We start from the raw sequence: 71918 nt of genomic DNA, 5'->3' as shown, positions 1-71918 counted from the left end.
ATGGGGCTACTATAAGGTGGGTGCAAAACTGGCTGGATAACCGTACTCAGAGAGTTGTTATTAATGGTTCCCAATTCTGCTGGAAAGGCGTAACGAGTGGGGTTCCGCAGGGGTCTGTTTTGGGACCGGCTCTGTTCAATATCTTCATTAACGACTTAGATATTGGCATAGAAAGTACGCTTATTAAGTTTGCGGATGATACCAAACTGGGAGGGATTGCAACTGCTTTGGAGGACAGGGTCATAATTCAAAATGATCTGGACAAATTGGAGAAATGGTCTGAGTTAAACAGGATGAAGTTTAACAAAGACAAATGCAAAGTGCTCCACTTAGGAAGAAAAAATCAGTTTCACACATACAGAATGGGAAGAGACTGTCTAGGAAGGAGTACGGCAGAAAGGGATCTAGGGGTTATAGTGGACCACAAGCTAAATATGAGTCAACAGTGTGATGCTGTTGCAAAAAAAGCAAACATGATTCCGGGATGTATTAACAGGTGTGTTGTGAGCAAGACACGAGAAGTCATTCTTCCGCTCTACTCTGCTCTGGTTAGGCCTCAGTTGGAGTATTGTGTCCAGTTTTGGGCACCGCATTTCAAGAAAGATGTGGAGAAATTGGAAAGGGTCCAGAGAAGAGCAACAAGAATGATTAAAGGTCTTGTGAACATGACCTATGAAGGAAGGCTGAAAGAACTGGGTTTGTTTAGTTTGGAAAAGAGAAGACTGAGAGGGGACATGATAGCAGTTTTCAGGTATCTAAAAGGGTGTCATAAGGAGGAGGGAGAAAACTTGTTCACCTTAGCCTCTAAGGATAGAACAAGAAGCAATGGGCTTAAACTGCAGCAAGGGAGGTATAGGTTGGACATTAGGAAAAAGTTCCTAACTGTCAGGGTGGTTAAACACTGGAATAAATTGCCTAGGGAGGTTGTGGAATCTCCATCTCTGGAGATATTTAAGAGTAGGTTAGATAAATGTCTATCAGGGATGGTCTAGACAGTATTTGGTCCTGCCATGCGGGCAGGGGACTGGACTCGATGACCTCTCGAGGTCCCTTCCAGTCCTAGAATCTATGAATCTATAATGCCTGCATCTGTAACTTTCACTCTATGCATCTGAAGAAGTGAGGTTTTTCCCCACGAAAGCTTATGCCCAAATAAATCTGTTAGTCTTTAAGGTGCCACCAGACTCCTTGTTGTTTTTGTACATACAGACTAACACGGCTATCCCCTGATACTTGACTCCCTGCACAGGATTCCCCATTCCCAAACCTGACCTGATCACTCATCTGGAACAAGGGAAAGAGCCGTGGGTACCCGATCTCCAGGCCTGTGAGGGAAGAGAGATCCCAAGAGGCGCCCACACAGGTGAGGACTGACACACAAACCATCTGGTGAATGAAGGAAAAAGTTGAGAATCCCAAAAATGAGGTATCAGTAAGTGCCCTCAGTTCCTTCCTCATCTCATCCAGGGCAGGGTTGCAGGCAGCAGATATCACTGATATCGCTTTGAATGTGTCCTGTTAACTGCAGGAGTTTCCTTCCCTACTTTCCTTCTCTGTAAAAGTTTGGGTGGGATGTGGAGGCAGAATCCAATTGCTCTGTCTGTGCAGCTTTAGTATGGTGGGTTTTCCCTTGGTGCTATTCCTCTTGATTTCTCCTCAGCACAATGACTCCTGTCTGAATTGTCTCTCTCCCAGCAGGTTACAAGAGAGTGAGTGAGAATAAGGATGGGAATCAACAGCAGGAAGTTTCTGGGCATGGGGAACCACAGGGGACCTTTGTGGGAAGAGCTGAAGAGAAATTTTCCCAGTGCTTGGAACAGGGAGAAGCCTGGGGAAATTGGCAGAGGTCAAAGAGTCTGCTGGGAAAGCCCTTAAGGGAGCAAATGGATGAATTTGTTATATATGGGGAAGGACACAGGAATCCCACAGCCAGGGAGACAACCCCCAAGGAAGACAAACGCTATGAATACCTCAGTTCTGTTACGCTTCAGGCAATAAATACTGGAGAGAAAACACTTCAATGGTTGGACTGTGGGGAAAACTTCAATAAGTGCTCAGATCTTGCTAACCATGGGAGAAGCCACCTGGGAGACAGATCCTCTCAGTACCTGGAGGGCAGGAATTGTTTGATTTGGAAGTCAGCGCTGATTACACATCAGAAAATCCACACAGGGGACAGACCACATCAGTGCTTAGACTGTGGGAAAAGTTTCACCTGGAGATCAGCCCTTGTTAGACATCAGGCAATCCACACCGGAGAGAGACCCCATAAGTGCTTGGACTGTGGGAAAAGTTTCCTATGGAGGTCAGCCCTCGTTAATCATCAGGCAGTCCACACAGGAGAGAGACCCCACAAGTGCTTAGACTGTGGAAAAAGTTTCACATGGAGATCAGTCCTTGTTAGACATCTGGCAATCCACACCGGAGAGAGACCCCATAAGTGCTTGGACTGTGGGAAAAGTTTCATACGGAGGTCAGCCCTTGTTAAACATCAGGCAATCCACACCGGAGAGAGACCCCATAAGTGCTTGGACTGTGCGAAAAGTTTCATACGGAGGTCAGCCCTTGTTAAACATCAGGCAATCCACACCGGAGAGAGACCCCATAAGTGCTTGGACTGTGGGAAAAGTTTCATACGGAGGTCAGCCCTTGTTAAACATCTGGCAATCCACACCGGAGAGAGACCCCATAAGTGCTTGGACTGTGGGAAAAGTTTCATACGGAGGTCAGCCCTTGTTAATCATCAGAGAATCCACACAGGAGAGAGACCCCATAAGTGCTTAGATTGTGGAAAAAGTTTCCTGCAGAGATCACACCTTCTTATACATCAGAGAATCCACACAGGAGAGAGAACCCACAAGTGCTTGGATTGTGGGAAAAGTTTCATACAGAGGTCAAGTCTTCTAATACATCAGGCAGTCCACACAGGAGAGAGAACTCACAAGTGCTTAGACTGTGGGAAAAGTTTCACATGGAGATCAGTCCTTGTTAGACATCTGGCAATCCACACCGGAGAGAGACCCCATAAATGCTTGGACTGTGGGAAAAGTTTCATACAGAGGTCAAGTCTTCTAATACATCAGAGAATACACACAGGAGAGAGACCCCATAAGTGCTTGGATTGTGGGAAAAGTTTCCTACAGAGATCACACCTTCTTATGCATCAGACAATCCACACCGGAGAGGGACATAAGTGCTTAGACTGTGGGAAAAGTTTCCTATGGAGGTCAGCCCTTGTTAATCATCAGAGAATACACACAGGAGAGAGACCCCATAAGTGCTTGGATTGTGGGAAAAGTTTCCTACAGAGATCACACCTTCTTATGCATCAGACAATCCACACCGGAGAGGGACATAAGTGCTTAGACTGTGGGAAAAGTTTCCTATGGAGGTCAAGTCTTCTAATACATCAGAGAATCCACACAGGAGAGAGACCCCATAAGTGCTTGGGTTGTGGGAAAAGTTTCCTATCGAGGTCAGCCCTCGTTAATCATCAGAGAATCCACACAGGAGAGAGACCCCATAAGTGCTTGGATTGTGGGAAAACTTTCCTATCGAGGTCAGCCCTCGTTAAGCATCAGAGAATCCACACAGGAGAGAGACCCCATAAGTGCTTGGATTGTGGGAAAAGTTTCATAGAGAGGTCAGACCTTATTAGACATCAGGCACTCCACACCGGAGAGAGACCCCATAAGTGCTTGGACTGTGGGAAAAGTTTCATACAGAGATCACACCTTCTTATGCATCAGAAAATCCACACCGGAGAGGGACATAAGTGCTTAGACTGTGGGAAAAGTTTCCTATGGAGGTCAGCCCTCGTTAATCATCAGAGAATCCACACAGGAGAGAGACCCCATAAGTGCTTGGATTGTGGGAAAAGTTTCATACAGAGGTCCGACCTTGTTAAACATCAGGCAATCCACACCGGAGAGAGACCCCATAAGTGCTTGGACTGTGGGAAAAGTTTCATAAAGAGGTCAAGTCTTCTAATACATCAGAGAATACACACAGGAGAGAGACCCCATAAGTGCTTGGATTGTGGGAAAAGTTTCCTATCGAGGTCAGCCCTCGTTAATCATCAGAGAATCCACACAGGAGAGAGACCCCATAAGTGTTTGGATTGTGGGAAAAGTTTCCTATCGAGGTCAGCCCTCGTTAATCATCAGAGAATCCACACAGGAGAGAGACCCCATAAGTGTTTGGATTGTGGGAAAAGTTTCCTATCGAGGTCAATCCTCGTTAATCATCAGAGGTTCCACACAGGAGAGAGACCCCATAAGTGCTTGGATTGTGGGAAAAGTTTCATACAGAGGTCCGACCTTGTTAAACATCAGGCAATCCACACGGGAGAGAGACCCCACAATTGCTTAGACTGTGGGAAAAGTTTCAGATTGAGGTCAGCGTTTGTTAAACATCAAGCAATCCATAAAAGAGGGAGACCATAAGACTCTGGGAAAGGTTTCAGAAACAGATCAGCCCTTCTAAACATCAGGCAATCCACGCACGAGAGGGACCCCCACAAGTGCATAAACTATAGATAAATGTTTCAAATAGATGTCATCCCTTGTTATACATCAGAGAATCCACACAGAGGAGTGACCCCATAACTGTTTAGCCTGTGAAAGATGTTTTAAATGGAGGTCAAAACTTATTCCAAATTGGGCAATCCACACAGGAGAGTGACCCCATAAGTGTTTGGACCATGTGAAAAGTTTCACAGAAAGATCAAATCTTATAACACTCAGAGGATCCACACAGGTGAGAGACCCCATCAGAGTTCAGACTGGAAAAAGTTTCCTACATAGGTCAGACTTTGTTAAAAATCAGCTAATCCACACAGACCTTGCTAAAAATCAGGCAGTCCACACAGGAGGGAGCCCCCAGAAGTGCTTGGACTGTGGGAAAAGTTATACAGAGAGATCACACCTCATTAAACATTGGAGAATTCACACACGATCTAAACTTCTGTGGCACCTGGCTCGAAAGAGTTAAGAACCTTGCATGCTAATTGACCAGCTCCAACCTTTTGAAACATGTTAGAAATGTGTGTAAATATATTTGGGGCCATTCCAAGAAACAGAGCCTAGAACTTTGAAATGTAATCTGGTGTTGTTAAAAAATTGGAAGAAGATAGTAGTGCTGTTGATTAATTGCAGTTAAGTCGCGTGATTAACTCAAAAAAATTCATTGTGATTAGAAAAATTAATCTCGATGAATCACATTGTTAAACAATCGAATACCAATTGGAATTTGTTAAATGTTTTTGGATGTTTTTCTACGTTTTCATATATATTGATTTCCATCACAACAAAGAAGAGAAAGTGTACAGTGTTCATTTGATATTATTTTTTATTACAAATATTTGTACTGTAAACATGCAAAACAGAAGTAGTATTTTTCAGTTCACCTCATACAGGTACTGTAGAGCAATCTCTTTATCAGGAAAGTGTAACTTTAGAAACATCGATTATTTTAATGCTATAAGTGCACTCAAAAATAAAGCAATTAAAAACCGTATGGCCTAGAAGTCAACTCAGTGCTACTTCTTTCTCTGCCACTCGCTATGACAAACAAGTTTGTTTACATTTACGAGAGAGAATGCTGCTTTGCTTCTAATTTATGATGTCACCCGAAAGTGTGAGAAGGTGTTTGCATGGCACGTTTGTAGCTGGCAATACAAGGTATTTATGTGCAAGATATGCTAAACAGGCATATGTCCCTTCGTGCTTTGGCCACCATTCCAGTGGACATGCTTCCATGCTGACGATGCTCATTTTTAAAAAAAATGCATTAATTCAATTTGTGACTGAACTCCTTGAAGGAGAATTGTATGTCCCCTGTTCTGTTTTACAAACCTTCTGCTGGTGGCATCTGACTCAGTTGATGAAAATGAGCATGTGTCGGTCTGGTCTGCTTTGGATTGTTATCGATTAGAACCTGTTATTAGCATGGATGCATGTCCTCTGGAATGGTGGTTGAAGCAGGAAGGGACCTATGACTTTTTAGACCATCGGGCACATAAATATCTTGTGACGCTGGCTGCAGTAGTGCAACGAGAATGCCTGTTCTCACTTTCAGGTGACATTGTGAACAAGAAGCGGGCAGCATTATCTCCTGCAAATTGTAACCAAACTTGTTTTTCTGAGTGATTGGCTGAACAAGAAGTAGGACTGAGTGGAGTTGTAGGCTCTAAAGTTTTACATTGTTTTCTTTTTGAATGCAGGTAGAATTTTGTACAAAATTCTACATTAGTAAGTTCAACTTTCATGATAAAGAGATTGGACTAAAGTAATTACGGTTGGTGAATTGAAAAATACAATTTCTTTTGTTTTTTACAGTGCAAGTATTTGTAATAAAAATATCAAGTGCTCACTGTACACTTTGTATTGTGTAAAAAGAACAAGGAGTCCTTGTGGCACCTTAGAGACTAACAAATTTATTTGGGCATAAGCTTTCGTGGGCTATAACCCACTTCATCAGATGCATGGAGTGTATTCTGTGTTGCAATTGAAATCAGTATGTTTGGAAATATCTACAACATCCAAAATATTTAAATAAATGGTATTCTATTATTGTTTAACAGCGCGATTAATCACGATTCATTTTTTTAATCGCTTGACAGCCCTAGAATATAGTAATTGTAGTAGTCTCTGTTTACCTATATCTTGTTACAGAATAACAGTGTAACCAAAGGGTTCCTGCCTAGGACTGTATTTTGTTAATTCAGAAGTTAAAAGGAAATATTAACATTTAAATGATACTTGGGTGTAATAATGTCCTTATGTATATATCTTTTTAAAGTTTGTGGTAAACTGTCTATGTCCAAACTAGTTGAAATAAGGCAATCTGGGGCTGTTAGATCGGAACAACTTCCTATCACCTCCAGAGAAAGGGAAGAGCCTAGAAGATGTAAAAGGAATTTTAATTTGATAGCTTTCTGTCTGGTAAGAACTCACTTAGCAATAGACACAGCTGGGAAACCCTTATGTATTTACAGCTGTAGTTGTGAAAACCTCACTTCTGTATTGTTTTGTCATTCTAGTTACCACTTTGCTGTGTTTATTTGCATGGTCTCTGTCTGGTTCTGTGATTGTTTCTGTCTGCTGTATAATTAATTTGGCTGGGTGTAAACTAATTAAGGTGGTGGGATATAATTGGCTAACTAATCATGTTACAATCAGGATTGGTTAAGTAAAATTTAGGAGACTGATTGGTTAAGGTATAGCTAAGAATATTATATATAAATTAGGGGCATACAGGAAGTAAGTTCGGATTCGAAAATAAGGAAAAGGAACTTGGGTTTAAGCTTGCTGGAAGGTCACCCTAATAAACATTGACTTGTTTGCACCTCCGGACTTTGGGTATTGCTGCTCTCTGTTTATGCAGGAAGGACGGGATAAGCGAAAGGGTGAAGGAATGAGCCCCCTAACATCTTGGTGCCGTGACTCAGATGCATCGCACTGGATATGTGAGTGGCAGCCTGTAAGTCCCCCTCCTCAACAGTCCTCGCAGCTGCTTGGAGGGGGTATGACGAACTCTCGTGATGGTAGTTGCGGGTTCTGGCCAGCTGGGATAATGGATTTTTTGAACAAATGGATAAGCAAGAATCAGGGCCCATAGCAGGTGCAGGGGTCTACCTGGGATGAGTTTGAGAAGGAGATGGGGGCGGTTTTGGGAGACCCCAAGGGAAAGGAGTGTAGGAAAAAGGGAATGGTATTACAAGGTTTGTGTGCTGGGATGGCATATTGGGTAAAAAGGGAAGCCGATCTCCTCAAACACATTAAGGCTTTGGAGGGGATTGTGGAACAGCAATGGATTTTAACAGAAAAATCCGTGTTAGCGGCAGAGGTACCGGATTTGAAAGCATGGGATGCTGCACGGATAAAGGAGTCTTGTGAGGCAATCCGGAGAGAGAGAGAGAGAGAGAGGAACTGCTGGGAAGAGTAGGAGACTTAGAGGAGGAATCGTATCAATGTAAACATTGGGGCAATGGATTTGGAGACCCCAAACCATCCACCCCACTAATGGAGCTGATGGAAACACCTCCACCACCCTACCCTGAAAAAACACTGTACCCACCACTGCCAGTGGACGTTGTAAGCCGGCGATCCACTGTTACAGCCGCCGCGAGAGAGGCTACCCGGGAGGACCTGCAGGAGGCAGGAATAGTGTCCCCGGTTGCAGGGTGAGGGGACCATGCCCCACAAGAAGTAGAACAGGCAGAAATCCGCCCCTTTTCCCTGAAGGACCGGGAGACATTACTGGGCCGTTTGGGAAAAGTACCCTGGGAGGATTGGGATCAGTTTGTGCTGTGGCTAGTGGAAGTAGGCAGGGAAATGGAGGATCTAACTCGTGAGGATCAGGTGATCATATGGCATAGTCTTTTGGGATGGGGCACCTTAGGAATCGATGTGGCAGGACTGGCACACCCATTTCTAATCCCCGGACAGGTGGCAAAACAGTTGTTTGGGGTGTACTCTCATACTGCGGGGATGAATAAGATGAAGCGAATCCCTGGGGAAACAGGGCGGGATACACTTAATTGCATACAGTCATGGGCACGGTGCTGGGTGTATCCCCAGGACGGTCCATGGGGGATACCCCAGACAGGGGCACCACGTCCTGGTGGGGGTGTAGAGCATGGTAGGGGTGTGGAATTGCTGGAGAAATAGTTGGAGCTGAACGATCTGCAGTTTGGGGCATTTAAGGTTGCAGCATCCTGAACTTGCTCCCAATCAGCTACCCCAGTTTCTGGAACAGGCAGATGTGTGGAGGCAGATGCATCGGGGGGAGAGCCAGTCCATGTTGTTATTGCAGGGGATCAGTACAAGGTGGAAAGCGGTGGATCAGCCTGGAGGGGAGGAGGGAGAGGGAGAGGCCGTAGCTTTGGGGCGGGGGGGGGTAGTCAGGGATGAGCGGGCAATTATAGAGCAAAGTTCCAGAGACTGCAAGCTCAACTGACTATGCAGGATCTTACCAGATCAGGGGGAAAGTGGCCCAGGAGGCCAGGGGACTGGGACTGGGACTGCCTGAAATGCCAGACACACAATTTTGCTTGGAGACAGGAATGTGTTCGGTGCCGGGACCCCCAGTTCCCCTGTGAACCAGTGGGAGGGACAGAGGTTGGTGCTGCGACTGAGGGGTGCCCTGGGAGGCATCCTGTCCATGTTCTCAGTTTAGGACGGGACGCGTCTGCTCGCCCCACGCAAAGATCTGTACACAGGTGCTCAGCCGAGTCCCTTCCACCCGGAGAGCCAATTGCAGAGTTGGATGCTGAGGAGTTGCTGATATTCAGAGCAGAGTTTGACCCACTGTTTCCGTAGCATCCCTGCCAGCTGTCAGCCTGCTCCAGCAGCAGGGCTCTCAGTCATGCAGTGAGAGATGGACACACCTGGGGAGAGCAGGGGATACGTGCAAGGGGCAGACAAAGAGTGAGGAGCAGCTGGGGAGGAGAACGGCTCTTCTCGCCAAAAGGGGAAGAGTGGACAGGGGGAAAGAGGCAGGGGGGAAGGATGGGAGTGAGATGGGGAGGAGATGGAGTGGTGGGCAAGGGGCATGGGATGGGGAAGAGAAGGGAATAGGGGAAGCGGGGGCAGGGAGGGAAGCTGGAGCCCAGCACGTGGCGTCCCCTTGGCAGAAGCTGGGCTCCCCTGTCAAGCAGGCCCATCGAACCCTCACCCTGACAAGCCCCACCTCCCCTGCATCTGTACCCCGATGATCCCCCCAGTCACCCTCCCCACTGAGCCCCAACCACCTGCACCTGGACCCCCATCCAAATGAACCCCACCTCTCCTACATGTAGACCCCCCTGCTGAGCCCCAAACACCTTCACCTGGATCCCCTGCAGAGTCCCATTGCCCCTGCACCTGGAACCACTCAATGAGCTTCTGTGCATCCAGATCTCCCACTGAGCCACCCGCACCCAGATTGCCCCACAGAGAACTCTCTTACCCCACCTGGATCTCCCCACACTAAGTCCCTCTGCACTCGGATCCTGCTGCCAGGCTGAGCCTGCTCACCCACACCTGGTGTGACTGGCACAGGGGGGCAGGGCCCCAGGGTGTTTCTGGGGCAGGCCTGGCCCTTGCGCTGTGTCAGGGTCAGGTGCAGCCTGACTGCCGAGTCCCTGTCCCAGGGTGCGGTGCGGTGGGGTGGGGGGAGGCTGCAGGGTGATCTCCCACCTCCATGCAACCAGTGGCCTTTGCTCCCCACTGCCGTGTTGGAGCCTCCACATTTATTTACTGACAAATAAAATGTGCAGAATTTTAAAATAGTGTGTGCAGAATTTTGAATTGTTTGGTGCATAATCCCCTCAGGAACATGGGTGCTGTGCTGCTGTGATGGTGGGACTGAGGAAGGAGGTGGGCAGTGGGGAGGTCTATGGGCGGGGGGCACTGGGCGACCGGTGTGGTGTGCAGGGTGCTGTGCAGCTGTGGTGGGAGGCCAGCGGGGGAGGTCTCAGGGCGAGGGAGTGCTGGCACAAGGATGGGGCTCTGGGCAGGTAAGGTAAGGGAAGGTAAGGGGAATCTGCAAAGGTAAGGGACACGCTGGCAGCACAGCGCTGGGCTGGTTTGTAAACAGTGCCCTCTGCTGGGCGATATAGAGTGGGGCCGCTCCTGCCTCATTGTGCCCAGCCCGCCCTTCACTCTGGAGACTGACCATTCCGCCCCCTGCACCTTGCCCCGTGCGGGCCCACAAGTATGTTTGGCACCGTGCCCACGAAAAGTTCATCTGGCCCTGCAGAGTGGGGCTAAGAGTTTTCCTTTTGCCTTTCCGATTGTGTCCCTATTTATTTTATTAATTGCTGTTTTTTAAAAATTACATTTGTTCTGAACTATAGACAATGGTCAGGGAAGAGGTCAGGGAAGCGTCCAGAGTGGAGAAAGGACCCGGAGTGGGGACGCTCTAGCCCATGTCCTGAGTGGTCACAACGAGGTTGGGGGGCGAGCCCCTCAGGAAGCCTGGGCCCAGCCTTGTCGGGGTTATAAGGACTTTGCCACACAGGAGAGTGGAAGGGGAGCCCTCCAGGTGAGGCAGGCTCTGGGTGAAGGAAGAGGGAGCGAGGACTCAGATCCTTCTGCTATTCGATTGCACCCGGGGGGGGTTAAGTCCTCTCTGGGGGGAGCGATCGCTGGGCTCAGGCCGGCAGCAGGAAGTGACTGGCAGCCGCTGCGGTGACTCTGGCTCCCAGGCTCCCAGCGAGATCCCCGAGCCCCGGCGGCTGGTGCTGGGAGCCCGGAGCCCTGGCTGCAGCCGGGAGAGGGGAATCTCCAGCAGGGCCCTTCCCGCTGCTCCCCAGGAGCCTCTCCCAGGGCAGAGCCCCCAGCCTGGCCAGGGCCCCTTCCCGGCCCGGCCCGGCCCCTGCCCCAGGGGGCCCCGCTCGGAGGGAAGGTGAGAGAGACCCGCCCCCCGTCTCACCCGGGCTGCAGGGGGAGGATTTGGCCCCAGGCTGCTCCCAGCGGAGCTGGCTGCGATTCCTTGCCCTGGGCCCGGGAAAGCTGCCGCCAGTTCCCGGTGTGTGCGGGGCGGGGGCAGGATCACTTTACCGCCCATCCTCCCCACCCCCTTCTGCTGCTTTTTGTTTCCCTGCCCCAGGCCACACTGGTGTGGATGGAGGCTGCAGCTCAGTGAAATCTGAGGGGGACAAATAGGGGGAGCAGAAGGTGGGCCGGGGCCAAACTGAATGTTGGGTGGGGGGCCCAGCTGGGGGCCAGGGAAGGAGAGGGGCCCAGGGGCCTAATCAGGGCGGGGGGCAGCACAGGTGCTGGATCTAGGCTGGTGGGGCCCTGCTGCACCCCCTTGCTTGAAGGGGTTTCCATCCTATCCATGGTTTACAGTTTGGTTCACTGTATCTCAGCACACCCACTGTTAAGATTGTTTCAGCCCCCCTGCCTGGGACTAGGAGCGGGGGATAAGAACGGGATACAGCCAGCGGGGGGTGAATCTAGGGCTGAGGGAGGCAAGCCGCCCCCACTGTAGGGGCAGGACCCCAGCCCCTGAGCACCCCCAACTTCCCCCCCCCCCACCTCCTGAGCATGTGGCCCCAGCCTGAACCCCGGGGGCAGCCTAAGGAGAAGCCTGACCCGCTCCTCACAGGGGCCGTGCACCCCACCTCCACAGACAGCTGTGACTCTCAGCCAGCTTGGAAAACAGAAGGTTTATTGGTTGCTGGGAACACAGCATAGAACAGAGCTTGTTAGCACAGAAATCAGGAGCATTTAGCAAAGTTCATCTGGGGGGGAATCCAGAGTCCCGAGCCCTGGACTCTCCCTGCTGAGTCCCAAACGAAGAGATTGACCCACTTCCAGCCCGCCGTCCTCAGTGATGTCCGGCTGGCACTCCTCCGTGCTTTCCCTTTCCCCCTGGAAAACAGGTCTCGTGGCCTCCCCCCTCTCGCTGTTCTCCAGCACCTTCGCCTGGCTCCTTGCAGAGGACCGGCTACGGCCATCGCTTGCCAGGATACCGAATTTTGGCCATTCTCTATGCCCAGGGAGCCACTCTTCAGTGACACCTGCCCTCTAGAGGTCTCCGCAATGATCACACACCTGTATCCCACCAGCTTGATACTTGAGTAACACATGGGGAGACTGAGGCACACACTCCGTATTCAGAGAAAACATTCAGAACATTCCCGCTTCATCACACCCCTCTGAGACCAGCCCCAGGGGCACGTTCTCCAGTGTCTGGAACCACTCTAACCATACCAGCCCCTGAGCCTGAGCCTCCAGGTGATGGAGATGTTACCTCAAAGGGGAGCCAAGGTAACTCTAGATGTATAGTGGTGTAGGCATTGAGATGTAAAAGCAAGCCCCTTTTACTCAGAAGAGCAGACCCACCCTCTGTCATGTCTATCACCGGTGGACTGGTGTATGGATCTCCCTCCCTCTTCCCTATGTGTAGTGCAAATAATAAAAACTGACAATAGGTAAAGGTGAAAACAACAGATAAGTGTCTGAAGTTAATGAATACCATATAGGGAAGGGGTAAATATGAAAGAACAGTAGCTAAATAACAAGACAAACAGTGAAACAGCAGCTTTTAAAACAGGAACATGAAGCTCCGGTCCAAAATACAACTCACCCTTGGATAGCTCAGTGATTTGAGCATTAGCCTGCGAAACCTAGGGTTATGAGTTCAACCCTTGAGGGGGCCATCTAGGGCAAAATCAGTACTTGGTCCTGCTAGTAAAGGCAGGGGGCTAGACTCAATGACCTTTCAATGTCCCTTCCAGTTCTATGAGATAGGTATATCTCAATATATCTATAAACCCCAACTGAAAAAACCCTATTTATCTCACTGTGTTGTCAGCACATCGGCGGCAGTGGTGAAGTCCAGGACCTGCACTCGTTGGGTAATTGGAACCCACAGAGGAGGAGCACTGGAGAGTCCCTTGATGTCTCAGGGCGGAAGAAGCAGACAGAACCCTCTGATGATGTTGTATACAGGAGCAGGTGAGGTGGAATGTCGTCTTCACTTCAGGAACGGTGGTGCCCTTCAACGATGCAGTGGAGCTGTGAAGGCTGAACCACGCACGCACCGTCACTGGGATGGACTGTGCCACTTGTCAGTGAGTTCAGTCCCTTTAGTGATGGGAGAATATGGTACAGTCCCACCAAAGGCGGGAAACAGTCTGAGGTAAGATTGTCCTTGGAGTTGCCAGTGATGGGAAAAAAGAGTTGGATCCAGTCATGACTGGGCCATGATAACAGTAAACAACAAGATGGAGGTCACAAGATGGCAGTTCAAACTCCATCTTGGATTGCTGCTATATATTTCCAAACTACATATTGGATTTAATATATACATATTTTAACAGACTGTAACACTATAACAAAACACACTCAACAGAGAGATCTGGAGAAAGGGTTGGAGCCGGGGAGGGAAATGACTCTGCACAAAGGGCCCCTTTCAGGGACCTACTGGTGTCACAGGGCGTTCAGTGCTGCGGGGAAGGGCCAGAACTATGTTGTGATAAAGTGACTGAGGGTTTTCCCAGTGGCAGAGCCCAGAGCCTGTCTGTAGGGAGAGAGCTTTGGGCAGGGCCGCCCAGAGGATTCAGGGGGCCTGGGGCAAAGCAATTTTGGGGTGGAATCGGGGTGTGAAATGGACTTAAGCCCCTTCTGTAACCTCCCCCATAGCCCCTCTCACCCCGACAGGCTGAGGACTCGCATCCACGTTTCGCTCCAGATGGTCCCGTCTTCCAGGGGACAGGGAAGGGAAATGGCTGTGATGGAGCCAGCTCATGTAGGGGATTTGCAGAGAGCTGTGGGGAGGTGGGGAGGATTTGTTGTAGAGGGGGAGGGGCAGGAAACATACAGTGTGAGGCAGGGAGGGGACAGTGTCTGTGATAAACCGGCTAGAACATGATCAACCTGGGCCTGATTTTATGAACAGGCCCATTGGCGGCAATGGGAGGGGGGAACATTCCTCCATTTCTGTCCCAGGGAACACCCCACTGGCCAAAGGCTGCCGTGAAACACGAAGGGAAGCTGTTGAGGTTCCTGTCCATGTCCCCGGCTTAGAGCTCTGCTTCCCGTATCAGCCTGTGGCTGGCAGGCGTGTGGGAAATGGGAAGACCCTGCCATGCTCTGTGTGCTGGGGGGGACAAGGAGCTCTCACCTTCTCCCCACCCCCTGAAGCCTCCTGGCTGCTCTGAGCAGGGTGCGGGGGGGATTCTGCTTCTCCGGCCCTCCCAGAGATTTAATGTTTTGTTTATTTTTCCCTGTGTCTAGTGGGATTCTGGGTGGGGCTGCAAGTAGTCAGTCATCATGAATAGGTCGGAATATGAACAAGAGGCTGCTAGGCAGCTCTCTAACACTACATTCTACAGGCCGTTACCCTCTGATCCCACTGAGGGTTACCAAAAGTAACTACACCATCTGCTCAAGAAACTCCCTGAAAAAGCACACGAACAAATCTGTACAGAGACCCCTAGAACTCCGACCAGGGGTATTCTATCTGCTACCCAAGATCCATAAACCTGGAAATCCTGGACGCCCCATCGTCTCAGGCATTGGCACCCTGACAGCAGGACTGTCTGGCTATGTAGACTCTCTCCTCAGGCCCTACGTTACTAGCACTCCCAGCTGTCTTCGAGACACCACTGACTTCTGACGAAACTACAATCCATTGGTGATCTTCCAGAAAACACCATTCTGGCCACTATGGATGTAGAAGTTCTCTACACCAACACTCCACACAAAGATGAACTACAAGCTGTCAGGAACAGTATCCCCGATAATGTCACAGCAAAGTTGGTGGCTGAACTTTGTGACTTTGTCCTCACCCACAACTATTTCACATTTGGGGACAATGTATACCTTCAAGTCAGCTGCACTGCTATGGGTACCCGCATGGCCCCACAGTATGCCAACATTTTTATGGCTGACTTAGAACAACGCTTCCTCAGTTTTCATCTGCTTGAGCTACATTGATGACATCTTTATCATCTGGACCCATGGAAAAGATGCCCTTGAGGAATTCCACCATGATTTCAACAATTTCTATCCCACCATCAACCTCAGCCTGGACCAGTCCACACAAGAGATCCACTTCCTGGACACTACAGTGCTAATAAGCGATGGTCACATAAACACCACCCGATACCGGAAACCTACTGACTGCTATACTTACCTACATGCCTCCAGCTTTCATCCAGACCACACCACACAATCCATTGTCTACAGCCAAGCTCTAAGATAGAACTGCATTTGCTCCAACCCCTCAGACAAACACTTACAAGATCTCTATCAAGCATTCTTACAACTACAACACCCACCTGCTGAAATGAAGAAACAGACTAACAGAGACAGAAGGGTACCCAGAAGTCACCTACTACAGGACAGGCCCAACAAAGAAGGTAACAGAATGCCACTAACCGTCACCTTCAGCCTCCAACTAAAACCTCTCCAGCGCATCATCAAGGATCTACAACCTATCCTGAAGAATGATCCCTCACTCTCACAGATCTTGGGAGACAGGCCAGTCCTCACTTACAAACAGCCCCCAAACCTGAAGCAAATACTCACCAGAAACCAGACAACAAAAACACTAACCGAGGAACCTATCCTTGCAACAAAGCCGGTTGCCAACTCTGTCCACATATCTATTCAAGGGACACCATCATAGGACCTAATCACATCAGCCACACTATCAGAGACTCATTCAACTGCACATCTACCAATGTGATATATGCCATCATGTGCCAGCAATGGCCCTCTGCTATGTACATTGGCCAAACCGGACAGTCTCTATGCAAAAGAATTAATGGACACAAATCTGACATCAGGAATCATAATACTCAAAAACCAGTGGGAGAACACTTTAACCTGTCTGGCCATTCAATGACAGACCTGCGGGTGGCTATCTTACAACAGAAAAACTTCAAAAACAGACTCCAAGGAGAGACTGCTGAGCTGGAATTGATATGCAAACTAGATACAATCAACTCAGGATTGAATAAGGACTGGGAATGGCTGAGCCATTACAAACATTGAATCTATCTCCCCTTGTAAGTATTCTCACACTTCTTATCAAACTGTCTGTACTGAGCTATCTTGATTATCACTTCAAAAGCTTTTTTTCTCTTACTTAATTGGCCTCTCAGAGTTGGTAAGACAACTCCCATCTGTTCATGCTCTCTGTATGTGTGTATATATATCTCCTCAATATATGTTCCACTCTATATGCATCCGAAGAAGTGGGCTGTAGTCCACGAAAGCTTATGCTCTAATAAATTTGTTAGTCTCTAAGGTGCCACAAGTACTCCTGTTCTTTTTGTGGATACAGACTAACATGGCTGCTACTCTGAAATCTATTGTGTCTATGTTAAGTAGATTAGAGGAACATTGAAGGCCTGGGTCTCAATGTAAATTGTCTTGGTTATTGATTGTAAAACTTAGCAAGGTTTAATTTGCAATGCCCTTTTGCTCAATATAAAATACTACTGTTTGTATTCTCAATCTGTTTGTGTGAATGAGGAATGTATGCATCAGAAAAAGATACGGTGTGAAGGCCATTGTTATAGTCAGAGTCAAGGAAGAAGGAGTGAAGAAACTTAAAGGACATCAAAGAATCATAAACACACATCCATAATGAAGGGCAGATTGACAACCCTGAGGTAAAGGCTGGCACCCCTAAAGACAATTGATTAAATCGGAACAAAGGACAGGATGATCTTCTCGGAGGTGTATTGGAATGTTTACACCAATTAAGAAGTAACCGGTCACAAAGTGACACAGCAAAATCCATAGGCTTCAACAGAGAAGAAAACCTATAAGAACAGGGTGCTTTGCCATAGGACTTTGGGTTCGTCTTGCCACACTCCAGGAGCATCGGATCGCGACCGAAAGAACCCCGCTCCCCTCTGTGACCAATCTGGCTGGCCACTAGATTGATCCAGACTCTGGACTGGTAACTATAAACATCACTGCAGAACTGTGTGTGTGTGTGTGTGTGTGTCTAAAGCATATGCTAACTGTGGTATTCTCAATAAACGCTGTGTGTATTTACCTTCCTCTATAAAGTTCCCGAGTGCTTTGTATGAGCATAACAGCTGGTCAGGGAAAGCCACTGGCAGGCCGCAGATGCTTTGTTTACCTGAGCGTCCACAGGCCCCACTGTTCACAGCACCCAGTGGCCACAGTTCGCTGTTCCCCTTCCCCTGACCAGCCATGACCCAGACTTTGAAAACCCCTGCTTTAGACAGCATGACGGGAGAACGGAACCTGGGTCTCCCACATGCCGGCTGAGTGCTCTAACCACGGGGGTAAACGTTATAAGCTGGTTGACATCACCAAAACCACATTCTCCTTCCCCCCACCCCTCACATTTTGTGTGGAGCGAGGCAGGTGCCTACCTCATTCCAGCAAGAAACGCCTTAGGAGCCTGAGTCACCTGATGTCAGGCACTGGGTTCCCATCTGTGGGTTGCTAAGTAGAGACAGATGCCCCTCTGTGGCCCCGATTTAGGAACCTGTCTGTGAGAGGGGACAGGACTTAAGACACCCCTCCCTTGTTGGCATCTCCCATTGACTAGCTCAGATGGCTCCCCCCTCCCCACTGAGCTGGCTTTTGTGAATCACACTCTAAGGCCTGGTCTACACTACGTGTTTAGGTCGACTTTAGCAGCGTTAAGTCGAATTAAGCCTGGACACGTTCACACGACGAAGCCCTTTCTTTCGACTTAAAGGGCCCTTTAAACCGGTTTCTTTACTCCACCTCCAACGAGGGGATTAGCGATAAAATCGGCCTTAGCGGGTCGGAATTGGGGTAGTATGGACGGAATTTGACGTTATTGGCCTCCGGGAGCTATCCCACAGTGCTTCATTGTGACCGCTCTGGACAGCACTCTCAACTCAGATGCACTGGCCAGGTAGACAGGAAAAGCCCCGCGAACGTTTGAATTTCATTTCCTGTTTGCTCAGCATGGAGAGCACAGGTGACCACACAGAGCTCATCAGCACAGGTAACCGTGATGGAGTCCCAGGATCGCAAAAGAGCTCTAGCATGGACAGAACGGGAGGTACGGGATCTGCTCGCCATATGGGGAGATGAATCAATGCTAGCTGAACTCCGAAGCAGTAAACGAAATGGCAAAATATTAGAAAAGGTCTGCAAGGCCATGAAGGACAGAGGCCATAACAGGGATGCACAGCAGTGCCGCGTGAAAATTAAGGAGCTACGGCAAGCCTACCACAAAGCCAGAGAAGCAAACGGAAGGTCCGGGCAAAGCTGCAAACATTCCGCTTCTACGCGGAGCTGCATGCCATTCTAGGGGGTGCAGCCACCACTACCCCAACCGTGTGCTATGACTCCCTCACTGGAGAAACACACAGGGAAGCGGGTTCGGGGTACGAGGAAGATGAGGATGGAGATAATGTAGATAGCTCACAGCAGCAAGGAAGCGGAGAAACCGGTTTCCCCATCAGCCAGGATATGTTTTTCACCCTGGACCTGGAACCAGTAACCCCCGAGCTCACCCAAGGCATGCTCCCATCCCCTGAGGGCACACAGGGGACCTCTGGTGAGTGTACCTTTGTAAATATTACACATGGTTTAAAAGCAAGCGTGTTTAATGATTAATGATTAATTTGCCCTGGCAATCGCGGCCAGTACAGCTACTGGAAAAGTTTGTTAACGTGTATGGGGATGGAGCGGAAATCCTCCAGGGACATCTCCAGAAAACTCTCCTGGATGTACTCCCAAAGCCTTTAAAAAAGGTTTCTTGGGAGAGCTGCCTTATCCTGTCCGCCATGGTAGGACACTTTACCACGCCAGGCCAGTAGCACGTAGTCTGGAATCATTGCATAACAAAGCGGGGCAGCGTATGGTCCCGGTGTTTGCTGGCATGCAGACAACATCCATTCCTTATCGCTCTTTGTTATCCTCAGGAGAGTGATATCATTCACGGTCACCTGGTTGAAAGGGGCGATTTTATTAAGGGGATATTCAGAGGTGCCCGTTCCTGCTCTGCTGAACAGAAATGTTCCCCGCTGTTAGCCACGCAGTGGGGGGGAGGGGTGAAGTGATCATCCCAGAGAATTGGGTGTGGGGGGGAGGGGAGTTAGTTGGGTTTCTGCTGCATGTTAACCCTTAAACCGCAGCCCCTCCTTTTACATTGCAAACCCATTTTAAATGGCCAACCCAATGGGTGCTTGGTATGGGAAATGAGAGCACTACTGTTTGAAACCATTCCCACATGTTAAGAAGGTTAAAAAAGCCAAAAGACTGTGTCTTACCATGGCTGCCTGCAAGACGAAATCTGTGTCCTGGCACTGCGTGAGTGATCTCTCACACCAAACTGGCAGGCCCTCAATATAAGAGGAAAAATGCGAACTTGTAACGAAAGCACATGTGCTGTGTAATGTGAACAGCAAAATTTAACGTGAAAGAGTGTACCCATTGTTCTCTAAAATGTGTCTTTTTTAACCACATCTCCCTTCTCCTCCACCAGCTGCAAATGTTTCTCCTTCACAGAGGCTAGTGAAGATTCGAAAGAGAAAACGGAGGACATGGGATGACATGTTCACAGAGCTCCAGATGTCCTCCCACGCTGACAGAGCACCGCAGAATGCGTGGAGGCAGTCAATGACTGATTACAGAAAAGCACAATATGAACGAGAGGAGAGGTGGCGTGCTGAATCGCGGGATGAACAGAGCAAGTTGCGGGCTGAAGAGGATAGGTGGAGTCAGCTTGCAGACGGAAGGCAAGAGTCGATGCTCCGGCTGCTGGAGCATCAAACTGATATGCTCCAGCGTATGGTTGAGCTGCAGGAAAGGCAGCAGGAGCAGAGACCGCCACTACAGCCCCTGTGTAACCAACAGCCCTCCTCCCCAAGTTCCATAGCCTCCTCACCCAGACGCCCAAGAACATGGTGGGGGGGCCTCCGGCCACCCAGTCACTCCACTCCAGATGATTGCCCGAGCATCAGAAGGCTGGCCTTCAATAAGAGTTAAAGTTTTAAACTGCAGTGTGTCCTTTTCCTTCCCTCCTCCCCCACCCATCCCGGGCTACCTTTGCAATTATCCCTCTAGTTGTGTGATGAATTAATAAAGAATGCATGAATGTGAAGTAACAATAACTTTATTGCCTCTGCAAGCGGTGCTCGAAGGGGGGAGGGGAGGGTGGGGTGGTTGGCTTACAGGGAAGTAGAGTGAACCGGGTGGGGGGGGGGGGCGGAGGGTTCATCAAGGAGAAACAAACAGAAGTTTCACACCGTAGCTTGGGCAGTTACAAAACTCGTTTTCAAAGCTTCTCTGATGCGCACCGCGCCCTGCTGTGCTCCTCTAACCGCCCTGGTGTCTGGCTGCGCGTAATCAGCAGCCAGGCGATTTGCCTCAACCTCCCACCCCGCCATAAATGTCTCCCCCTTACTCTCACAGATATTGTGGAGCGCACAGCAAGCAGCAATAACAATGGGGATATTCTTTTCGCTAAGGTCTGAGCGAGTCCGTAAGCTGCGCCAGCGCGCTTTTAAACGTCCAAATGCACATTCCACCACCATTCGGCACTTGCTCAGCCTGTAGTTGAACAGGTCCTGACTCCTGTCCAGGCTGCCTGTGTACGACTTCATGAGCCATGGCATTAAGGGGTAGGCTGGGTCCCCAAGGATCACGATAGGCATTTCAACATCCCCAACGGTTATTTTCTGGTCCGGGAAGAAAGTCCCTTCCTCCAGCTTTCGAAACAGAGCAGAGTGCCTGAAGACGCGAGCATCATGTACCTTTCCTGGCCATCCCACGTTGATGTTGGTGAAACGTCCCTTGTGATCCACCAGGGCTTGCAGCAGCATTGAAAAGTACCCCTTGCGGTTTATGTACTCGGTGGCTTGGTGCTCCGGTGCCAAGATAGGGATATGGGTTCCGTCTATGGCCCCACCACAGTTTGGGAATCCCATTGCAGCAAAGCCATCCACTATGGCCTGTACGTTTCCCAGAGTCACTACCCTTGATATCACCAGGTCTTTCATTGCCCTGGCAACTTGGATCACAGCAGCCCCCACAGTAGATTTGCCCACTCCAAATTGATTCCCGACTGACCGGTAGCTGTCTGGCGTTGCAAGCTTCCACAGGGCTATCGCCACTCGCTTCTCAACTGTGAGGGCTGCTCTCATTCTGGTATTCTGGCGCTTCAGGGCAGGGGAAAGCAAGTCACAAAGTTCCATGAAAGTGCCCTTACGCATGCGACAGTTTCACAGCCACTGGGAATCATCCCACACATGCAGCACGATGCGGTCCCACCAGTCTGTGCTTGTTTCCCGGGCCCAGAATCGGCATTCCACGGCATGAACCTGCCCCAGGAACACCATGATTTCCACATTGCTGGGGCCTGTGCCTTGTGAGAGGTCTATGTCCATGTCAATTTCGTCATCACTCTCGTCGCCGCGCTGCAATCGCCTCCTCGGCTGGTCCTGGTTTTGCTTTGGCATGTCCTGGCTCTGCATATACTCCAGGACAATGCGCGTGGTGTTCATAGTGCTCATAATTGCCGCGGTGATCTGAGCGGGCTCCATGATCCCATGCTAGCTATGGCGCCTGGTCTGAAAAAAGGCGCGAAACTAGTATCTGACGGACCAGGGGAAGGAGGGAGGGAGGGAGGGGCGAGTGACGACATGGCGTACAGGTACAGGGAATTAAAATCAACAAAGGTGGCTGTGCATCAGGGAGAAACACAAACAACTGTCACACAGAATGCCCCCCCCCCAAAGATTGAACTCAAAACCCTGGGTTTAGCAGGCCGTTGATTTCACGGAGGGAGGGAAGGGGGAAGCAAATGAATACAGAACAAATCTATTTTTTACATCTTAAGCTGGCAGACGACGGTGCAGCATGACTGATAGCTCTCGGCATCTTCTGGGTGCTTGGCAGAAAATACTGGGCGCTTGGCAGTTAGTGTACTAATATTGATAGCCATCATCGTCAAGACAGTTCAATAGGACTGAGCATGTCTGCCCAGGTGCCTCTGATTGAACCGCAATATGACGACAATGGATATCAATCTTAATACACCATCTACTGCCAAAAGGCAAGGGGCTGCTGCTGTGTAGCAATGCAGCCCCACGTCTGCCAGGCCCACGTCTGCCAGCACCCAGATCGCCCTCGGCCTCTTCTGGGTGCTTAGCAGAAAATACTGGGCACTTGGCAGAAAATGGCATACTACGATTGATAGCCATCATCATCAAGACAGTTCGCTAGCACTGAGCATGTCTGCCCAGGTGCCCATGATCAACAGCCACTGCAGTACAATGATGACATATACCAGTCATAACATACCATCTTCTACCAAAAGGCAAGGGGCTGGTGCAATGCAGCCCCACGGCTGCCAGCACCCAGATTGCCGATGAAGGCTACCAATCATGCTGCACCGTCTACCGCCAAAAGGCAGTTAGCTGCTGCTGCTGTGTAGCAATGCAGTCCCACGTCTGCCGGCACCCGGATGACATATGGTGACTGTGAGCTGAGTTGAGCGGGCTCCATGCTTGCCGTGGTATGTTGTCTGCACAGGTAACCCAGGTAAAAAGGCGCAAATCTATTGTCGGCCGTTGCTCTGACGGAGGGGGAGGGGCCTGACGACATGTACCCAGAACCCCCCGCGACACTGTTTTGCATCATTCGGGCATTGGGATCTCAACCCAGAATTCCAATGGGCGGCGGAGACTGCAGGAACTGTGGGATAGCTACCCATAGTGCAATGCTCCGGAAGTCGACGCTAGCCTCGGTACTGTGGACGCGGTCCGCCGACTAGAGCACTTAGAGCATTTTATGTGGGGACACACACAATCGGCTGTATACAACCGATTTCTATAAAACCGGTTTCTATAAATTCGACCTAATTTCATAGTGTAGACATACCCTAAGTTGCCTGTGATGCCCACGCACTGTGTAGGGAGTTCAGGCCCCAACTCAGCTTTGCAAAATTGCCGACTGTGATTTTCTAGTTGCCCACAAGTTAGGCCCTGCCATGACGCTCAGCTTTGCAACACCCAAGTCTCTTCATGGATTGCACCCTGTGTAACCAGTCACCTCTCCGCAGAGCACAGCTGAGCAATTCCTGATTGGCACGGGTGTGTACAGGACAGAGACAGAGCACAGGCTGGATAGTGACACATCACAGTAAAACCCCAAACTCTCCTCCTAGAGGCGCGATATTTCCTGTGGGTGCTGGGGGGTCACAACCAAGTCAGGAAGCAAATCCCATGATGCTGCCCCCAGCACCTGCAGCTGGGACAGTAAAGTGGAACAGGCAAGAATTGTTGGTAATGTTTTATTTACAGAATTTGGGTTGCCAACTTTCTCACCGAACACCCTTGTCCCAACCCAGAGCTGAGAAGGAGCCTTAATAACCACAGCATGGAAAGGAGATTCCCCAGCTACCGAGAATAGTTTTCTTAATGGCACAACAACCGTACAGTTGCTCAGGAACTAATATAGGGAATTGATGAGTTACAGTCGCTCTCTTTCAGTAACATGTAATAAATCCCTCTGTCCCTCTCATATTCCCTTTCCTTCTCCCTTTTCTTTCATCCCACCATTTTCTACTCAGCATTTTTGTAGCCCTCACTTCCCACCCCTGTTTATTTTCCTCTCCCACTCTCCTCTTCTCCCTCCCACAGATCATCCCCCATGGCTGCTCCATTCTTTTCTCTGCTTTTACCCTTTCCCCTCTTGCTGCCCCTTCCCCTCTTGCTGAATGGCTGGTTCCCCTGCCAGGGATATTTTCCTTTCACTTTTCTCAATTCTATTTTCCACCATTTCTCCTGGACTCTCCCTTGATTCTTGTTTCATTTTCATTCACATTTTTCTTCTTGCTTCTTCTCATTCCCTCTGGTTAAACCCGCCCTGTCCCTGCCTCTCCCAGTGCTGCCAACCTCAGGAGTTAAAAAAAACAACCATGAGATTATTAACCTTAAAAAAAATCATCATTGTGTCACAGTTTTTTTGTCAAACTGCACCCATCTCACCTTCCCCCCGCCCTTTTGTGACAATTACAGGGTTACCAGCTGTCCTGTAGTTACAGGGGAAGGTGACTTGGACCCCTGCGGCAGGAGCTCTGGCTGGGAGACCCCAGTGAGATCTAATCCCACAGATCTGTACAAGACACTCCCTGCTGCTGTGGAGCTTCCAGATTCTCCCCAAACCCTAATTGATTAATTCTGTGTCTCTGCCACCCCCATCTCTGCCTGTCCCCAGCCTGGCTGTTAGTGCTACTCCTTACTGAGCCCCCACATCTGCCCCTCAGGGCCCCTCTGCCCCTCCTGCAACCCCAGGGGTTCATGCCCCCTCCTGCTTCATCCCTGGTGCTGCAGGGAAGGGGAGGGGCTTCCACAGGTTATAGAGATGAGGAGCCAGGGATTGGATAGACAGGAGTCCTCCAAGGTTATAGAGACTAGGGCGTGTGAGGCTAGAAAGTATGATTTCAGGGCCTCCAGTGGGATATTCCAACCCATCTCAGGGACACAGTCGGAGCCGGGTGTCTCTGTCCCACACTCGGAGCCAGGGCCGGATTCTCTCCCCAGGGATGGAGCCCGGCGGGAATGTGAAGATCGGGGCCTCGTCACCAGCATTGATAAATGTCACCTGTCCCCGGTCACAGTCCAGACAAACCCGGATCCTGCTGGGGACCCGGCTCAGGGGCAGGGGGGCTCAGGGGAGGTGAGAGCCTGCAACTGACCCAGCCACTGCTTCACTCCCAAGATCCCCCCGTCGGGGCTAAGGCTAATCCCTCCCTTCCTCCCCACAGACTCTCTGGCCACCCCCACAGCCCAGCCTCCCCCACCCCCCACCTCCACCTCCCAGCAATGTCTCCCCGAGATGAATCCCTCACAGCCCAGCACACAGGCCCAACAGTCAAATCTCTCAGGATTTTTGGGCAGATTCTGCCGTGTGTCTCCGCATCTCACACTTTTCCGATCCTCAGACAGGACGAGGTCGGGATAAGCCGTGTCTCGATCCAGAGTCACATTCACTGGAGAGAGAGAATCAGAACATTAGGAGCAGAGGTCAGCCCTGGGGGAAGCTGGGACAATTTCTCTCACTCCCCAGAAACCCGGTCCTGGCTGGGACAGGCCTGGATCCCAGGGAGCTGCCTCTGTCCTGGGCACCTGAGACTGAGCAGAGATGTCACTGCAGTTCCTCACTCTGTGTAATGGGAGTCACTTCATTAGTTTTTCATTTGGTTGCTGAGGAATCAGCTCCCTGTTCCGTCTGCTGGGGCTGCTCCATTCCCAGCATCAGAGACACAGCCAGGAAGGTTTTGGTGAGGAGGAAGCAGAGGAGGCAGGTACCAGCTTTGAACCCCAGAGGGAAGCTCCCTCCTCTAATACAGCCTCCACTCCCCCGCCAGAGTAGGAAGAGCCAATTAAGACCAGAGAGTAGGGAATGGCATTAGGTGGGGCAGCCTCCACTCCCAGGCCAGGGAACAGAGAGGAAGGTGCAGCATTGGGGAAGAGCTGCTTAAGAGCAGAGTAGGAGGAGGCATTGGATGGGGTAGCCCCATCCGCAGTCTAGAGAGAAGAGAGGAGCTGACAGTCTCACAGGGAGACTGTCTCCCCAATCCAGGAAGCAGGGAGCAGCTCCAGTGGGAGAGCCCAGCCCTGCCCAGAGGAAAGGCCGGATGTTGGAGAAGAGTGATGGGGAGACCCCCTGCACCAGGGTAAAGCAGAGGGATGTGTCAGCCCTCAGGACACAGAGCTCTGTTCACAGGCTGTTCAGGGAGAGTTTTTCTGTTCAGCAGCGTGGGCATGAACTCAGCACTAAGGTTGGTGTCAGGAGTGTTTGTGTGACTTCAGCGTGGGAGCTCCTCACTGATCAGTGTGTTGTTTTTAGGGCTGTGTGTGTCGTGGTTGGTGTCGGTTTGGTTGGTAACTTTAGCTACAATCTCTTGAAGACATTTTCTGATAATTTAAAGACAATCTCCAGGTGCAAACTAACCCTGTCTGAATGCTCCTAGGGATCCTCCTCTTTTTGTCTCTAGTGCAGACGGAGGAGTGTCTGGAGGGGGGAAGGAGAAAGGAGACGAGATTTCAGGCTTTCATATTTATAACAGCATCCCCACTCTCAACTCCGAGAACTGTATTTTAATTATGACAGAGAAACACACCGAAAAACACTCAAATATTTAATATAAAAAGGTCTGAAACCGTCTCTTTCCTCTCTCATTCAGGCATCTCCCAGCAATGGAACCAACATCCCTGCAGCCTCACAACCATCCCAGGACAGACAATCTGTAAGTGAGATTAACTTTTCCCCTCCTCATCCCCTCCCACCCTTCAAACTTCAGTTGGTTTGTCTCATTCACATACTGCCTTTTGTTGTAACCTAGACCCAGAGCCTTCAAAGACTTTGGCATAAAAGTAACTTTATCCACTTGGGTCCCTCTGACTCTAACGGGATATTGAGAGTTTGCTAAATCCTGGTTCTAATTGTGAGCTGTTGGGTCTGTTTACTCAGCATCTCTACAGAGTGCGGCACGACAGGGCCTTGTCCTCCATAGGCAGACATAGAAATAATAGTAAAATCATTTTATAATTGTGGAAATTGCAGTGGGGGAAGGTTGATTCAATGGGACAAATTCACCCCTGTGCCAGCAGGTGAGGGGTGACTCTGCTGTTCAGTGTCTGCAGGGGCTGGTGCAGACCTTGGCACAGGCTGAGGAAGTTCTGAAGCCAGCCAGAGTTACATCCCTATGACAATGGCCACCATGTGTCTTGCCCAGCGTGCAGAGTGTCAGAGGCCCAGCTTTACACTGCCCACGTCCCTTTATCCCTCGTCCACCCCCCCTCCCTCTTCCACCCACCCTCACCACCCCCACCCCATTCCCAGCCCTCTCAGGAACACGCCTTGTGCCTGCAGCTGCTGTGGAGGAGGCACCAGAGGCTCCTGTGCTGAAGGGATCCCTGACCATGGGGGAGGGGCTTTCCCCTTCCCTACAGCCCATTTGGCCCAGATTAGCTGCATACAGGACCTGAGCCCAGTGATGGGCTGGGTCTACCTTTGAGAAATGTGCCCCATGGCTGGTGATGAGGCAGTACATGGGGAGGGCTCTGAGTTCTAGAGAATTCTTTGCCGCATGTCTCACTGTTGGGTCTTGCCAAAATGCTCGGCATTCAACTGACCACCATATTCGGGGTCGGGAAGGAATTTCCCCTAAGTTAGATTGGCAAAGAGTCTGCCTTCCTTTGCAGTGTCGGGCATGGGTCACTTGCAGATTTAAACTAGTGTCAATGGTGGATTATCTGTAACCTGAAGTCTTTAAATCATGATTTGAGGACTCCAGGAACTCAGCCAGAGGTTGGGGTCTATTGCAGGAGTGGGTGGGTGAGGTTCTGTGGCCTGCAATGTGCAGGAGGTCAGACTGGATCATGATGGTCTCTTTTGTCCTTAAAGTCTACGAGTCTGAGTCATTTCTTTCTTTAACAGTAATTGTCATGGCAAGGCATGTTTTTTGGTAGAAATAAAGGTTTGAATTAATCAACCTGAGTGACTTGGACCCCAAGTGCGTGACATTCTCACCCAACAATTAAATAGAAGCATCATCTAATTGTGAACCAATTGGCCAGAGCCACTCTCCTCCCTCAGTCTCAGAGGCTCATCCCAATTTCCGTTCCTAGATCCCTTCTAGGTACCTTTGAATTTCCCCAGAGTCTCCGATAGCACAATCGTTTGCTGGGAGAAACCACTGACTCGCTCTTCCAGTTCAGGAGAAATCTCCTCTGGGTGCCGGAACTTCCCCTTCTCACACCTGGAGAGAAACAGTTTCACATGATTATATTTCATTGTGTGACTCATTATAAGTTCTGGTTAGGGAGTCACTGCTCTAATGGGCCTGGAGTTAGAATTCAGCCAGTCCCCCAGGGATCTGACATATCTAGGAAATACTTGGTCAGTCTTTCCCACTAAATGGAGAATGGAGAATGGAGAATGGAGAATTCCAGATTCTTCTATACAAGGGTGAGAACCTCAGAATGAAGTTGATCAGAGAGATTTGTATCCAACATGTGACCTTCCCCACACATTTGGCTGTAGAGCCCTGGGGAGATGCAGTGCTAACATCACCACCAAGCCCTTTCCCAGCGTTGTGAAGTGTGAGGGGGAGTAAGAGAGAGACACGTACCTGCTCAAGGTGCTTCTAATATCCTAGAAGAGAGAGAGACAAAAGAATTTCAGTCCCCTCTGACACACACACAGGAATTCAGGGATGAGATTTTGCAAATCTGGTGAAGCAAGGCCCTGCCCTGGCCCCAGGGCCATGGATTCCCTGAGCTAATGGGGCTTTTCCATCGCTCATATCTCTGTGTCTGTGACTCTGCAAAGAATAATATTCAGTCACATGTCAGCAATGCACACGCTGAGTTACATAGAGATCGCCGACTGCTGGCCCCAGTGCTTATGATTCAGGAGCCCTCCCTTCCCTGTGTGTTTCTGGCATGTTTCTAAAGACAGGTGCTGGTTTCCAATTGTCCCTGGGGGTGCTCAACCCTATGCCCCACCCCCACTCCAAACCTTCCCCCAATGCCACACCCCAGCCCAACTATTCCCGCTCCCACTCCACCCCCACCCTGTCTCTTCCCTGCCTCCTCTTGTGAGCACACTCCCTCCCCGCTCCTCCCCCTCCCTCCCAGCCTCTCCTGCACACAGTGGAACAACTTATTGCAGCAGGCAGGTGGTGCTGGAGGGAGGGGGAGGAGTTGATCGGCAGGGCAGCCAGCAAGTGGCACTGAGGGAGGAGCTGGCTGCCCTGGAGCACCCACCTGTGTTTCTCACTCAGTCTGACCAGCAGGAATTCACTTGCTGGTTTCTGACACTTCCCCTCCATCTCACTGATCAGCTCACTGAGACGGGAAATCTGCTCGGAGAGTTGACTGACATTTTCATTCTGGATCCTCACAATCTCCTCGTCCAGCTTCTCAAGCTGGGCCAGCAGGAGTCGCTCTTGTTCCTCCAGGAACTGCTGCAGTTGGTGAAATTCAGACACAATCTTCTGCCTTTTGGTTTGTGTTTGTTTCTGTATGACAATAGGGCAAGGGCTGGTCAGGGACATATGGATGGAGCGCGGGGTCTTTTCATGGAGAGCTGAGTGGGGAGGAGGCTGAATTTCTTTGAAAATCCTAAGATTTCTGACATTTGACTTTACCCTGTGCGTAGTAGGCAGGGGATTCTCTTGCACCTTCCCCTTTGGCCCCTGTATCCCTCTGAAAGGGATGTTTCCAGGCCTGTCATGGTCAGCATATTCTGTTATTTATGGTCTCTGGAAATTCAGACCCAGAGAGGCAGGGGGCAGGACACAGCACTACACTGACAGAGATACCAGAGGAGTTAAAAGAAGGAAACATTTAAAAAATACACAAAATGACCAGACAGTGGAGAGCACTTCACGGGGACATTCAGTTCACTTGGGGGGATTTCTGTGAAAGCCACAAGGGCTAGGCATTAACTCATCAGCTGAAATGGAAGCTTAGGGCTTGTCTACACATGAACCTAACCCAGCAATCCATGATCATGGAGAAACACACACAAGCCCATGTTCACCAAGGCCACACAGGAGTCTGCCTCCAAATAGACCTCCCACTGCCAGTCCCTGCCAGTTAATAACAACAGGCACCTACCAGATACTCCCGGCTATTCCTCTCTCCAGTCGCTTTCAATCCCAGCAGCTTTTCTCTCTCTTCCCTCAAAGTCTTCAAATGGGCCTGGATTCTTTCCTGAAGAAACAGAAATAATTAGGAGGTTTAATCTGGATAGTTGAGACGTGCTTGGAAGTGGGTGTTTTTCCACCCGAAACCCATGATGACTGTGTTTCTAATCACTTTGTGACATCAGGGCCACCAAGGAGATAAAATCTTACTAATGGAGACTGGAAGTGTGTCACATTCAGACTTTTTACCAATTCTGGTTTAGTCTTTTTTAGTAATTAGATAGAGATCTCAATTATAACCAAGCTTTACTGGTATTTGTGAACTGATTAGTGGTACAACACATAACAGGGCACTGGAGTCACATGGGGGTGAATCAATAAACCAGTTTTGTAGAAGGTTTAACAAACCAAGTTACACAAATCCCAGAAGCCACCAGGGTTTAAATAGGGGCTGGGATTTCAGCCCTGAAGCCCTGGGGACTGCACTGGTTGGGCTGAGCTGGTCTTAGCACCAGGGCAAACCCGATGAGACGTCGGGAGGCCATTCGTCTGGTTTGAAGCTGCGCAGTCCCAGTGTTGTGGAGCACTATCCCCATCAAATAGGGACTCGGCACTGGACGTGGCTTTGTCTGGTGCAAAAGGGAGAGGAGGAGACTGAGGATGCAGTAGGACACCCGTGAGGGTGGGGACGGGGCTGGGGTAGCACCTTCGTACAGAATGATGCAGGTGGGTGGCACACTGAAAAAAGCAGTGGTGGGCCCACGCAGGATGTCTGCTACTGGTGAGGATGGGCCCATGCAGGCAGGCATGGCCATGTCCTATGTTCTGGGGAATCCTCAGTGACCACACTAATTAGACATGATGCAGATTTGTATAAAGGACGGGTTGGGGTTTGGCCCAGTGCTGTCCTAAACCCTTTCCATGGCAATGCCCCCTGGGCAGATGCCCCATGATTCCATTCTCTGGTAATGATCCCGGAAGCAGTGCATTCTGGGAGATTTCAAAAAGCTGCCTGGTTGGACTAATGAAACCACTTTGGCTGGTCCTTGCCCACGCACACAACAGAACAGGTCAGACTGGCACCAGTCAGCTCCAGCCTGTGGTTAGTTTTGCTACAACCCAGTCTAATCCCAGTGGTACTTGGCATGGACCTGAGCTGTCTGGAGCCTTTTTGTGTGCGGACTCTAGGTGCTCGGGGTCCCACGCAGTGGTTAGCCCAGTGATCTTCTCTAGTGCAGGCCGGCAGCATCTGAGTTTAACCCCTGATGGAGCAACACAGGAGTTCAGAATCCCAGCGAGAAACCTCATCTCCCTGGTGGGCCTGGCACCTTTATCATGGTGTCTCTCCCTCCTAACAGATACACTTCATCACTGCGTGGGGTGATGCGAAGATGGCAGCATGGCAAAGTGATTCGGGTTTTGGTCTGGGGAGAACTGGGTTCTATACTAAGCTCTGTCACTGACATGCTGGGTGACTGTGGGCAACTCGCTGCCTTGCTTTGTGCCTCAGTTTCCCTTCCCACCTTCTGTCTAGCTAGACCAGTGGTCACCTACCAGTCGATCCTGGAGACTTTCCCTGTCAATCGCAATCTCCGGTGGCACAGCGGGGTTGCCTGCGTGCCCCAGCCACACGGCGCTACTTGCACTGCCTGCAGTCACCGCTCCCACAGCTCGCATTGGCCGGGAATGGGGAACTGTGGCCAGTGAGAGCTGCGGGAGCGGTGCCTGCAGAGAGGGGCAGCACACAGAGCCACATGCCTCCCCCGGGGCCACAGGGGCGTGTTGGCCCCTTCCGGGAGTGGCGAACGGCTGGGGCAGGCAGGGAGCCTGCATTAGCCCCGCTGCACCACTGACTGGGGTCCTCCCGAGGTAAGTCAGTGCCGCCTAGCTGAAGCCAGCACCCCATATCCCCTCCTTCACGCAACACCCCATACCACCTCCTGCACCCCGTGCCCCCTCCTGCACCCTAACCCCCTGCCCTCCTCCCAGGGCCAGCACCCCATTCCCATTCCTGCACCCCAACAGTCTGCCCCAGCCCGGAGCACCCAAACCCCCTCCCAGAGCTTGCACCCATCACGCCCTCCTGCACCCCAACATCCTGAGCAAGGCTCCGTGCAGAGCCCCATCCCACATGCAAACCCCTTGGCTTTAGCCAAGAGCCTGCACCCCCACCTGAACCCCAACCTCCTGCCCCAGACCGGTGAAAGTGAGTAAGGGTGGGGGAGAGCGAGAAATGGAGAGAGGGGGTATGGAGTGAGTGGGGCTTTGGGGGTGGGAAATCATAGAATCATAGAATATCAGTGTTGGAAGGGACCTCAGGAGGTCATCTAGTCCAACCCCCTGCTCAAAGCAGGACCAATCCCCAACCAAATCCCCAAATGGCCCCCTCAAGGATTTGAACACTCAACCCTGGGTTTAGCAGGCCAATGCTCAAACCACTGAGCTATCCCTCCCCGCAAATGGGAGGACCTTGGGGAAGGGGTGGGGTAGATCCTACTTTCAAGACCTGATATTTTGCCTCTGTTATCACACTGCCAGATCATTAATTTTGTTATATCATCTCCTGTACAATGAAGACTTTACAGAGCTGAATGATGAGTCACACCCATGAAAGGGAACTTTCAGTGAAATTAGCCTCTCATTAAAACCCAAAAGTTAACCCATTAAATCTGACAGCAATTCCCTACCTTGTACTCCTGGGCAGCCTCCTGTATGGGAACCACCCTGTGAGCGCGGTGAGCCCGGGATTTGTCGCACACCACACAGATGGGGGGTTGATCCTCTTCACAGAACAGTTTCAGAGCCTCCTGGTGTTCCCCACACACCCCGTCCCCTCCTGCTGCCTTTGCTGCTTGTAAATTCAGCCGCTTGGCGATTTCTATGATATTTGCCAGCTGCCTGTTGGGCCTGAGGTTTCTCTGTTGCACAGTTCCTCTGCACTGAGGGCAGGAGCGGGCTGTATCGGATCCCTCCCAGCACTGGCTGATGCAGGCTCGGCAGAAATTGTGCCCACACTCCAGACTCACAGGTTCTGTGAAATACTCCAGACAGACGGGACATGTCGCTTCCTCCTGGAGACTTTCCAGGGGGTTCTCTGCAGCCATGGCTCCTCTGGGCAGTGGATCAGGGTTAGTTTCAATTTCCTGAATTCACACTATGCCCCGCCTGCAGCAGCAAGGGGGTGTTTCCTTGCCTGAAAATGACTCGTGCTGTTTCCTGAGCAGGAAGGACCCAGCCAATTTCACCCCTGGAGGCTTTAGTGAAAAAATGTACAGTCACACCTGAGACAGGTAACTTTCAGTGAAATTAGCCTGTAATTAAAACCCCAAAGGGCTCCCGGCCTCCAGTCAGCCCCTGTGCTGGTGTGGAGGGTCACTGAGGCATCCCCCTGTGAGGATGAGCCTGGAGGAGCAGGAGCTGTGTGTCAGGAGTGATAGTCAGACTGGGCAGAATTTTTTTATAATATATAATTGTGACAGATAATGTTTATTTTAAGCAATTTTTATATTTATTGATTTAAACTTTCAGAGTTGCACAACAATCTGGGTTTTAAGCATTTCATTCCAATTTAAATTGTCACGGTTGTGGGAAATTATGGGGGGATCAGACAATATTTTGGTCAGACCAGAACTATTTAATGACAGTAGACACTGAGATTCAAAAAGTTGAAGCTTTATAATGGTTAAAATTGTCTGTGAGCAGGTAAGTCTCCTCCCTTCCCCAGCAGCTCCCCCAGGGCTATAACCCAGTGCTTCCCCCACCCCCATAGGGACGGAGGCTGAAAGTCCATCTGATGGCGGCTCAGGGGCCTGTGGAATGTGCTGGGATCTCAGCCTGGGCCCTAGTGGGGCCGGTGACCCTGTAACACAACCACAGCCAGCAAGCCCTGCACCCATTTCCTCCCTTTTTGTTAGTCCCAGCAGAGAGACTAGGGACTGCAGGGAGACCAAGCTCCTGTCCCCCAGGTGAGGGCTGGGGCCCAATGGCCGAGGGCAGCGGGGGTGCGGGGAGCTCGCATTAGGGGATGCAGGGCACATGGTGTGGGATAAACAGAGACCTCTCAGGCCAGTTGCCCATAGCGGCTGCAGGAGGGGATGTGGGGACAGACTGAGAAGGCCTGGGGCAGTCTGGGAAGGCCTGGGACAGTCTGGGAAGTCGCCATCGGGGACAAGGAGAGGGAATTCAGCTGTGGAGCCGTGCTGCGCAGAGATGTTGCTGCGAATGCAGCTAGTTACCCGAGTCCAGTGTTGCAGCAGTTTAACAAGGTGGTTAATAGAGACGTTGCGGCTCAGCCGAGTATAAGAGGTGCAGCTTCACCCTGGCCACACCCCTCTATCCCTTTCCATCCCTCCCTCCTCCAGCCTGTCCATGCCCCAACCCCACTCCCTTCTGCCCCTCCCAGGAGCACTCCCTGTGTCTGCAACTGCTGGGGAGGAGGCACAGACAGCCACGCTAGCCGGCAAAGGAGCCAGAGCACAATGATGGGCTGGGTCCAAATGTCAAGAATCTCTTTTGATTTAGGGTCCAAATTTGGGTACTGACCTAAGTGCTTAGGGGCTGGTTCTCCAAGGGCTGGGCACCCACAGCACCCACTGACTCCGGCTGCAGCTGCGAATGCAGGTGGAACATGTGCCCTGAAGTCCTGTATTTCGAGGAGATAAACCAAGACACCCACAATTAGGCCACTGTTGTAAATTTAGGCCTTACCGACTTGCCCATTAACAGCAGGACATGGGCTAAGTCTCATTGTCAGTCACTCTTTATACTTGGTCACTGCTTGGTCCCATGATTGTAAGCAGCATAGGTGCTGACCCCATGGGTGCTCCGGAACTCCAACCCCTGTGGAAAAAATATAGGGGGAGCTCAGCACCCACCAGCCACAGCTGTTCTGCGGGCTGCCAATGAGCTGTTTGGTGGCTAGGGGAGGTGCCTCGGGGAGGGCGGAGAGTAGCGACCTGCAGATTGGCTATGGTTTCGGAGAGGGGTTGGAGCAGGGGCAGGAAGAGGCAGACAGAGGGCAAGGCCTTAGGGGAGGAGGTGGAGTGGGGTCAGGAAGAGGTGGAGTGAGAGCAGGGCCTCAGGGGAGTGGCATAGTGGGGGCGGGGCCTGAGGGCAGAGCAGGGGTGGAGCCCTCTAGGGAAAAATAAAAGTCAGTGACTATGGTAAGCAGAGACCTAGCAGTGAAAGGCCCATATTATATCCCAGTGTCTACAGGCAGCCAATCCCCCAGGGATGTAACGAGTTCATAATCTTTCCCATGGGATGGGTAAATCCACCGTTTTGTTCACAGGGTGAGAACCTCAAGGTTAACTTGAACAAAGTGAAAGTAGCCAAAATGTGGCTCCTGTCCACACTGTGCTGAGGGGAGACGTGGCTTTCTCCTGGTGTCCAACCCCTGCCCAGTCTCAAGAAGTGTGAGAGGGAGTGAGAAGGAGCCACATGTCTGTTCGAGGTGCCTCTGATGTCCTAGAAGGGAAAAAGAGAGAAAAGAATGCTCGGACTAATACGTCACACAATGGGATGGGGCTGTCGGAGTCTGGGATACAGGGCGATTGCTCTGTGCATGGTAAGTTTAGATCCTCTCCTATCCAACCCCGCCCCGCTCCCTGCCCATTGATTGCCCCCCAGATCTCCCACCTCCTATCCACTCCCCCTGCACCCTGACTTCCCCCCGGGACCCCTGCCCCTATCCAACCCCCCTGCTCCCTACCCACTGACCACCCTCTGGTACCCCCACCCCTTCCAGCCTTCCCCTACTCCCTGAATGCTCCCCGGAACCCCCAACCCCATCCAACCCCCTGCTCCTTGACCACACCCTGGAAGGGACCCCTGCTGCCATCCAACTATCCAGATTTCATTTCTGGTTTTCATATTGCAATTTTAGTTTTTCCAATTCCTGTTCCAAATTTTCATTTTCATATTCACAGGCATTGTGCTTTTCTGTGAGCTTATTTACAGCCTGAGACATAGCACAGATGACTCGTGCTGCTGTTTGGACTTTCTTGGGAGAATTGCCCTGTTGATTCCCCAACAACAAGTTGTCCAAACCTTTCTTATGCAGTGTAGAGACTGCAGCAGTCACACATGGATCAGACCCCAAGCTTTTAAACACCTGTCTTAACAAGCACCCATTAACCATAGCTGGAGGCTTCGGGGCGTCCCCCTTGTCCTCCAGAGTAAACCCGGCTTGCTCGCACTTGTAGAACATCATAGACTTGAAGATAGCACTAATTCAACTCCACGTGACTGTGTATTTCCCTCTCTCCCAATAATCTGTAATCAATCTGATCCCAATCTGATCCAATCCTCGTTTCCTGGCCACTGAGTCTAATATCTTAAGACAATATTTTAGCTTATCCAACCAGTTTAGAAACAGTTAACTTATTCACTGACATGGTAACCATCCTCTGCTACCAAATGTTGAGATGGCTCTTTAACAGCTCACAGCTGGGCAGAATGTTTCTCGGTACCAATCAACAAGTCAGATTCAGTAGACTCCATGCACAACAGTTTATTTAAGAAAGAATTCCAGAAGCAGTATAAGGTTATCTAATTCATGTCTCCCTAGTGAGCCTCAATTCCCCAAGCATAAACTCTCAATATTTATGCTGGCCCCACATGGTATTCTGATTGGCTAGCGAAGCACGTATCGCTATCGATCTAGATGAGGATTTCTCTCTTTCATTGTCTTCTATTCACAGTCACCTGGTCTATCAAGGATTCCCCCGAGGCAGTGGTTTTCAAAGGACTCATATGCCCTGTGGACATTTTATTACTAATTTTCTCCTAATTAATACTTTGGAAGGGACTGGTGAAGGGGCACCCACCAGACATCACCCCACGTTTACACTCTCATCAATCATTCACTCAAGCTGTCAGCGCGATGCCTTCCAAAGGGGTCATTTTGCCCCAGGTCAGTTTGTGCCAAGATCACTGATCTTGTGATTATACATTTTCTTTACCTAGTGAGCCGGCATATTGACTGACAAAGGTCAGTAACAGAACAGACACGCAGAATAGAAAATTTCCACAGTAACCATGTGATGCTCAGAAGGCCCTGCTCTCAGGCCTGGTCTACACTAGGCGTTTATGTCGAATTTAGCGCCGTTACATCGAATTAACCCTGCACCCGTCCACACCACGAGGCTATTTAGTTTGACATAGAGGGCTGTTAAATTCGACTTCTGTACTCCTCCCCAACGAGGGGAGTAGCGCTAAATTCGACATGGCCATATCGAATTAGGCTTGGTGTGGATGGAAATCGACGCTAATAGCTCCGGGAGCTATCCCACAGTGCACCACTCTGTTGACGCTCTGGACAGCAGTCCGAGCTCGGATGCTCTGACCAGCCACACAGGAAAAGCCCCGGGAAAATTTGAATTCCTTTTCCTGTCTGGGCAGTTTGAATCTCATTTCCTGTTTGGACATCGTGGCGAGCTCAGCAGCACTGGCAACGATGCAGAGCTCTCCAGCAGAGATGGCCGTGCAATCCCAGAATAGAAAGAGGGCCCCAGCATGGACTGATCGGGAAGTCTTGGATCTGATCGCTGTGTGGGGCGATGAGTCCATGCTTTCCGAGCTGTGCTCCAAAAGACGGAACGCAAAGATCTATGAGAAGATCTCTAATGCCATGGCAGAGAGAGGATACAGCTGGGATGCAACGCAGTGCCGCGTGAAAATCAAGGAGCTGAGACAAGGCTACCAGAAGACCAAAGAGGCAAACGGACGATCCGGATCCCAGCCCCACACATCCTGTTTCTACGAGGCACTGCATTCCATCCTAGGTGCGGCCGCCACCACTACCCCACCACTGACCGTGGACTCTGAGGATGGGATATTGTCCACGGCCGGTTCCTCGGACATGTTAGCGGACGGGGAAGATGAGGAAGGAGATGAGGAGGACGAGGCAGTTGACAGCACTTACCAAGCTGATTTCCCCGACAGCCAGGAGCTCTTCATCACCCTTACAGAGATCCCCTACCAACCCTCCCCAGCATTTAACCCGGACACAGATTCAGGGGAAGGATCAAGCAGTAAGTGTTTTAAACATCTAAACATTTATTTTTAACAAAACTGGAATATTAAGAATAAGAACAATGTGTTCTTCATGATTTCTTTACCCTGGGTGCTTAAGTATTCAGTTCCAACTATTTTAAAAAAATCTAACAGTGTCCGGTTGTGCATGATTCTGCTGCCCAAGCTGCTCCACTCTTTAGTCCCTGCCACTGCAACTATATTAAAATGCGGTCTATATGTCCGGGGATTGAGCTGAAATCCTCCACGGACATCTCGAGGAAGCTCTCCTGGAGGTAATGGGAAAGCCTGTTCATCAGGTTCCTGGGGAGAGCGGCCTTATTGGGTCCTCCGAAGTAGGAGACGTTCCCGCGCCAGGAGATCCTCAAGTACTCCGGGATCATTGCCTTGCACAGCATGGCGGCATAGGGCCCTGGTCTTTGCAGGCTTTCCCGAAGCATCCTTTCCTTATCGCTGTCCGAGATCCTCATTATTGTTATGTCGCTCATGATGACCTGCTTTGAATTAGGTAGGGGACTGTTAGTATTGGGACTGCTTGCAAGTTCCTTTACAGAACTGTAACCGCTGGTTTACAGCCACGCGGTGGAGGCGGGAGAGGGGCAGCATACAGGGATCTTTCCCTGGGACATCCGCGAGGGGGTGGGACAGGGCCAGAGTTCATGCTTGGCCGATTGCTGGCAGCAGAGACTGGCATTGCTTTCAATGTGAAAGGAGGCCAGTGGTACTACTAAAGTTTTAAGCAGCCACAAGTCTACGGCTTACCATGTCTGCCTGCTACAGAAATTCCGGTGTCCTGCCCCGCTTCCCAGATCGGCAGTGCAAGACCACAGGCACTGAAGGCGAGGTACGAAAATTCGACCTTGTCCTGAGTGCGCATGTGATAGGTGCGGTGCATGGGCTTGTTCACAGAGAAAGACTATGTTCTTTGTTCACAACTACATTTATGTTTCGGAGGAATTCACTACCTTTTTCTCATTCCCACAGCCACATCTGCGACTGTCTCCCAACCCAGCCTGGCATCACACTCCCAGAGGCTAGCGCACATTAGGCGGAGGAAGAAGAAGACGCGAGAGGACATGTTCTCAGAACTAATGGGCTGCTCCCGAGCCCAGGCAGCACAGCAGAACCATTGGAGGGAGAATTTGTCCCAAATGCACCGGACACACATGGAACGTGAGGAGAGGTGGCGGCAGGAAGACCAGCAGGTGACTCAAACGCTGCTTGGACTTCTGAGGGAGCAAACGGACATGCTCCGGCGCCATCAGTAACCGCACTCCCCCGCCACCAAGTCCCATACCCCCCTCGCCCAAAGTCCAAAGAAGGAGGGGCGGCAGAGTCCGTGAAAACTCTCACTCGACCCCTGCAGACTGCTCAAGCACCAGAAGGCTGTCATTCCCCAAAATTTGAAAAGTCCTTTCCTGCCCGCCTCACCCAAGCCCCCGTCCAAGTTTCACCCCCCAGTTTCATGTGTGGTTGTTAATAAAAAATACGTTTCTGTTCATTTCTGTTTCAATCATGTTCTTTTGTGGGAGAGTCTGTCTCAAGGGGGGGAAGGGGCTTGGTAATTGGACAGGACAGTCACCTTTAGCAGGGTACAGAGGCGGGGGCAGGTCCAGAAGCAGGGCACATACACAGTGCAGTGACTAGTTACACTGGTCAGTCTGGGAGGTGGTTTTCATGTTCTGTGCGTGGGGGGGGGGTTGCTCTGTGACTTTGTGGCAGGGGAGGGCAGTTACAGATCTTATGCAGCAGTCCTTGTCCTGGATCACAGAGCCACGCAGCAGGGGATCTGTAACCCTCCTCCCCCTGCCATAAAGTCACATAGCCCCCACATACACGCAGTCCCGCTCAGGAGGGCTGGCAGGCTCCGTTGAAACAACCAGTCTGCCACTGCGAATCCTGTCATTCCTGGAGTTTAGAAGGATCATTTGCATCAGTACACTACACCCGCTCCCCACCACAGTCTGCGTCCCAGGTTTAAAACATTCCCGCGAAAACAGTAATCAAGACAATGGTGTTCATTAACAAAATAAAACTGATTTTATTTTTTTGGAAGGGGGTGGAGGGGGGTCTGTAACTGGAGAGGATAGTCAACATTAACTGGGTAAAGAAACGGGGGCAGGTTCAGCTTCTTTGTACAGAAACTTAAAAGTCACTGGTTACCCTGCTCACTGTGGAACCTAGCTTTCAAAGCCTCCCGGATGCACAGCGCGTCCCGCTGGGCTCTTCTAATCGCCCGGCTGTCTGGCTGGGCGTAATCAGATGCCAGGCTATTTGCCTCAACCTCCCACCCCGCCATAAACGTCTCCCCCTTGCTCTCACAGAGATTGTGGAGCACACAGCAAGCTGCTATAACAATGGGGATATTGGTTTCGCTGAGATCACAGCGAGTCAGTAAGCTTCTCCATCTCCCCTTGAGACGGCCAAAAGCACACTCCACCACCATTCTGCACTTGCTCAGCCGGTAGTTGAACAGTTCTTTTTCAGTGTCCAGGGCGCCAGTATAGGGCTTCATGAGCCAGGGCATTAGCGGGTAGGCTGGGTCCCCAAGGATCACTGTAGGCATCTCCACATCCCCAAGACTTATTTTGTGGTCCGGGAAGTAAATACCTTCCTGCAGCCGTCTAAACAGACCAGAGTTCCTGAACACGCGAGCGTCATGAACCTTGCCCGGCCATCCGACGTTGATGTTTGTAAAATGTCCCCGATGGTCCACCAGTGCTTGCAGCACCATTGAAAAGTAGCCCTTTCTGTTAATGTACTGGCTGGCCTCGTGCTCCGGTCCCAGGATAGGGATGTGAGTTCCATCTATAGCCCCACCGCAGTTTGGGAATCCCATCGCGGCGAAGCCATCTATGATGACCTCCACGTTTCCCAGGGTCACTACCTTTGAGAGCAGTACCTTAATGATTGCGTTGGCTACTTGCATCACAACAACCCCCACGGTAGATTTGCCCACGCCAAAGTGGTTCGCGACAGACCGGTAGCTGTCCGGCGTTGCAAGCTTCCAGAGGGCTATGGCCACTCGCTTCTGGACAGTCAGGGCTGCTCGCATCCGGGTGTCATTGCGCTTCAGGGCAGGGGACAGCAACTCACAAAGTTCAAGGAAAGTCCCCTTCCGCATGCGAAAGTTTTGCAGCCACTGGGATTCGTCCCAGACCTGCAGCACTATGCGGTCCCACCAGTCCGTGCTTGTTTCCCGTGCCCAGAATCGCCGTTCCACAACATCCACATGACCCATTGTCACCGTGATGTCCTCGGCGCTGGGTCCCGTGCTTTCTGACAGGCCTGTGCTACTCTCAGACTTCAGGCCCTCACCGCGGTGCCGTAGCCTCCTCGCCTGGTTTATCTGCATCTGCCTCTGGTAAAGGTGGATGATAACCTGCGAGGCATTGACAACGGCCACAACTGCAGCGATGGTCGCAGCGGGATCCATGCTCGCAGTGCTGTGGTGTCCGCGCTGGCACTGACCGGAAAATTGCGCGAACTGATTTCCCGCCGGCGCTTTCAGGGAGGGAGGGCGGGAGTGACGGACGGATGACGACAGTTACCCAAAAGCACCCTCGACACATTTTTTTACCCAGAAGGCGTTGGCGGCTCGACCCAGAATTCCAATGGGCAGCGGGGACTGCGGGAACTGTGGGATAGCTGCCCACAGTGCACCGCTTCCAATGCCGACGCTTTCCCCGTTAGTGTGGACTCACAAAGTCGAATTACTGTCCTTAGTGTGGACACACACCTTCGACTTTGCAATATCATTCTACATTTTCGATTTAAGAGAAATCGAACTACCCTCGTAGTGTAGACATACCCTCAGAATCCTCTAGCAAATTCAGACATATCAAGCTGTACCACATTCATGTTCACCACATTAATTAATAAGAAGCGCAGTAATTCATAATAATTCAGCACCGCCCCTACACCCCGGACAGTGAATCTCCTTGTTTCCCCCCGCCCCGTCTCAGCGCGAGGGAGCCGTGCTTCTGCTTCAATGGTTGTCAGTTCCCTGTCACCCCCGGCCTTTTACCTCCCCACATGAACTCATCAGGGCTCTGCCAGTCCTTACTTTGCCTTACAGATTAACACTAGGCGCAACCTCGTCTCCAGCCCCTGACGTGTCCTTCTGTAGTGTCCAGCCCCTCTCCACTGGACACTCAGAAATTCCCAGGTAAGCCGTCGGGACAACACCAGCTTGTTTGATTCAACTGAGGATCAGCGCCAATAGAACATCACAGCATGGAGATATATATTTTAGTGAAAACAAACAAGAGTTTATTAGTTCAGATTGAAGAGATAGTGAGCGAAGCAATAAGACCAACAGTTACACACCAAACACCAGGTGGTGTAACAGGATTCAGATAGACTGAGATTAACTTTTACAGGTAAAATCCATGGTTAAAGCATTCTCCCAGGGTCACCAGCCATCATTGATGAAATCCCCCTTTTCATGAATGCAAAGTGTGCTCTCCTTTTGACTTCCTGAAGGATTGCAGGGTGCTGTTCTTGTCCCCAAGCTGTAGTCCAGTAAACTGCTGAAGTGCCCCGCCCCCTACCATTGTGTGTTCTCCAGTGTGCTCTCTCTGTTACTCCTATATGCCAGTGGCTCTCAGCCTTTCCCCACCACTGCGCCCCTCTCAGGAGTCTGATCTGTCTTGCCTCCTTGGCTCACTTAAAAATGACTCACTTCCAAAATCCGACAAAAAAGTACAAAAGTGTCACAGCCACTAGTACTGAAAAATTGCTGCCTTTCTCTTTCTTACCATATAATTTTAACAAAGAAATCAATTGGAACTAGGGATTTCAAATGATTAAAAAAATTAATCCTGATTAATCACATGATTATTTGAACTGCTAAACAATAATAGAATACCATTTCTCTAAATATTTTTGGATGTTGTCTCCATTTTGAAATATATTATTTCAATTACAACACAGAATACAAAGTGTAAAGTGCTCACTTTATTTTTTATTACAAGTATTTGCACTGCAAAACCCCCCCAAAAGAAATAGTATTTTTCAATTCCCCTATTACAAGTACTGTAGCCCAATCCCTTTATCATGAAAGTTGAAATTCCAATTGTAGAATTATGTAAAAAATACCTGAATTGAAAAATAAAACAATGTAAAATTTCAGAGCCTGTAAGTCCACTCAGTGCTATTTCTTCTTCTGCCAATCGCTCAGACAAACAAGTTTGTTTCCATTTGCAGGAGATAATGCTGCAAGTGAGAAGAGGCAATCTTATGACACTGTTGCAGCCGGAGTCAAAAGATATTTACATGCCAGATGCGCTAAGGATTCCTCTGTCCCTTCATGCTTCAACCACCATTGCTTAGCCTCCCTTCCCCCGGCCTGCTATACCTGCTGCCCATGCTCAGACCAGAGCTGATTATTCTTCAGCTTTTTAGCCTCTTCTAGGGCCTTTGGGGAAAAAATTTCATGTGCCAGTAGGGTTGCCAACTCTCCTGGATCAGACACCATTTGTGGCAATGGCGCCTAGTCAGGGAGAGTTGGAAATCTTATCTATCAGGGAAATCCTCTCTGGCTGGCATTTCCCATTTGCCTGCCTCCTGCCGTAGGAGAGTCAATTGGCATTTATTTATTTTTTGAGCTTCTCCCAGAGACATAGCTGCTATCGCCCATTGGGGTGGATTAATTAACTCTCCCGCAGGTGCAGTACAGAAAACTGCTCCCTGTATGGATGTGCTACTTATGGTGGACTGAGCATGCTCAGTAACATCTGCTGAAGCCACTGCCCTTACTAAGCATGGGATTGTGCTGACTGCTTTTTACAGGGGTTAAAAAGGGCCAAAGGGGACAAATCGGAGAAGGGGGGACAGCCAGGGTCTGAGCAGGGGGCAAAAATTGACTGGTCGGGGGGCATGCAGCTGACAAACACCTGCCAGGAATGGTCTAGATAATACTTAGTTCTGCCATGAGTGCAGGGAACAAGAAAAGAGTGCAGGGGACAAACTGTTATCTGTAGTCATTTGCTACACCAGAGAACAGATTTTTTTACAATAGCCATTTCTTATAAACAAGTTACAGATCAGCAACTGGTACAGGTAGCACATTCCTACAGGGAAGTTTCCTATCTCCCATTGTGTGCAGAGGAGGGGGGAAGCCAACCCATGCTGCACTGGGGGCTGAGACAGCCACACCTGGGATGGGGCGGAGGGGGGGGGAAGAAGTGGAGAGCTGAAAGAGGGCTGAAGAGGGGAAGGGTGTGTGTAGATAAGGTTGTATTGAGGGGGGATGAGGGATGGATCAGGGGTAGATGCAGTGGGCAAGGCGGGGTGCTGCAGGACAGATGGGGCAATGCAGGGGAATCAGGGAAGACTTATGGGGTGGATGGGAACAGGGCTACAAGAGAGGGAAACTCTAAGTGAAGGTGTCACTGCGAAGGAAAGAGGGGATGTGGGGAGGGGAGGCTGTGAGAGCAAGAGCAGATTGGCTGGGGAAGGGAGGGAAAGAGGGTAGGGGTCGGGGAGAAGAAGAGGGAAAGATACAATGGCAACTCCCCCACCCCATGAGGCAGAAGAGGGGGAGGGGCTGCCCCACCCAGCAGTCAGAGGGGAATTCTTTTACTGGAAATAGGGAAGCTTGGGGGGTTTGCGGAGGATTCTGCCTAAGGGCTCAGAAGCTACAAGGCAGGTGTCCAGACTAGGGATGAAAATAGCATGTAAAAAGTAACTGTTTCAACTATTAAAATTCTACTGGTTACATGTTAAGGAGTTCACAACATGGGGATCTGCCCAGCATCCCAGCTGCCACCATGACTGGTTTAGCCCAGCAAAGCACAGGGGGAGAGGCTGGAATTGCTCTGGGCCCAGTGGAACACTTTTTAGAGTAGGGGTGCGGTGCCCCCCCTTATCCCTGTCTGCACCCCACCCCTCACCCCACCCCCTTGAGGTAGGGCCGGGAGCAGGGCTATGGCTCCAGGAGGGAGTCCTGATGCAGAGAGGGGTAAGGGGTGCGAGGCTGGACGTGGAAGTTGATTAAGTCATCCCCGTTGTACTGGCGTTTCCCCCACCCCCCGGGGATGTCCCAGTCCATGGCCTGCACCCCGTGGAACCCTGGGGGAGGGCAGGGATAGAACTAGGTCAGCAGCCAGACATGCTCAAAGATCATGAGTTTGTCCCCCTGCTCCCCGCAATCAGCTTATAGAGATTACTAAATTTGGGGGCCTTTTATTTGTCCTCTGGATTTGCACCTTTCTGGGGACACTGGGAAGAAAGGTCCTGTCACCTAGAGCCTGCGGGCGTGTGGACACCGCCAGAGCAGGTGTCTGACCCGCAGCATCTCTGCAGATGGGCAGGAGGCCTGGGACGTGGAAGGGACAGACTGTGAACTGCCCTGGCATTCCCGAGAAGCTGTTCGTGCTTCCCGCCCCCGACCACAGAGTGGGGTGAAGTGTTTTCCTTTCGCCTTTCCCATTGTTTCCTGATTTCTTTTATTAGCTGCTGTGTTGTAAATTGCATTTGTTCTGAACTATAGACAATGGGCAGGGAAGAAGTCAGGGAAGCGTCTAGAGCGGAGAAAGTACCCGGAGTGGGGACGCTCTAGCCCGTGTTCTGAGTGGTCACAACAAGGTTGGGGGACGAGCCCCTCAGGAAGCCTGGGCCCAGCCTTGTTGGGGTTATAAGGACTTTGCCAAACAGGAGAGTGGAAGGGGAGCTCTCAAGATGAGGCAGGCTCTGGGTGAAGGAAGCGAGGACTCAGATCCTTCTGCTATTTGATTCCACGCGGGGGGGGGTGTTTAAGTCAGGAAAGTTCCCCCCAGTAGCAGGACCATTTCCCTGCTTACCTCTGTGCATGTTTACTGGTTTCCCCTAAAGTTCATTAAGTATTTTAGGGAAACGTGTCAGCGGCCAACAGTGAGAGTTGCTGGCCGCACTGTGAGGACACCAAAAATTAGTTCGTGAGAACCCCTGGACTAGGTGCTCACGATGGGCCCTTCTGACCTTAAAGTCTGTGAGTCTAGCAGAAGCTGGACACAGAGAGGAGAAGCGCAAGGAGGTCAGTTGATCGCTAGGACCCAGGAGCAGCTGGGAGGCGGCTCTGGGGGGAGCGATCGCTGGGCTCAGGCCTGGCAGCAGGAAGTGACTCGCAGCCGCTGCGGTGACTCTGGCTCCCAGCGAGATCCCCGAGCCCCGGCGGCTGGTGCTGGGAGCCCGGAGCCCTGGCTGCAGCCGGGAGAGGGGAATCTCCAGCAGGGCCCTTCCCGCCGCTCCCCAGGAGCCTCTCCCAGGGCAGAGCCCCCAGCCTGGCCAGGGCCCTGCCCGGCCCGGCCCTTGCCCCAGGGGGGCCCCGCTCGGAGGGACGGTAAGAGAGACCCGCCCCCCGTCACACCCGGGCTGCAGGGGGAGGGTTTGGCCCCAGGCTGCTCCCAGCGGAGCTGGCTGCGATTCCCGCCCTGGGTCCGGGAAAGCCGCCGCCAGCTCCAGGTGTGTGCGGGGCGGGGGCAGGATCACGTTACCACCCATCCCCCTCGCCCCCATCTGCTGCTTGTTTCCCTGCCCCTGGCCGCGCTGGTGCGGACGGAGCCTGCAGCTTAGGGAGATCTGAGGGGGGCAGAAGGTAGGCAGGGGCCAAACTGAATCCAGGGTGGGGGGCCCAGCTGGGGGCCGGGGAAGGAGAGGGGCCTAGGGGCACAATCAGGGCTGGGGGGCAGCACAGGCGCTCGATCTAGGCTGGTGAGGCCCTGCCGCACCCCCTGTCTTGAAGGGTTTTCATCCTATCCAGGGTTTACTGTTTGGTTCAATGGCTCTCAGTGCCCCCCACTGTACAGAATGTTTCAGCCCCCCTGCCTGGGACTGGGGATAAGAACTGGATACAACCGGTGGGGGGTGAATCTAGGGCTGAGGGAGGCAAGCCCCCCACCCGACTGTAGGGGCAGGACCGCAGCCTCTGAGGACCCCCAACTTCCCCCCACCCGCTGAGCGTGTGGCCCCAGCCTGAACCCCAGGGGCAGCCTAAGGAGAAGCCTGACCCGCTCCTCATAGGGGCCGTACACCCCACCTCCGCAGTCAGCTGTGACTCTCAGCCAGCTTGGAAAACAGAAGGTTTATTGGTTGCTGGGAACACAGCATAGAACAGAGCTTGTTAGCACAGAAATCAGGAACTTTCAGCAAAGTCCATCTGGGGGGGAATCCAGAGTCCCGAGCCCTGGACTCTCCCCGCTGAGTCCCAAACCAGGGGACTGACCCGCTTCCGGCCCCCCATCCTCAGTGATGTCCGGCTGCCCCTCCTCCGTGCTTTCTCTCTTTCCCAGGAAAACAGGTCTCATGGCCTCCCCCTCTCTCGCTGTTCTCCAGCACCTTGGGCTCGCTCCTTGCAGAGGACAGGCTCCGGCCATAGCTTGCCAGGATACAGAATTTTGACCATTCTCTATGCCCAGGCAGCTATTCTGCAGTCACACCTGCCCTCTAGAGGTTTCTGCAATGATCACACACCTGTATCCCATCAGCTTGATACTTGAGTAACACATGGGGAAACTGAGGCACACACTCATTATTCAGAGACAACATTCAGAACATTCCCACTTCATCACACCCCTCTGAGACCAGCCCAGGGGCATTTTCTCCAGTGTCTGGAACCACTCTGACCATACCAGCGCCTGAGCCTCCAGGTGATGGAGAGACCTGGGGAAAGGGCTGGAGTGGGGCAGGGAAATGACTCTGCACAAAGGGCCCCTTTCAGGGACCAGCTGGGGAGTTTGGCCTACAAGGGGAGGGGCTCCCTGTGTCTGAGAGTCCCAGAGCTGCTGCCCTCAGTGACACAGCTGGGTTGAACCCCCGTTACCAGTGTCAGTGGCTGAGCTGCCTAAGGAGAGCAAAGGCCCAGGACAATTGGGCAGTCGCCTGTTCTCCCAGGGTGGGGGAAGAAGATAAAAAGGGAGAGTGGAGAGACTTGAAAGGCAGCAGGAGCAAGAAGTGTGAAGGGAGGTTCCCAGCTCCCAGCCCTGCCCAGATCCATTCCCTGCACCCCCGGGGCAGTCAGCTCTCCTGGAAACAAGGGGAGGAGCTGAGAGAGGAAAAGCCAGTTGCTCACTCTGCTGAGCACGGCACGAGGGCATGACTGAGGGAGACGGGGGAGAGCTAGAGGGGTTACAATACACTGTGGGGCAGTGCCCTAAAGTGACTCCTTTGATTCTGTTCTTTTTCCAGCGTTTGGCTCAGAGATGCTGTTCCGGGAAGGTTTAGAAGGGACATGGTGGGTTTAGTTCTAATGGGGGGGTGGGGGCCTGGCCGGGATGGTAATGAACTAACTGGGTTTCTTCCCAGCATGGCAGAGTCCTAGAATCAGAGCGTCTGTCTGCAGGGAGAGAGCCTGGGGGGAATTGGGGGTTGACATGAACTCCAGCCCCTTATGAAACCTGCACAATCTTCCTGCTCCTCTGACAGGCTGAGGAATTACGTCCACGTTTCACTTCAGATCGTCCGGTCTTCCAGGAGACAGGGCAGGGAAATGGCTGTGATGGAGCCATCTCAGGTAGGGGATTTTCAGGGAGCTTTTGGTGGTGGTGGTATTGTAGAGGGGTTAATCACCCGGGGTGGGACGGGGTGTGATAAACCTGCTGGAACATGATCAACCGGGGTCTGATTTTCTGAACAGGCCCATTAGTGGGTGGGGGGAGGGGTGAACATTCCCCCATTTCTGAACCAGGAAACACCCCCCTGGGCAGGGCTGGGAAAACTGACCTGACTCCCAGTGCTGGGGCCTGACCCCACTGGCCAGAGGGTGCTGTGAAATATGAAGGGAAGCTGTTGGGATTCCTGTCCCGTCCCCGGCTCAAAGCTCTGCATCCCCTATCAGCCTGTGGCTGGCAGGTGTGTGGGAAATGAGAAGACCCTGCCCTGCTCTGTGTGCTGGGAGGGACAAGGAGCTCTCACCTTCTCCCCACCCCCTGAAGCCTCCTGGCTGCTCTGAGCCGGGTGCTGGGAGGATTCTGCTTCTCTGTCCCTCCTCCCCTGTGACTAGGGGGATTTTGGCTGGGGCAGCAGGTTCTGAGTGGGAATTCTTGTTGTTTCAGATGCCGGTGACCTTCGAGGATGTGGCTGTGTATTTCACCCAGGGGCAGGGGGCTCTGCTGGACCCTTCTCAGAGAGCCCTCTACAGGGAGGTCATGCAGGAGAACTACGAGACGGTGACCTCGCTGGGTAAGGGATTCCCGGCCCCTTGATTATTTGAAGCTGGAGGGATCTGCCTGTCTGACACTGGTCACGTTCTTCTCTCATCACTCTCCAGTGAGACCAGGGAGTCAAACCCTAAGGCACATACTAAATCATCCCCACCCAACCGCGCTAGCTTGCAAGGTGGAGAAGTCGTATATTGTCCAGTCTGTGTTGTTTCTTGGTCGCAAACAGAATCCCTCTTCTCCCTTCTCCTTGGGAACAGCTCCAGCCCTGTGGAGGGCTCTGGGTTCTGCAGGTTTAGAAATAAGCAGGGGTTTAACACTAGAGCTGGGTGTGCATCACAATTCCCCTCCGCTCCCCAGATGTCTTCCTCCCCCAAGGGGGCTCAGTGACCACGTTCCTGTCCTCTTAGATTCCACATTCCCGAGCATAGGGACAGGTTCCGCTCACGGAATGTCCTTTCTGAGAGACGCTCTCAGTCGTCCGCACACCCTGATCTGGTCTGATTTCACTCCCTGCACAAACAACAAGGAGTCTGGTGGCACCTTAAAGACTAACCGATTTATTTGGGCATAAGCTTTCATGGGTAAAAACCTCACTTCTTCAGATGCATAGAGTGAAAGTTACAGATGCAGGCATTATATACTGAAACAGTTTGTCTCTGTCTGAGGGGTTGGAGCAAATTCGGTTGTATCTTAGGACTTTAAAAGTCACTATCATTGAACAAAAAAACTTCAGAAACAGACTTCAAAGAGAAACAGCAGAACTAAAATTCATTTGCAAATTTAACACCATTAATCTGGGCTTGAACAGGGACTGGGAGTGGCTGGCTCATTACAGAAGCAGCTTTTCCTCTCCTGGAATTGACACCTCCTCATCTATTATTGGGAGTGGACTACATCCACCCTGATTGAATTGACCCTGTCAACACTGGTTCTCCACTTGCGAAGTAACTCCCTTCTCTCCCTGTCTCAGTATATAATGAACAAAATGAGCTCAAACTAGCTACGGGAATAAAGGGAAACAAGAAGACTTTTTATCAATACATTAGAAGCAAGAGGAAGACCAAAGACAGGGTAGGCCCACTGCTTAGTGAAGAGGGAGTAACAGGAAACTTGGAAATGGCAGAGATGCTTAATGACTTCTTTGTTTCGGTCTTCACCGAGAAGTCTGAAGGAATGCCTAACATAGTGAATGCTATTGGGAAGGGGGTAGGTTTAGCAGATAAAATAAAAAAAGAACAAGTTAAAAATCACTTAGAAAAGTTAGATGCCTGCAAGTCACCAGGGCCTGATGAAATGCATCCTAGAATGCTCAAGGAGCTAATAGAGGAGGTATCTGAGCCTCTAGCTATTATCTTTGGAAAATCATGGGAGACGGGAGAGATTCCAGAAGACTGGAAAAGGGCAGATATAGTGCCCATCTATAAAAAGGGAAATAAAAACAACCCAGGAAACTACAGACCAGTTAGTTTAACTTCTGTGCCAGGGAAGATAATGGAGCAAGTAATTAAGGAAATCATCTGCAAACACTTGGAAGGTGGTAAGGTGATAGGGAACAGCCAGCATGGATTTGTAAAGAACAAATCATGTCAAACCAATCTGATAGCTTTCTTCGATAGGATAACGAGTCTTGTGGATAAGGGAGAAGCTGTGGATGTGGTATACCTAGACTTTAGTAAGGCATTTGATATGGTCTCGCATGATATTCTTATCGAGAAACTAGGCAAATACAATTTAGATGGGGCTACTATAAGGTGGGTGCATAACTGGCTGGATAACCGTACTCAGAGAGTTGTTATTAATGGTTCCCAATTCTGCTGGAAAGGCATAAAGAGTGGGGTTCCGCAGGGGTCTGTTTTGGGACCGGCTCTGTTCAATATCTTCATTAACGACTTAGATATTGGCATAGAAAGTACGCTTATTAAGTTTGCGGATGATACCAAACTGGGAGGGATTGCAACTGCTTTGGAGGACAGGGTCATAATTCAAAATGATCTGGACAAATTGGAGAAATGGTCTGAGTTAAACAGGATGAAGTTTAACAAAGACAAATGCAAAGTGCTCCACTTAGGAAGAAAAAATCAGTTTCACACATACAGAATGGGAAGAGACTGTCTAGGAAGGAGTACGGCAGAAAGAGATCTAGGGGTTATAGTGGACCACAAGCTAAATATGAGTCAACAGTGTGATGCTGTTGCAAAAAAAGCAAACATGATTCTGGGATGTATTAGCAGGTGTGTTGTGAGCAAGACATGAGAAGTCATTCTTCCGCTCTACTCTGCTCTGGTTAGGCCTCAGTTGGAGTATTGTGTCCAGTTTTGGGCACCGCATTTCAAGAAAGATGTGGAGAAATTGGAAAGGGTCCAGAGAAGAGCAACAAGAATGATTAAAGGCTGAAAGAACTGGGTTTGTTTAGTTTGGAAAAGAGAAGACTGAGAGGGGACATGATAGCAGTTTTCAGGTTTCTAAAAGGGTGTCATAAGGAGGAGGGAGAAAACTTGTTCACCTTAGCCTCTAAGGATAGAACAAGAAGCAATGGGCTTAAACTGCAGCAAGGGAGGTCTAGGTTGGACATTAGGAAAAAGTTCCTAACTGTCAGGGTGGTTAAACACTGGAATAAATTGCCTAGGGAGGTTGTGGAATCTCCATCTCTGGAGATATTCAAGAGTAGGTTAGATAAATGTCTATCATGGATGGTCTAGACAGTATTTGGTCCTGCCATGCGGGCAGGGGACAGGACTCGATGACCTCTCGAGGTCCCTTCCAGTCCTAGAATCTATGAATCTATAATGCCTGCATCTGTAACTTTCACTCTATGCATCTGAAGAAGTGAGGTTTTTCCCCACGAAAGCTTATGCCCAAATAAATCTGTTAGTCTTTAAGGTGCCACCAGACTCCTTGTTGTTTTTGTACATACAGACTAACACGGCTATCCCCTGATACTTGACTCCCTGCACAGGATTCCCCATTCCCAAACCTGACCTGATCACTCATCTGGAACAAGGGAAAGAGCCGTGGGTACCCGATCTCCAGGCCTGTGAGGGAAGAGAGATCCCAAGAGGCGCCCACACAGGTGAGGACTGACACACAAACCATCTGGTGAATGAAGGAAAAAGTTGAGAATCCCAAAAATGAGGTATCAGTAAGTGCCCTCAGTTCCTTCCTCATCTCATCCAGGGCAGGGTTGCAGGCAGCAGATATCACTGATATCGCTTTGAATGTGTCCTGTTAACTGCAGGAGTTTCCTTCCCTACTTTCCTTCTCTGTAAAAGTTTGGGTGGGATGTGGAGGCAGAATCCAATTGCTCTGTCTGTGCAGCTTTAGTATGGTGGGTTTTCCCTTGGTGCTATTCCTCTTGATTTCTCCTCAGCACAATGACTCCTGTCTGAATTGTCTCTCTCCCAGCAGGTTACAAGAGAGTGAGTGAGAATAAGGATGGGAATCAACAGCAGGAAGTTTCTGGGCATGGGGAACCACAGGGGACCTTTGTGGGAAGAGCTGAAGAGAAATTTTCCCAGTGCTTGGAACAGGGAGAAGCCTGGGGAAATTGGCAGAGGTCAAAGAGTCTGCTGGGAAAGCCCTTAAGGGAGCAAATGGATGAATTTGTTATATATGGGGAAGGACACAGGAATCCCACAGCCAGGGAGACAACCCCCAAGGAAGACAAACGCTATGAATACCTCAGTTCCGTTACGCTTCAGGCAATAAATACTGGAGAGAAAACACTTCAATGGTTGGACTGTGGGGAAAACTTCAATAAGTGCTCAGATCTTGCTAACCATGGGAGAGGCCACCTGGGAGACAGATCCTCTCAGTACCTGGAGGGCAGGAATTCTTTGATTTGGAAGTCAGCGCTGATTACACATCAGAAAATCCACACAGGGGACAGACCACATCAGTGCTTAGACTGTGGGAAAAGTTTCACCTGGAGATCAGCCCTTGTTAGACATCAGGCAATCCACACCGGAGAGAGACCCCATAAGTGCTTGGACTGTGGGAAAAGTTTCATACAGAGGTCAGCCCTTGTTAATCATCAGAGAATCCACACAGGAGAGAGACCCCATAAGTGCTTAGATTGTGGAAAAAGTTTCCTGCAGAGATCACACCTTCTTATACATCAGAGAATCCACACAGGAGAGAGAACCCACAAGTGCTTGGATTGTGGGAAAAGTTTCATACAGAGGTCAAGTCTTCTAATACATCAGGCAGTCCACACAGGAGAGAGAACTCACAAGTGCTTAGACTGTGGGAAAAGTTTCACATGGAGATCAGTCCTTGTTAGACATCTGGCAATCCACACCGGAGAGAGACCCCATAAATGCTTGGACTGTGGGAAAAGTTTCATACAGAGGTCAAGTCTTCTAATACATCAGAGAATACACACAGGAGAGAGACCCCATAAGTGCTTGGATTGTGGGAAAAGTTTCCTACAGAGATCACACCTTCTTATGCATCAGACAATCCACACCGGAGAGGGACATAAGTGCTTAGACTGTGGGAAAAGTTTCCTATGGAGGTCAGCCCTTGTTAATCATCAGAGAATCCACACAGGAGAGAGACCCCATAAGTGCTTGGATTGTGGGAAAAGTTTCCTACAGAGGTCCGACCTTGTTAAACATCAGACAATCCACACCGGAGAGGGACATAAGTGCTTAGACTGTGGGAAAAGTTTCCTATGGAGGTCAAGTCTTCTAATACATCAGAGAATCCACACAGGAGAGAGACCCCATAAGTGCTTGGATTGTGGGAAAACTTTCCTATCAAGGTCAGCCCTCGTTAAGCATCAGAGAATCCACACAGGAGAGAGACCCCATAAGTGCTTGGATTGTGGGAAAACTTTCCTATCAAGGTCAGCCCTCGTTAAGCATCAGAGAATCCACACAGGAGAGAGACCCCATAAGTGCTTGGATTGTGGGAAAACTTTCCTATCAAAGTCAGCCCTCGTTAAGCATCAGAGAATCCACACAGGAGAGAGACCCCATAAGTGCTTGGATTGTGGGAAAAGTTTCATACAGAGGTCCGACCTTGTTAAACATCAGGCAATCCACACCGGAGAGAGACCCCATAAGTGCTTGGACTGTGGGAAAAGTTTCCTATCGAGGTCAATCCTCGTTAATCATCAGAGGTTCCACACAGGAGAGAGACCCCATAAGTGCTTGGATTGTGGGAAAAGTTTCCTATCGAGGTCAGCCCTCGTTAATCATCAGAGAATCCACACAGGAGAGAGACCCCATAAGTGCTTGGATTGTGGGAAAAGTTTCCTATCGAGGTCAATCCTCGTTAATCATCAGAGGTTCCACACAGGAGAGAGACCCCATAAGTGCTTGGACTGTGGGAAAAGTTTCATACAGAGGTCAGACCTTATTAGACATCAGGCACTCCACACCGGAGAGAGACCCCATAAGTGCTTGGATTGTGGGAAAAGTTTCATACAGAGGTCCGACCTTGTTAAACATCAGGCAATCCACACGGGAGAGAGACCCCACAATTGCTTAGACTGTGGGAAAAGTTTCAGATTGAGGTCAGCGTTTGTTAAACATCAAGAAATCCATAAAAGAGGGAGACCATAAGACTCTGGGAAAGGTTTCAGAAACAGATCAGCCCTTCTAAACATCAGGCAATCCACGCACGAGAGGGACCCCCACAAGTGCATAAACTATAGATAAATGTTTCAAATAGATGTCATCCCTTGTTATACATCAGAGAATCCACACAGAGGAGTGACCCCATAACTGTTTAGCCTGTGAAAGATGTTTTAAATGGAGGTCAAAACTTATTCCAAATTGGGCAATCCACACAGGAGAGTGACCCCATAAGTGTTTGGACCATGTGAAAAGTTTCACAGAAAGATCAAATCTTATAACACTCAGAGGATCCACACAGGTGAGAGACCCCATCAGAGTTCAGACTGGAAAAAGTTTCCTACATAGGTCAGACTTTGTTAAAAATCAGCTCCAACCTTTTGAAACATGTTAGAAATGTGTGTAAATGTATTTGGGGCCATTCCAAGAAACAGAGCCTAGAACTTTGAAATGTAATCTGGTGTTGTTAAAAAATTGGAAGAAGATAGTAGTGCTGTTGATTAATTGCAGTTAAGTCGCGTGATTAACTCAAAAAAATTCATTGTGATTAGAAAAATTAATCTCGATGAATCACATTGTTAAACAATCGAATACCAATTGGAATTTGTTAAATGTTTTTGGATGTTTTTCTACGTTTTCATATATATTGATTTCCATCACAACAAAGAAGAGAAAGTGTACAGTGTTCATTTGATATTATTTTTTATTACAAATATTTGTACTGTAAACATGCAAAACAGAAGTAGTATTTTTCAGTTCACCTCATACAGGTACTGTAGAGCAATCTCTTTATCAGGAAAGTGTAACTTTAGAAACATCGATTATTTTAATGCTATAAGTGCACTCAAAAATAAAGCAATTAAAAACCGTATGGCCTAGAAGTCAACTCAGTGCTACTTCTTTCTCTGCCACTCGCTATGACAAACAAGTTTGTTTACATTTACGAGAGAGAATGCTGCTTTGCTTCTAATTTATGATGTCACCCGAAAGTGTGAGAAGGTGTTTGCATGGCACGTTTGTAGCTGGCAATACAAGGTATTTATGTGCAAGATATGCTAAACAGGCATATGTCCCTTCGTGCTTTGGCCACCATTCCAGTGGACATGCTTCCATGCTGACGATGCTCATTTTTAAAAAAAATGCATTAATTCAATTTGTGACTGAACTCCTTGAAGGAGAATTGTATGTCCCCTGTTCTGTTTTACAAACCTTCTGCTGGTGGCATCTGACTCAGTTGATGAAAATGAGCATGTGTTGGTCTGGTCTGCTTTGGATTGTTATCGATTAGAACCCGTGATTAGCATGGATGCATGTCCTCTGGAATGGTGGTTGAAGCAGGAGGGAACCTATGACTCTTTAGAGCATCTGGCACAGAAATATCTTGTGACGCTGGCTGCAGTAGTGCAACGAGAATGCCTGTTCTTACTTTCAGGTGACATTGTGAACAAGAAGGGGGCAGCATTATCTCCTGCAAATTGTAACCAAACTTGTTTTTCTGAGTGATTGGCTGAACAAGAAGTAGGACTGAGTGGAGTTGTAGGCTCTAAAGTTTTACATTGTTTTCTTTTTGAATGCAGGTAGAATTTTGTACAAAATTCTACATTAGTAAGTTCAACTTTCATGATAAAGAGATTGGACTAAAGTAATTACGGTTGGTGAATTGAAAAATACAATTTCTTTTGTTTTTTACAGTGCAAGTATTTGTAATAAAAATATCAAGTGCTCACTGTACACTTTGTATTGTGTAAAAAGAACAAGGAGTCCTTGTGGCACCTTAGAGACTAACAAATTTATTTGGGCATAAGCTTTCGTGGGCTATAACCCACTTCATCAGATGCATGGAGTGTATTCTGTGTTGCAATTGAAATCCGTATGTTTGGAAATATCTAAAACATCCAAAATATTTAAATAAATGGTATTCTGTTATTGTTTAACAGCGCGATTAATCACGATTCATTTTTTTAATCGCTTGACAGCCCTAGAATATAGTAATTGTAGTAGTCTCTGTTTACCTATATCTTGTTACAGAATGACAGTGTAATCAAAGGGTTCCTGCCTAGGACTGTATTTTGTTAATTCAGAAGTCAAAAGGAAATATTAACATTTAAATGATACTTGGGTGTAATAATGTCCTTATGTATATATCTTTTTAAAGTTTGTGGTAAACTGTCTATGAACAGCTTTATGGATAATTACCTTATGTTAATCCATGTCGTTTTATTACCTGTGATGCTTGGGAAATAGGAGTGTATTTCCAAAACCTATTGTTCCCCCAAGGACTGCTTGCTGTCGAGAGGCTGCAAAAATGTCTATATAAACTCTTGGGACCTGATCCTTTCATCTCAGATCTTCTTAAGCTTTATTCGTGGGGAGTTTGAGTTGTAAGACTGAGATCTCCAGTCCTCTCTGGGCCGCCCTGATATTGAACATTGGACTAGAGCATGATGAAATCGTTAGGATATAGATATTCAGGCCAGTCTGTAAAGGCCTATACTTTAAGAATGTAGGTATATGTTTATTATTTAGCTAGTTATAGAGGTATAAAAGAATCTGTGTAAGGCCTTCTCTCACTGTGACAGTCTGAGGCCCTGTTCTTAGGCTAATGCCTTTGGCCAAGCAGCAGAGGCAGCCATAAGCTGGGAAGCGAACGGTCACATCTTCACATTCCAAACTAGTTGAAATAAGGCAATCTGGGGCTGTTAGATCGGAACAACTTCCTATTACCTCCAGAGAAAGGGAAGAGCCTAGAAGATGTAAAAGGAATTTTACTTTGATAGCTTTCTGTCTGGTAAGAACTCACTTAGCAATAGACACAGCTGGGAAACCCTGATGTCTTTACAGCTGTAGTTGTGAAAACCTCACTTCTGTATTGTTTTGTCATTCTAGTTACCACTTTGCTGTGTTTATTTGCATGGTCTCTGTCTGGTTCTGTGATTGTTTCTGTCTGCTGTATAATTAATTTGGCTGGGTGTAAACTAATTAAGGTGGTGGGATATAATTGGCTAACTAATCATGTTACAATCAGGATTGGTTAAGTAAAATTTAGGAGACTGATTGGTTAAGGTATAGCTAAGAATATTATATATAAATTAGGGGCATACAGGAAGTAAGTTCGGATTCGAAAATAAGGAAAAGGAACTTGGGTTTAAGCTTGCTGGAAGGTCACCCTAATAAACATTGACTTGTTTGCACCTCCGGACTTTGGGTATTGCTGCTCTCTGTTTATGCAAGAAGGACGGGGTAAGCGAAAGGGTGAAGGAATAAGCCCCCTAACATCTTGGTGCCGTGACTCAGATGCATCGCACTGGATATGTGAGTGGCAGCCTGTAAGTCCCCCTCCTCAACAGTCCTCGCAGCTGCTTGGAGGGGGTATGACGAACTCTCGTGATGGTAGTTGCGGGTTCTGGCCAGCTGGGATAATGGATTTTTTGAACAAATGGATAAGCAAGAATCAGGGCCCATAGCAGGTGCAGGGGTCTACCTGGGATGAGTTTGAGAAGGAGATGGGGGCGGTTTTGGGAGACCCCAAGGGAAAGGAGTGTAGGAAAAAGGGAATGGTATTACAAGGTTTGTGTGCTGGGATGGCATACTGGGTAAAAAGGGAAGCCGATCTCCTCCAACACATTAAGGCTTTGGAGGGGATTGCGGAACAGCAATGGATTTTAACAGAAAAATCCGTGTTAGCGGCAGAGGTACCGGATTTGAAAGCACGGGATGCTGCACGGATAAAGGAGTCTTGTGAGGCAATCTGGAGAGAAAGAGAGAGAGAGGAACTGCTGGGAAGAGTAGGAGACTTAGAGGAGGAATTGTATCCATGTAAACATTGGGGCAATGGATTTGGAGACCCCAAATCATCCACCCCACTAATGGAGCTGAAGGAAACACCACCACCACCCTACCCTGAAAAAACACTGTACCCACCACTGCCAGTGGACGTTGTAAGCCGGCGATCCACTGTTACAGCCGCCGCAAGAGAGGCTATCCGGGAGGAACTGCAGGAGGCAGGAATAGTGTCCCCAGTTGCAGGGTGGGGGGACCATGCCCCACAAGAAGTAGAACAGGCAGAAATCCGCCCCTTTTCCCTGAAGGACCGGGAGACATTACTGGGCCGTTTGGGAACGGTACCCGGGGAGGATTGGGATCAGTTTGTGCTGTGGCTAGTGGAAGTAGGCAGGGAAATGGAGGATCTAACTCGTGAGGATCAGGTGATCATATGGCATAGTCTTTTGGGACGGGGCACCTTAGGAATCGATGTGGCAGGACTGGCACACCCATTTCTAATCCCCGGACAGGTGGCAAAACAGTTGTTTGGGGTGTACTCTCGTACTGCGGGGATGAATAAGATGAAGCGAATCCCTGGGGAAACAGGGCGGGATACACTTAATTGCATACAGTCATGGGCACGGTGCTGGGTGTATCCCCAGGACGGTCCATGGGGGATACCCCAGACGGTCACCACGTCCTGGTGAGGGTGTGGAGCATGGTAGGGGTGTGGAATTGCTGGAGAAATAGTTGGAGCTGAACGATCCGCAGTTTGGGGCATTTAAGTTTGCAGCATCCTGAACTTGCTCCCAATCAGCTACCCCAGTTTCTGGAACAGGCAGATGTGTGGAGGCAGATGCATCGGGGGGAGAGCCAGTCCATGTTGTTATTGCAGGGGATCAGTACAAGGTGGAAAGCGGTGGATCAGCCTGGAGGGGAGGAGGGAGAGGGAGAGGCCGTAGCTTTGGGGCGGGGGGGGTAGTCAGGGATGAGCGGGCAATTATAGAGCAAAGTTCCAGAGACTGCAGGCTCAACTGACTATGCAGGATTTTACCAGATCAGGGGGAAAGTGGCCCAGGAGGCCAGGGGACTGGGACTGGGACTGCCTGAAATGCCAGACACACAATTTTGCTTGGAGACAGGAATGTGTTCGGGGCTGGGACACCCAGTCCCCCTGTGAACCAGTGGGAGGGACAGAGGTTGGTGCTGCGACTTAGGGGTGCCCTGGGAGGCACCCTGTCCATGTTCTCAGTTTAGGACGGGACGCGTCTGCTCGCCCCACGCAAAGATCTGTACACAGGTGCTCAGCCGAGTCCCTTCCACCCGGAGAGCCAATTGCAGAGTTGGATGCTGAGGAGTTGCTGATATTCAGAGCAGAGTTTGAGCCACTGTTTCCGTAGCATCCCTGCCAGCTGTCAGCCTGCTCCAGCAGCAGGGCTCTCAGGCATGCAGTGAGAGATGGACACACCTGGGGAGAGCAGGGGATATGTGCAAGGGGCAGACAAAGAGTGAGGAGCAGCTGGGGAGGAGAACGGCTCTTCTTGCCAAAAGGGGAAGAGTGGGCAGGGGGAAAGAGGCAGGGGGGAAGGATGAGAGTAAGATGGGGAGGAGATGGAGTGGTGGGCAAGGGGCATGGGATGGGGAAGAGAAGGGAATAGGGGAAGCGGGGGCAGGGAGGGAAGCTGGAGCCCAGCATGTGGCATCCCCTTGGCAGAAGCTGGGCTCCCCTGTCAAGCAGGTCCATCGAACCCTCACCCTGACAAGCCCCACCTCCCCTGCATCTGTACCACCCCGATGATCCCCCCAGTCACCCTCCCCACTGAGCCCCAACCACCTGCACCTGGACCCCCATCCAAATGAACCCCACCTCTCCTACATGTAGACCCCCCTGCTGAGCCCCAAACACCTTCACCTGGATCCCCTGCAGAGTCCCATTGCCCCTGTACCTGGAACCACTCAATGAGCTTCTGTGCATCCAGATCTCCCACTGAGCCACCCGCACCCAGATTGCCCCACAGAGAACTCTCTTACCCCACCTGGATCTCCCCACACTAAGTCCCTCTGCACTCGGATCCTGCTGCCGTGCTGAGCCTGCTCACCCACACCTGGTGTGACTGGCACAGGGGGGCAGGGCCCCAGGGTGTTTCTGGGGCAGGCCTGGCCCTTGCGCTGTGTCAGGGTCAGGTGCAGCCTGACTGCCGAGTCCCTGTCCCAGGGTGCGGTGGGGTGGGGGGAGGCTGCAGGGTGATCTCCCACCTCCGTGCAAGCAGTGGCCTTTGCTCCCCACTGCCGTGTTGGAGCCTCCACATTTATTTACTGACAAATAAAATGTGCAGAATTTTAAAATAGTGTGTGCAGAATTTTTAATTGTTTGGTGCAGAATCCCCTCAGGAATATGGGTGCTGTGCTGCTGTGATGGTGGGACTGAGGAAGGAGGTGGGCAGTGCGGAGGTCTATGGGCGGGGGGCACTGGGCGAGCGGTGTGGTGTGCAGGGTGCTGTGCAGCTGTGGTGGGAGGCCAGCGGGGAAGGTCTCAGGGCGAGGGAGTGCTGGCACAAGGATGGGGCTCTGGGCAGGTAAGGGAAGGGAAGGGGAATCTGCAAAGGTAAGGGGAACACTGGCAGCACAGCGCTGGGCTGGTTTGTAAACAGTGCCCTCTGCTGGGCTGTATAGAGTGGGGCCGCTCCTGCCTCATTGTGCCTAGCCCGCCCTTCACTCTGGAGACTGACCATTCCGCCCCCTGCACCTTGCCCCGTGCGGGCCCACAAGTATGTTTGGCACCGTGCCCACAAAAAGTTCATCTGGCCCTGCAGAGTGGGGCTAAGAGTTTTCCTTTTGCCTTTCCGATTGTGTCCCTATTTATTTTATTAATTGCTGTTTTGTAAATTGCATTTGTTCTGAAGTATAGACAATGGTCAGGGAAGAGGTCAGGGAAGCGTCCAGAGTGGAGAAAGGACCCGGAGTGGGGATGCTCTAGCCCATGTCCTGAGTGGTCACAACCAGGTTGGGGGGCGAGCCCCTCAGGAAGCCTGGGCCCAGCCTTGTCGGGGTTATAAGGACTTTGCCACACAGGAGAATGGAAGGGGAGCCCTCCAGGTGAGGCAGGCTCTGGGTGAAGGAAGAGGGAGCGAGGACTCAGATCCTTCTGCTATTCGATTGCACCCAGGGGGGCGGTTAAGTCCTCTCTGGGGGGAGCGATTGCTGGGCTCAGTCCCGGCAGCAGGAAGTGACTGGCAGCCGCTGCAGTGACTCTGGCTCCCAGGCTCCTGGCGAGATCCCCGAGCCCCGGCGGCTGCTGCTGGGAGCCCGGAGCCCTGGCTGCAGCCGGGAGAGGGGAATCTCCAGCAGGGCCCTTCCCGCTGCTCCCCAGGAGCCTCTCCCAGGGCAGAGCCCCCAGCCTGGCCAGGGCCCCTTCCCGGCCCGGCCCGGCCCCTGCCCCAGGGGGGCCCCGCTCGGAGGGAAGGTGAGAGAGACCCGCCCCCCGTCACACCCGGGCTGCAGGGGGAGGATTTGGCCCCAGGCTGCTCCCAGCGGAGCTGGCTGCGAATCGCTGCCCTGGGCCCGGGAAAGCTGCCGCCACTTCCCAGTGTGTGCAGGGCGGGGGCAGGATCACTTTACCGCCCATCCTCCCCACCCCCTTCTGCTGCTTTTTGTTTCCCTGCACCAGGCCACGCTGGTGTGGACGGAGGCTGCAGCTCAGTGAAATCTGAGGGGGACAAATAGGGGGAGCAGAAGGTGGGCCGGGGCCAAACTGAATGTTGGGTGGGGGGCCCAGCTGGGGGCCAGGGAAGGAGAGGGGCCCAGGGGCCTAATCAGGGCGGGGGGCAGCACAGGTGCTGGATCTAGGCTGGTGGGGCCCTGCTGCACCCCCTTGCTTGAAGGGGTTTCCATCCTATCCATGGTTTACAGTTTGGTTCACTGTATCTCAGCACACCCACAAGATTGTTTCACTCCCCCGTGCCTGGGACTAGGAGCCGGGGATAAGAACGGGATACAGCCAGCGGGGGGCTGAATCTAGGGCTGAGGGAGGCAAGCCTCCCCCACTATAGGGGCAGGACCCCAGCCCCTGAGCACCGCCAACTTCCCCCCCCACCTCCTGAGCGTGTGGCCCCAGCCTGAACCCCGGGGGCAGCCTAAGGAGAAGCCTGACCCGCTCCTCACAGGGGCCGTGCACCCCACCTCCACAGTCAGCTGTGACTCTCAGCCAGCTTGGAAAACAGAAGGGTTTATTGGTTGCTGGGAAAACAGCATAGAACACAGCTTGTTAGCACAGAAATCAGGAGCATTTAGCAAAGTTCATCTGGGGGGGAATCCAGAGTCCCGAGCCCTGGACTCTCCCTTCTGAGTCCCAAACCAAGAGATTGACCCACTTCCAGCCCGCCGTCCTCAGTGATGTCCGGCTGGCCCTCCTCCATGCTTTCCCTTTCCCCCTGGAAAACAGGTCTCGTGGCCTCCCCCCTCTCACTGTTCTCCAGCACCTTCGCCTGGCTCCTTGCAGAGGACCAGCTCCGGGTTGGCTTGCCAGGATACCGAATTTTGGCCATTCTCTATGCCCAGGGAGCCACTCTTCAGTGACACCTGCCCTCTAGAGGTCTCCGCAATGATCACACACCTGTATCCCACCAGCTTGATACTTGAGTAACACATGGGGAGACTGAGGCACACACTCGGTATTCAGAGAAAACATTCAGAACATTCCCGCTTCATCACACCCCTCTGAGACCAGCCCCAGGGGCACGTTCTCCAGTGGCTGGAACCACTCTAACCATACCAGCCCCTGAGCCTGAGCCTCCAGGTGATGGAGATGTTACCTCAAAGGGGAGCCAAGGTAACTCTAGATGTATAGTGGTGTAGGCATTGAGATGTAAAAGCAAGCCCCTTTCACTCAGAAGAGCAGATCCACCCTCTGTCATGTCTATCACCGGTGGACTGGTGTATGGATCTCCCTCCCTCTTCCCTGTGTGTAGTGCAAATAATAAAAACTGACAATAGGTAAAGGTGAAAACAACAGATAAGTGTCTGAAGTTAATGAATACCATATAGGGAAGGGGTAAATATGAAAGAACAGTAGCTAAATAACAAGACAAACAGTGAAACAGCAGCTTTTAAAACAGGAACATGAAGCTCCGGTCCAAAATACAACTCACCCTAGGATAGCTCAGTGATTTGAGCATTAACCTGCTAAACCTAGGGTTATGAGTTCAATCCTTGAGGGGGCCATCTAGGGCAAAATCAGAACTTGGTCCTGCTAGTAAAGGCAGGGGGCTAGACTCAATGACCTTTCAATGTCCCTTCCAGCTCTATGAGATAGGTATATCTCCATATATCTATAAACCCCAACTGAGAAAACCCTATTTATCTCACTGTGTTGTCAGCACATAGGCGGCGGTGGTGAAGTCCAGGACCTGCACTCGTTGGGTAATTGGAACCCGCAGAGGAGGAGCACTGGAGACTCCCTTGATGTCTCAGGGTGGAAGAAGCAGACTGAGAACCCTCTGATGATGTTGTATCCAGGAGCAGGTGAGGTGGAATGTCGTCTTCACTTCAGGAACGGTGGTGCCCTTCAACGATGCACTGGAGCCGTGAAGGCTGAACCGCGCATGCACCGTCACTGGGATGGACTGTGCCGCTTGTCAGTGAGTTCAGTCCCTTTAGTGATGGGAGAATATGGTACAGTCCCAGCAAAGGCGGGAAACTGTCTGAGGTAAGATTATCCTTGGAGTTGCCAGTGATGGGAAAAAAGACTTGGATCCAGTCATGACTGGGCCATGATAACAGTAGACAACAAGATGGAGGTCACAAGATGGCAGTTCAAACTCCATCTTGGATTGCTGCTATATATTTCCAAACTACATATTGGATTTAATATACACATATTTTAACAGACTGTAACACTATAACAAAACACACTCAACAGAGAGATCTGGGACAAAACAATTTCAGAGTCTTGGGGGGGGGGGTGGAATCGGGCTGTGAAATGGACTTGAGCCCCTTCTGTAACCTCCCCCATAGCCCCTCTCACCCCGACAGCCTGAGGACTCGCATCCACGTTTCGCTCCAGATGGTCCCGTCTTCCAGGGAACAGGGAAGAGAAATGGCTGTGATGGAGCCAGCACAGGTAGGAGATTTGCAGAGAGCTGTGGGGAGGTGGGGAGGATTTGTTGTAGAGGGGGAGGGGCAGGAAACATACAGTGTGAGGCAGGGAGGGGTTATTAGAAGCTGTGGGGTCTGAATGTCTGACTCTGGTCAGGTTCTTCCCTGGTCAGTTAGATTGGAGGGGAATGAGCTATGTAATGCACAACTCCCATGTGAGAGAGACTTGCATCTCTGTACACTCTAGTGAGACCAGGGTGTCAAAACCTATGGGATATACTAAATGATCCCCACCTGACCCCCTGCTAGCTTTCCAGGTGGAGAAGCCGTGTATTGTCCTGTCTGTGTTGTTTCTCATTCACACACAGAATCCCTGTTCACCTCCCTCCTTGGTAACAGCTCCAGCCATGCAGAGGGCACTGGGCTCCGCAAGTTTAGAAATAGGCAAGGGTCTAACTCCATAGCTGGGTGTGCGTCAGCAAGGTCCTCAGAGAGCACACATCCTAGGAATTCCTAGTGGGGGTGTCACAATTCCCCTCACCTCCCCAGATGTCTGCCTCCCCCAAGGGGGCTCAGTGACCATGTTCCCATCCTCTTGGATTCCATGTTCTCCCAGCACAGCAAAGAGACAGGTGCCACCCATGGAATGTCCTTTCTGACAGATGCTCTCTCAATCCTCCACACACTCTGATCTGGTCTGATTTCACTCCCTGCACAGGATTCCCCCTTCCCAAACCTGACCTGATCACCTGTCTGGAATGAGGGGAAGAGCCGTGGGTGCCCAATCTCCAGGCCTGTGAGGAAAGAGAGATCCTGGAGGTGCACACACAGGTGATGACTGACACAGAAACCATCTGGGGAATGAAGGAAAAAGTGGAGAATCCCAAAAATGTGTTATCAGTAAGTGCCCTCGGTTCTTCCTCATCTCATCTCACCCCGGCCAGGGCTGCAATCAGTAGTTTCCTTCCCTGTGAATTTTTGGGTGGGAAGTGGAGGCAGAATCCAATTGCTCCGTCCGTGCAGCCTTAGTATGTTGGGTTTTCCCTCGGTGCTATTGCTCTTTCTTTCTCCCAGGCACAATGACTCCTGTCTGAATTGTCTCTCTCTCCCAGCAGGTGACGAGACAGTGAGTGAGAAGGAGGGGAAACAACAACAGGAAGTTCCTGGGCTTGGGGAACCACAGGGGACCTTTGTGGGAAGAGCTGCAGGGAATTTTCCCCAGTGCTTGGAACAGAGACAAGCCTGCGGAAATTGGTACATGTCACAGAGGCTGTTGGGAAACCACTCAAGAGAGCAAATGTATGAATCTATTATACTTGGGGAAGGATACAGGGATCCCACAGCCCAGTAGACAACCCCCAAGGAAGAGAAATGCGATGAATGCCTCAGTTATGGGACCACAGATTGTTTCGCCTCAGACAATTCATACTGGAGATAAATCACTTCAATGCTTGGACTGTGGGAAAAGCTTCAATAACCACTCGGATCTTAATAACCATGGGAGAAGCCACACGGGACAGAAACCCTATCAATACTTTGAGGGCAGCAACTGTTTGAATTGGAAGTCAGCACTGACTACACATCAGATAAGCCACACAGGAGAGAGACCCCACAAGTGCTTAGGCTGTGGAAAGTGTTTCATAAGGAGATCAACCCTTCTTAATCATCAGGCAATCCACACAGGAGAGCGACACAATAAGTGCTTAGACTGTGGGAAAAGTTTCATATGGCAGTCAGCCCTTATTAGACATCAAGTAGTCCACACAGGAGAGAGACCCCATCAATGCTCTGACTGTGGAAAAAGTTTCATACAGAGTTCAACCCTTGTTAAACAAAAGGCAATCCATACAAGGGGAAGACCATAAGTGCTTGGACTCTGGGAAAGTTTTCAGAAACAGATCAGCCCTTCTAAACATAAGGCAAAACACACATAGTGTTTAGACTATGGGAAAACATTTCAAATAGATGCCAGCCCTTGTTTTACATCAGAGAATCCGCCTGGGGAGAGACCCCATAAGCCTGTGGAAAGAGTTTTATACAGAGGTCAAACATTGTTAAACATCCAGCAATCCACATTGGAAAGAGACCCCATAAGTGCTTAGACTGTGGGAAACATTTCAGAAACTGATCAATCCTTCTTTTACATCAGAGAATGCACACAAGAGCAAGACTCCATAAGTACTGGACTGTGACAAAAGTTGTACACAGAGATCACACATCATTAAACATTGGAGAATTCACACGATCTAAACTTCTGTGACAGCTGGCCCGAAAGAGTTAAGAAGCTTGAAGGCAAATTGACCCACATTCAAACTTTAAAGACAAGTTATAAAAGTGTGTAAATAGTATTTGGGGCCATTCCAAGTAATATAGACCAGAACTTTCAAATGTAACCTGGTATTGTTAAGAATTTGGAAGAAGATAGTAGTGCTGTTGATTAATTGTAGATAAGTCGCATGATTAACTCAAAAAAATTAATTGTGGTTAGAAAAATTAATCTCGATGGATCACATTGTTAAGTAATAGAATACCAATTGAAAATTGTTAAATATTTTTGGATGATTTTCTACGTTTTCATATATATATTGATTTCTATCCAAACAAAGAATAGAAAGTGTACAGCGCTCACTTTATATTATTTTATTACAAATATTTGTACTGTAAACATGAAAAGCAAAAATAGTATTTTTCAGTTCACCTCATACAAGTACTGTAATGCAATCTGTTTATCATGAAAGTGTAACTAAGGCCTGGTCTACACTAGGAGGTTATGTTGAATTTAGCAGCGTTAAATCGAATTAACCCTGCACCCATCCACACAAAGAAGCTATTTAGTTCGACATAGAGGTCTCTTAAATTCGATTTCTGTACTCCTCCCCAACGAGGGGAGTAACGCTAAATTCGACATGGCCATGTCGAATTAGGGTAGGTGTGGATGGAAATCGACGCTAATAGCTCCGGGAGCTATCCCACGGTGCACCACTCTGTTGACGCTCTGGACAGCAGTCCGAGCTCGGATGCTCTGACCAGACACACAGGAAAAGCCCCGGGAAAATTTGAATTCCTTTTCCTGTCTGGGCAGTTTGATTCTCATTTCCTGTTTGGACATCGTGGTGAGCTCAGCAGCACTGGCAACGATGCAGAGTTCTCCAGCAGAGGTGACCATGCAATCTCAGAATAGAAAGAGGGCCCCAGCATGGACTGATCGGGAAGTCTTGGATCTGATCGCTGTGTGGGGCGAGAAGGGACCAAGAAGGAGGGGCAGCAGGGACCATGAAAACTCTCACTCCACCCCTGCAGACTGCTCAAGTACCAGAAGGCTCTCATTCCCAAAAATTTGATAAGTCCTTTCCTTCCCGCCTCACTCAAGTCCCCGTCCCTGTTTCATCCCCTAACTGTGTAGTTGCTAATAAAAGATATGTTTCTGTTAATTACTGTTTCCATCATGTTCTTTTAGGGGAGAGTGTGTTTGAAGGGGGGGAAGGGGGTTGGTAATTGGAGAGGACAGTCACCTTTTCCAGGGTACAGACATGGGGGCAGGTTCAGCAGAAGGTCACACACACATTGCAGTCACTAGGCACCCTGGTCAGTCTGGGAGGTGGTTTTCATGTTCTGTGGGGGTGTGTGGCATGTGACTTTGTGGCGGGGGAGGGCGGATAGAGATCTTATGCAGCGGTCCTTAGCCTGGATCACAGAGCCACGCAGCAGGGGATCTGTAACCGTCCTCCCCCACCACAAAGTCACATAGCCCCCCCACACAGAGTCCCGAAAAGGAGGGGTGGCAGGCTCTGTTGAAACAACCAGTCCACCACTGCGGACCACTCTAGGAGCAGGAGCCTGTCATTCCTCAAGTTTAGAAGCGTTCTTTCCATCATTACGCCCGCTCCCCACCACAGTCTGCGTCCCAGTTTCAACACTTTACCGCGAAATCCGTAATAAAGAAAACGATGTTCATTAACAAAGTTCCATTTCTTTTATTTTTAAATGTGTGTTGGAAGGGGGGGGACGGGGTATGTAGCTGGAGAGGATAGTCAACAGTAAGTGGGTAAAGAAACGGGGGCAGGTTCAGCTTCTCTTTAAACAAACTTAATAGTCACAGGTTACCCTGCTCACTGAGGAACCTAGCTTTCAAAGCCTCCCGGATGCACAGCGCGTCCCGCTGGGCTCTTCTAATCACATGGCTGTCTGGCTGGGCGTAATCAGCAGCCAGGCTATTCGCCTCAACCTCCCACCCCGCCATAAAGGTCTCCCCCTTGCTCTCACAGAGATTGTGGAGCACACAGCAAGCTGCAATAACAATGGGGATATTGGTTTCGCTGAGATCAGAGCGAGTCAGTAAGCTTCTCCATCTCCCCTTGAGACGGCCAAAAGCACACTCCACCACCATTCTGCACTTGCTCAGCCGGCAGTTGAAGAGTTCTTTTTCAGTGTCCAGGGCGCCTGAATAGGGCTTCATGAGCCAGGGCATTAGCGGGTAGGCTGGGTCCCCGAGGATCACTATAGGCATCTCCACATCCCCAACAGTTATTTTCTGGTCCGGGAAGTAAATACCTTCCTGCAGCCGTCTAAACAGACCAGAGTTCCTGAAAACACGAGCGTCATGAACCTTGCCCGGCCATCCTACGTTGATGTTTGTAAAATGTCCCCTATGGTCCACCAGTGCTTGCAGGACCATTGAAAAGTAGCCCTTTTGGTTAATGTACTGTCTGGCCTGGTGGTCCGGTCCCAGCATAGGGATGTGAGTTCCATCTATAGCCCCACCAAAGTTTGGGAATCTCATCGCGGCGAAGCCATCTATGATGACCTGGATGTTTCCAAGGGTCACTACCTTTGACAGCAGTAGCTCAACGATTGCGTTGGCTACTTGCATCACAGGAACCCCCACGGTAGATTTCCCGATGCCAAAGTGATTTGCGACTGACATAGCTGTCTGGCATTGCAAGTTTCCAGAGGGCTATGGCCACTTGCTTCTGGACAGTCAGGGCTGCTCACATCCGGGTGTCCTTGCGCTTCAGGGTAGGGGACAGCAACTCACAAAGTTCCAGGAAAGTCCCCTTCCGCATGCAAAAGTTTCGCAGCCACTGGGATTCATCCCAGACCTGCAGCACTATGCGGTCCCACCAGTCCGTGCTTGTTCCCCGGGCCCAGAATAGCCGTTCCACAGCATCAACATGTCCCATTGCCACCATAATGTTCACAGCATGGGGTCCCATGCTTTGTGAGAGGTCTGTGCCACTCTCAGACTTCATGTCCTCACCGCGCTGCCGTAGCCTCCTCGCCCGATTTCTCAGCATCTGCCTCTGGAAAAGGTGGATGATAAGGTGCGAGGTGTTGACAACGGCCATAACTGCAGCTATGGTCCCAGCGGGCTCCATGCTCGCAGTGCTGTGGCGTCCGCGCTGTCACTCACCAAAAAAGTGAGCGAACTGATTGCCCACCGGTGCTTTCAGGGAGGGAGGGCGGGAGTGACGGTTGGATGACGACAGTTACCCAAAATCACCCTTGACACATTTTTTTCCCTAGCAGGCATTGGGGGCTCGACCCAGAATTCCAATGGGCAGCAGGGACTGCGGGAACTGTGGGATAGCTGCCCACAGTGCACCGCTTCCAATGTCGACGCTTGCCCCGTTAGTGTGGACTCACAAAGTCGAATTACTGTCCTTAGTGTGGATACACACATTCGACTTTGTAATATCGATTCCACATATTCGATTGAAGTACAATTGAACTACTCTCATAGTGTAGACATAACAAAAAATCTATCTTTCTAAGGGTATCTAAATGCACTCAAAAATAAAGCAATTAAAATCTTTAGAGCCTACGAGTCCACTCAGTGCTATTCTGCCTATTACTAAGAGAAACAAGTTTGTTTACATTTACTGGAGATAATGCTGCCTGTTTCTAATTTACGATGTCACCTGAAAGTGTGAGAAGGTGTTTGCATGGCACGTTTGTAGCTGGCAATGCAGGTATTTATGTGCAAGATATGCTAAACATGCATATGTCCCTTCATGCTTCGGCCACCATTCCAGTGGACATGCTTCCATGCTGACGATGCTCATTTAAAAAAAAATGCATTAAATTATATTTGTGAGTGAACTCCTTGGAGGAGAATTGTACGTCCCCTGTTCTGTTTTACACACATTCTGCCAAATATTTCATAATATAGACGTCATGGATAATGACCTAGCACATGTTCATTTTAAGGACACTTTCACTGCAGATTTGACAAAACGCAAAGAAAATAACAATGTGAGATTTCTAAAGATAGCTACAGCACTCAGCCCAAGGTTTAAGCATCTGAAGTACCTTCCAAAATCTGAGAGGGACAAGGTGTGGAGCATGCTTTGAGAAGTCTTAAGAGACCAACACTGCAATGCGGATACTACAGAAGTTGAACCACAAAAAAAGAAAATCAACCTTCTGCTGGTGGCATCTGACTCAGTTGATGGAAATGAACACGCATCGATCCGCTCTGCTTTGGTTTCTTATCGATTAGAACCCGTCATTATCATAGATGCATGTCCTCTGGAATGGTGGTTGAAGCAGGAAGGGACACATGACTCTTTAGCACTTCTGGCACATAAATATCTTGTGACGCTGGCTGCAACAGTGCCATGAGAACGCCTGTTCTCACTTTCAGGTGACTTGTAAACAAGAAGCGGGCAGCATTATCTCCTGCAAATTGAAACCAAACTTGTTTTTCTGAGTGATTGGCTGTACAAGAAGTAGAACTAAGTGGAGTTGTAGGCTCTAAAGTTTTACATTGTTTTATTATTGAATGCAGATATTTTTCGACATAATTCTACATTTGTAAGGTCAATTTTCATGATAAAAAGATTGCACTACAGTACTTGCAGTAGGTGAATTGAAAAATACTATTTCTTTTGTTTTTTACAGTGCAAGTATTTGTAATAACAATATAAAGTGCTCACTGTATACTTTGTATTCTGTGTTGCAGTTAGTCTGGATCTGTAAAAAGCAACAAAGAATCTTGTGGCATGTCTTGCGTCTGAAGAAGTGGGGATTCACCCACGAAAGCTTATGCTCCAATACTTCTGTTAGTCTGAAAGGTGCCACAAGACTCTGTGTTGCAGTTGAAATCAATATATTTCAAAATGTATAAAATATCCAAAATATTTAAATAAAAGGTATTCTATTATTGTTTAACAGCACG

The 71918-nt window shown here is 50.2% G+C and overlaps 1 protein-coding gene and 1 pseudogene across 1 annotated transcript; one reads left to right on the top strand and one right to left on the bottom strand.

Annotated features, from left to right (window-relative positions):
- Positions 1–24947: 24947 nt before the first annotated feature.
- Positions 24948–33236, bottom strand: LOC135887649 (zinc finger protein RFP-like; annotated as a pseudogene).
- Positions 33237–49292: 16056 nt separating this feature from the next.
- On the top strand, positions 49293–54727 carry LOC135887369 (zinc finger protein 502-like; the record flags this gene model as incomplete). The annotated part of the gene is made up of 3 exons (XM_065415142.1): positions 49293–49326; positions 52713–52723; positions 53612–54727. Coding segments are annotated over exons 1-3 (1161 nt in total), but the record flags the coding sequence as incomplete, so codon positions are not given.
- Positions 54728–71918: the final 17191 nt, after the last annotated feature.

The sequence above is a fragment of the Emys orbicularis genome, chromosome 13 (genome assembly GCF_028017835.1).
Source record: "Emys orbicularis isolate rEmyOrb1 chromosome 13, rEmyOrb1.hap1, whole genome shotgun sequence".
NCBI lineage: Eukaryota > Metazoa > Chordata > Testudines > Emydidae > Emys > Emys orbicularis.
This window is presented reverse-complemented; position numbering and strand designations above follow the sequence as displayed.